This window comes from Acomys minous (assembly GCF_964271855.1).
Source record: "Acomys minous genome assembly, chromosome: 15".
In the NCBI taxonomy this organism is placed as follows: Eukaryota; Metazoa; Chordata; class Mammalia; order Rodentia; family Muridae; genus Acomys; species Acomys minous.
This window is the reverse complement of record NC_140497.1, coordinates 4,418,904-4,490,992: the sequence shown is the minus strand read 5'-3', so window position 1 is coordinate 4,490,992 and position 72,089 is coordinate 4,418,904. Positions and strand designations below refer to the sequence as shown.

Below are 72,089 nucleotides of genomic sequence, written 5' to 3'. Positions count from 1 at the left end.
CTAGACGATCTTCCTCTGCTGTTTTGGAATATGCAAAACTTAGCTTCTTAGCCATTTATGTTTTACCATCAGTCTCTTCTACTGCGGAGGTGTGCACATAGTGTGATACTGAGGCTAAAGCAACAGCTTGTTTAAGATTTGCAATCACTAAGGAAAGGTGACTTAGCACAACAAACCAGAAAGTGGAAAAATCAATAATACAATTAGATTACTGCCTATGCCAGCAAGAAGGGCAACAATAGATTTTTAAAGTCATTTTCAAGTGTGAAGGTGCACACCTGAAATTTCAGCACCCAAGGAGGGAAGGCAGGAGGATGGCTAAAGTGAAGGCCAGCTCGGACTGCAGAGAGAGACATGTTAAACTCCAAGGGTGAGAGAAGTAGCCTACGCTGGGGATGGGACCCAGTGGGAGAGTGCTTGCCCATCATCCTCCAGGTCCTGCATCCCCTTGTAGCAAAGTAGATAGATGGTAGATAGAAGGTAGATAGATGATAGATAGATAGAGTATAGATAGATGATTGATAGATAGGTGGATTATAAATGATTGATAGATTATAGATAGATGATAGACAGATAGATAGAGGATTGATTGATTGATAGATGATAAATGGTAGAGAGATAATAGATATAGATAGATAGATAGATGAAAGATAAATGGTAGATAGATAGATCTAGAAAACCAGACATCTGTCATTGCTCTTTGGCCCTTATTAAGCACTAGTGACTGGCAATCTAAATCCCCGAGTGACCAAACTGTACAGACACCTTAAGTGCTGTTTTCATGTGGCCAGAAGAGCTAAGTTTAGAGAAGGTAAATAAATAGCACAGTGTGGAGGAGGGGAAGGTGGGAATGACAGGGAGAGAGAGGGGAAGGGGGAATAATGGGGTGGGGGAGGGGGAGGGGAGAATGAGGGGGTGGGGAGGGGGGAATAATGGGGTGGGGGAGGGGGAGGGGGGATGATGGGGTGGGGAGGGGGGATGAGGGGGTGGGGAGGGGGGATGATGGGGTGGGGAGGGGGAATGATGGGGCGGGGAGGGGGGATGATGGGGTGGGGAGGGGGAATGATGGGGCGGGGAGGGGGGATGATGGGGTGGGGAGGGGGAGGGGGGATGATGGGGTGGGGAGGGGGGATGATGGGGTGGGGGAGGGGGGATGATGGGGTGGGGAGGGGGGATGATGGGGTGGGGGAGGGGGGATGATGGGGTGGGGAGGGGGGATGATGGGGTGGGGAGGGGGGATGATGGGGTGGGGAGGGGGGATGATGGGGTGGGGAGGGGGGATGATGGGGTGGGGAGGGGGGATGATGGGGTGGGGGAGGGGGGATGATGGGGTGGGGGAGGGGGGATGATGGGGTGGGGAGGGGGGATGATGGGGTGGGGAGGGGGGATGATGGGGTGGGGAGGGGGGATGATGGGGTGGGGAGGGGGGATGATGGGGTGGGGAGGGGGGATGATGGGGTGGGGAGGGGGATGATGGGGTGGGGAGGGGGGATGATGGGGTGGGGGAGGGGGGATGATGGGGTGGGGGAGGGGGATGATGGGGTGGGGGAGGGGGGATGATGGGGTGGGGAGGGGGGATGATGGGGTGGGGGAGGGGGGATGATGGGGTGGGGAGGGGGGATGATGGGGTGGGGGAGGGGGGATGATGGGGTGGGGAGGGGGGATGATGGGGTGGGGAGGGGGGATGATGGAGTGGGGAGGGGGGATGATGGGGCAGGGGTGGGGGAGGGGAGGGGGGATGATGGGGCGGGGGAGGGGGTCGTGCTGCTTGTGTTCTCATACCACATGCATGTGCAGCGCCTACATGTCCCAGCCAACATGAGGTAGACACTGACATTCTGCACGGCAAGTCCCCTTGCTCCAGATTCCTAACCATGCACAAACCAATGGAGACTCATGGGGTTTTCACACATGTCCCTTGCATCCTCTGCAGATATTATCTCCTGGTCAAGTCTCTAGACACAGGTAAGATGGTACAAATGGTGGAAAATGTCTCTCTTCTTTCCCGACCTTTTCCAAAGAAGCAAATCTCTCACATGCAGAAGAGGTTTCTCTCAGTAAACCTCACCCAACCCCCTTGCTAACTGCTTGGTGGGCTGGCTCTGGCCACAGATAGAGGTAGAGACAGTAAGAATGACAATGTCGGGGGTGATGGTGTGTGAAGGGCCACCCGCTCGGTCCCAGTTGATGCTGCGAACTCTCTCATCTCACCGTCTAACTCGGCATGACCATAACACCTCCACCTCGCTTGTCTTGGAGAATTCTGCTTGGCCTGAAGTCTGGGGGGGTGAGATCTGCTTACTTTCTATGGATTATAAACTAAAGCAAGAAACTGGACTCACAAAACATTGAACTATGGGCAGGACCATTTAGGGCATCAGTAAAATGAGTTGATTTTATGTACATGCCTTCGCAGGAAAGCCAACTTCTCATTTGTCCAAATGGTATCAAAGGCACATTTGTTCCCCTGTTCAGCACTGCATCAAGTGAAGTTATAATTTAGTAACCATTTAAAATTTTAGGGACAGAGATTGTTTAGCTTTGAAATTAAGTATAAAGGGGAAAATATTGCTTTGAATATATATGTATAGATATATGTGTATATACATGTATATATACATATATATATATATAATATAGTCATACAATATAATCTGATCATGGTTCCCCTACCCAAGCTCCTCCCAGGTTCTCCCCATCTCCTTATCAACTCAAATCATTTTTTTCTTTCTTTATCTTTAAAAAAAAAAAAACCCAAACAAACAAAAAGGAAAAAACCCTTCACATAAACAAACCAGAAGAGAACAACTAACACAAAGATAAAGTACAAGAAAGACACAGAAGCATATGCACAGGGCAAAGCCCATAAAAACACGAAACAGGAAGACACGATATACAAACAGGAGGACAGTAAGACCAAAACAAAAGCAAGATAAGGCAAAACCCCTCATCCCACTCATCCGTCCATCCCTTCCTATCTATCATATATAAATCTCCCTGTGGAAGCTGCAGGGTATTACAGTGTATCTCACAGAACCCCTGGTTGAGTTTGTGGTTGTACGTGGGGGGTGATTAAGTCCTGTTAGATGTAATTATCACCTGGTCGCTGCTTCATTTGGAAACATGGCATATAGAGAAGTGACTGTGTGCCAGGGTGAGAGGGGGTGAGCTTGCGATGACTGATCTTGGTTGTCAACCTGGTTGCATTTAGAGTCACCTACAGCCCAAGCAGCTGTGCACACCTCTGGGGGGTGGGGCTTCCTTCATTAGATCATTTGAGGTCAGAAGACCCACCCTGAACCCGAGCCACACCTCCAGGTAGCAGCATGCATGAAAGGACATGGAAGAAAAGTTTTGCTTCTTCCCTGCCTGTTCTTACTCTTGTTGGAAAGTTCACCTGTGCTGTTGCAGGGACGGCATCCCTCCCCTGTTACTTTGAGCCTGTTTCTTTGGGATTCCAACACAGGCAGAAAATCAGCACGGTCACCCAGCCTTTCTGCAGGAAGACAACGCCTGTTGCACTAGTTGTGTGTAAAGCCGCTCTAATAAATCACCTTTTAATACAGAGAACTCTGACTGACACAAAAGGCTTATGAGAGGAAGAGTGTGGGTGAAAACCCCAGGCTTCGGCTCCGAGGAGTGCAAACTGAGAAGTCCTGACTCCCAACCGTCCGTGCTCACACCGTGCTGATAGCAACTAGCATTAAGACAGAACTGCACAGGGAGAAAGGCACATTAAGTGAGAGTTTAAAACCACCAGTCAGTCAGTTCATCTGTCAGAAAGACAGTCCAGGACTGGAGTCCTGTGAGAAGTCTGTGCGGCTATAAGAAAGCAAGGCGAGACTCTTGGGACCTCAGTTTGTCCAGAACGTGAACTTGCTCTTGGGATGTGTTTCTGAGCACCTCACAGGCATGGGGAATAGGAGTGAGTTCACTTTATGTTACTCATCACAGCCGCCTATCCCGCTTGTCTATCCATCTCCACGGAAAAACATGTTTTCGCCACGTGTGGTTTACCTTTGTGATTGTACACTTTGCTCAGGTGACTCTTTTTAGCCTCAGAGTATAAACCAGTATAAACCGTCTGATGCTCTGAACAAAGCTGGCTATTGCCTAGGAAGTGTGTCTTATTGCTACCCACATGACTGAATGTGTGAGAAATCTCTAAAACACAGTCACAAACATTCACACATGCAGAGCTGCCGCAGTTAACGTTAGCCTGACACACCTGGGACAAGGGAGCCTCAATGAGGAACGCCTGCATCCGGGCATGTTGATGAAGCATTTTCTTGATTGATGATTGATGTAGGACTGCCGGCCCAGGTGCATGCCTGGGTAGCTGGGCTTGGACTGTGTAAGAAATATAGCTTAGTAAAGCAGTGAGAAACAAACCGTCAAGCCCCAGGGCAGCCCGCTGATAAGGTGGAACCATTGTACTGTCTTATTTTAATCCTCACTGCTGCCCAAACCCAGTGTGGTCTTGCTGCCACTTAGTATCTTGCTATTGAATCCCCAATCTGTGAAATGGAAAGGGGCTTGTTTATCAATCATATTACCACTGGCCTAAATATAAGAGGAAAAAGTGCACTACTTAACAAATTTTTTCTATATAAAATTCTCCCATGAAGTGTTGATGTTTGTTTGACAATTTGAATACTTTACTAACTTATGATGACTTATGTTAACAGAATATATTAATGTAGATTGTTTAGCTTTTAAAAATAATTTACTAAAATTATATTTATAAAGCAAAGTTACATTATTACCCAGAAATGATCTCTCAGTACTGATGGGAACTCTGTGAATCACAGCCAACTAACAATAAACACAAATGTCTTTTTTTAAAAGAGCACATTTTTGTCCAGCATTTGCTTCTAAAAATTTCCATCTTAGTAATTAACTCTAGCTCTCTCAATTACACTGTTTTTAGCACTCAGCTTTCATCTGAGAACAATCCAACCCACATTCACTGAACATATGGAGATGCAGCTGTTACAGGAAAATAAGAATGAGTCCAAGAAACTTCTGACATTCTTCTGAGTCCCAGGTCTAGCGACTAAACCCCAGCACGAGACTGAAGTCACCTTCTGGTTACCGTGTCTTGAGAAGCTGGCCTGACTGACCACTAGGGGTGAATGCGTGGTAAACACGTTCTCAGAAACGGCTGTCATTCGGATTGGGCAGGGGTGGAGTGAAAGCTCACTGCCAGGGCCTGGAATCCTTGTGTGGAAAACAAGGGTTTCTGGAAACAGCTGTGTTGGAGCTGCTGTGAGTGACCTCACAGAGCGAGGGGCCACCTTCTTGCATAGAGTCCACACAGGCATAACTGTGACAGTGCCCCCTCATAGTGTTCTCATGTGGCTGTTTTAGACACTAAAACACAATGGCTTGAATGCCTTCTGTCCTTTGGTAGTGATCCAGATAAAAAGTTATTTTTCATGAAGAAAAGTGTTCCAAGGTTGTAGTGCCCCTTCTGTGGACCTCAGTCTGAAGCCAAAAAACCATGGGAAGTAATTCTATGCTTTTGTGTTTCTCTGTGGCTACTTAGTAAATGCTGGGAGCCACATTAGTGCTTGAAGCCTATATAGATGTGTAGTCTCTTTTCTGTGACTTAACAAAGCAACCTCAGGAGTTGAGTTGTTGTCAGGGCAATATGTTCTACCACAGAAGACTTAGTCCCTCTGCTGTGCTGCCACAGGCTTGGTCCCTCTGCTGTGCTGCCACAGGCTTGGTCCCTCTGCTGTGCTGTCATGGCCTTGGTCCCTCTGGCTTCAGAGTCAGAACGGAACATCAGGCTTCATCCTGAGGCAACTGCGGTGGGGGAAGCCTTTGGCTCTCTTTCCTGTGGATATTGGCTCTCAGCCCTAGGGGAGCGTCATCAGCCAATGGGACGGCTTCTTCCAGAGACCCAGTCCTGAGATCAGCTGGGATCTCTCAGGTCTGGGTTGTCCTGGAACTGCACAAGAAGACAGTCCCCTCTGCTCATCATAGCCCTAAAGAAGCCATGGGCAGCTACAGGCACAATTTTGGAACGTTCCAGAATGTCGTGGCCTCTCATTTAACCCTCATCTTTTGCAATTGTCTTCAGCGACCAAGATCTGCCCCCATTTCTAAGTCATCGGGGGAAATGAGGGGGCTCCCGGCTCTCAAGGACGCAGACCTTGGCCACCCCAGTACCCAGCCTGCAAACCAGATGAAGAGCCTGTGGAGCAGTGTGTGATATCAAGGAATGGCATTTGCCTACTGCACGTGTGACCCCAGGCCCCATCTCCTCGGGGCTTCTCAGGAATGGGGAGTCCTGAGCTCACTCTCAGATTTTGAAGGAGTTTTTACACTTGCCTCCTATCCCAGCTTGCTTACTGCTGCTGTGATTAACCCTGTGGCCAAAAAACAACCCAAGCAGAGAAATAGTTTGTGTTTTTTACAGGTTGCCCTCCATCATTAAGGAAACTCAAGAGCAGGAACCGTTAACCGCCACAAAGACCACACCGACTCCCCCAACAGTGCCGCCTGCTGAGTGCTCACACACCATGGCCTAAGGGACACATTCTCACTGAAGCCGTCACAATATGTAAGGTGTTGACATCCAGAAAATTAAGCTTACTTATAGAGGAAAGTACATATTTTGTTGTAAAAATAAATCATGAAGTAAGCAAATTTGACACACGAGTACACGTTTTTATTTTTGTAATCTATGCCATGATGCTTAGGAAAATAACAATTTAAGGTTTTGTCTTATTGGCGTGCAATCATCACTCGTGCTGTTGGGTTTTGTAAGGGCATTTTCATAGATGTCCCCTGGAATGTGTGCCATCCTACTGTTCCCCTCTTCTCCCTCCTCACGCCCCCATCAGCCACCTCTGTGCCCCTAGACAGCTTACGTCTACTCTCATGTCTCATACACCTAACTGACCTTGTGTTCCTAGATGGAATCAAGGATTCACAGATGAGGAAGAGTGTGATGTCTGTCTGAGTCTGACTTACTTCACTCAGTATCACAGTCTCACCCTTCCTCATGCTGAATAAAATTCCATTGTGTTTATTTGACATACATTTATCTACCCACTCCTCTGTGGCTGGACACCTAGACCGAGTCTATGGCTTAGCAGCAGTAATCAGTGCCACAGTAAATACAGTTGTGGGAGTTTCCCTGTGGTACACTGACTTAAAAATCCTCAGGACAGGCTGGGGAGTTGCCTGATCTTTGCTGATCTTACAGAGGACCCTTTGTTTGGTTCCCGGACTTTATAAGAAAACTAACAGAAGCCAAAAATCCCAGTTCCAGAAGATTCCTTTTTTTACCTCTGTGAGCACCAAACACATACATGGTAGACACAATTATATGCAAGCAAAACACCCGTACATATAAAATAAAAACAAATAAGTGTTTTTAAAAAATATATATCATATAATTATCCAGGAGTGGTATTGCTGGGTCATATGGTAAATCTATTTGTGGATTAAAATTTATAAACATTATTATAAAAGAATGCTTGCAAATCAAAACATCACACATCAAAATTAACCAGACCTAAAGGCTATACCACTCAATGAATCCTTTCTTTCTTTCCTTCCTTCTTTCTTTCTTTCTTTTCTTTCTTTCTCATTTTTTGTTTGAGGTGGTTGTTTTGGTTTTTTGAGAATAGGTTTCTCTGTGTAGGCCTGGCTGTCCTGGAACTTGCTCTGTAGACCAGGTTGGCCTTGAACTCAGAGGTCCACCTGCCCCTGCCTCCCAAGCCCTGGGATTAAAGGAGTGTGCCACCACCACCCATTAACATTCATCTTGTAATTATATAAATAGCCAACTTATTTTGCTGATACTTTGTACTTTGTTTTGAGTTCTGCCTGGATCAGCATTCTTTCTTTCTAGCTACTGATTTGGGGTCTTGTGTCTTGTTTTTTTTTTTTTTCAAAGTTCTAAGGTGTACCATTAAATTAATTAATTGTGATCTTTCTTATTTTTAAATGTAGAAACTTATGGTGGCGAACATCTATCTTATGGTTGCTTTCACTGCGGCCCAGAGACTTTGGTGTGCTGTGTTTTCATTTTCATTAAATTCTAGGAATTTTTAATTTTTCTTCTTGAGTTCCTTAATGGCTTCTTGATTATTCTTACAGGGAGTTCTGTGGACTGCTGAGAAGATTGTGTGTGCCACAGTATGTAGATAAAACATAAGATGTGTTAAAGTCAGTCATATGTGTGAAATGATGTTTGCATGGTGCTGTGATAAAACACCTGGCAAGAGCAACAGAAGGAAGGAAAGAAGGAAGGAAGGAAGGAAGGGAGGGAGGGAGGAAGGAAGGATTGATTCTGGCTCACGGTTGGAGAAGTACAGCCTGTGGTGCCGGGGAAGGCGGGACGGTGTGACCCTGCAGCACCTCAGTAATTGTGAAGCAGAAAGAAAGATGGGTACCAGTCTTGTCTAGTTTCCTTCCTGCTCTCTGGGCCGGCCTCTGGGATGGACGATGTGATACACCGCTTTCAGGGTGTTCTCTTTCTGTTTAAAACATCCAAAAAGCCCTCACAGATAAACCCAGAGCTGGATCGCCAGGTGATTCTGCTTCCGGTCAAACCAGTGATTAAGTCTGTGTTCTGTTCCGTGTGTTACTTATTTCAGTGCTGTTCAGTGTTCCCCTGTGCTGGGCTGAATTGATTAGCTTTTCTGATATGATTGTTTTCGTCTTTAGTTTAATGAAACTTGTTCCCATATTGCAGTCACAAATACTGCAGGACCATGGGACACCGCTTGATGCTATCGATAAGCTCGGAGCTCCCATCTTTTGTGTCAAGACCAGTTAGCCGGTGCTGTCTGGAACACTTTGAGTCGCCATGCCTGGAGCTGGAGGGTTGTGATGTTGATGGATGACGGTAGAGGTCAGACTGTTCAGTACCCTGCAGAGAACAGGACAGCCCACAACAGAGAGTAGTAGGACCCACAGATGCACTACCACAGTGAGTAAAACCTTAGCTGGCTGTGTTACCAGTCTTAAAAGCATCACTCAGCTAATCAAGATTTCTTAAATTAAAAACGGTTCTCCAGTCAGCAAATAGGCCACGGCTTACTAAAATGCCTTCCTACAGCACTTAGCAAATTAGAGAGCAGAGTTTACTGTGGGAACATTTTCGAGGACACTGGGGTAGTAAGGGAAATAAAATTGCATGCCTTTTATATCCAATTTTATGACTCATATTACTAACCACTGTAGTTCACAGGAAGGGAACTTATCCATCTCTTAAGTAATTGCTGTAGAACCAATCCAACCGGGCAGAACGAGAGGCCACTTCTATTTATGCCCTGAGCAGTTCAGCCGGGAGATCAGCCTGGGTCTCAAGGAGCTGAGCTTCAGAGGTACCGGCTCAGCCCAGGATGTGTCTTTCCCAGCCCCGGAAGCTGTGCTTCACGGTGAATCCAGACGCAGTGGGTTCTGATGACAGTTTCTGGGGCAAGTGAGTACCTACTCCTAAGTTAAAAAGTGACAGAACATCCGTGGGCTTCTAAAAGCTTCCTAGAGAGGCCTCTCCTCAGAGCCCACCCACGCAGCCCTCAGCACATGCCCTTTTCCCATTGTTGCTTTCCCATTGCTGTGTCTAACGGAGTGAGGGTTTAACCTGGTTCCTGGTCCAGGTCGCCATGGCTGGAAAGGCACGGCAACAAACGTGCTCACAGCAGACTCTGAAGACTGACTGAGACGGTTAGACACACGGCAGATATAGACAGCTAGGCAGAGCAAGAAGCAGTTTTAGGCTGTAAACGTATGGCTTACTATCAGTGGCCTACAGTCAGCCATGCCCTATATCACACATGTTCCATAAGTGTCCCAAACAGTGCCACATCTAAGCATCGCTTATTTCCTATGGGAAATGATCTCATATCCAATCATGAACAATTCTTCCATTACCCCTTATAACTTCATGGCCATTGAAAAATGCAAAATATACTCACCCGAAACTCCTAAGCTCCTGTAGTCTTACCAATCCCGACACACTATGTAAAGTTCACATTTCAAAGTCTTTACTGGGGCCTGGGATTCTCTTAGCTGTGCATCGGTAAAGTCAAATGGTGCATGTTTCCGATGCGCAACAGCACAAAACCAATAGATCCATTCCAGAACAGAAGTGGGAGAAACAACAGGGGCCAAAACAAAGCCGAGACCTGCCAGGGTGCACTTGAAACCTGGAAAGCATGATGCAGTCACCATCTGGGCTCCAACAGGATCGAGCCATCACTCCCTTATGTCCTTGTCACCTACAGCACTTGTGCGTGCCTGGGGGTGGTTGCGTTCACTGGATATCCGAGCTCCCTGGGGAGCCCCATCTGTGGGATCCCAGGACTGTGGATGCTACCTGCACAGTGTCCTGCCCAGCTTTCTCAGTGTCCTCACACAAGGACCCCGGCTCCACCAGCTTTCCTCCAGTCTTCTCGTCTCTCCTCCAAACCCTTAGCACAAGTCTTCGTTGCTCCTGCATTCTGCGTGCGTGCAAAAGTCAGCATCACATGGACAAAAACAAGCTATGGCGTCATCTCAAGCTGTGGCCACTTCTTATCTTACCATCCACCACAGCTATGACAGCCTTTGAGTGCCTGTGTGGCTGTGTCTGAGAAAAGATCTGTCAGCAGCCCCCTTGGAGCAGAAAATTCCTTTCCCTCTTTAGGCACTGTATCTTCAACTCGTCTCCTTTCAAAGAAGTTGTGGTTTGATGCCCTGTGTTCCTCTGTGGAAGCCTCTTCGTTCTTATCACCCCCACCCCCAGCAAAGTGTCTCACGTCTGATTACTATCGCTAATCTCCTTGTCAACTACAGCAGCATGCGTGGACTATACCTGTGGTGGTGGCTAGTTTTTGGTCAACTTGACACAAGCTAGGGTCATCTCAGAAGAAGGAAATGAAACGTAGCTGAGGAAATGACCCCATCAGATGGGACTGTGGGTGTGTCCGTGGGACACTTTCTTGATTAATGATGGACGGTTCAGCTTCGCAGCAGTGTGGAGAAGACAGCAGACTGGTTTCTGCATCCACGAAGCTCACATCGCACACAAAACTTTAATTGACAATGAGAAACAGATCCACGTGAGAGTAAGACTACTCAAAAACACACCGAGAACATATTTGTGAAATAAATCAGGTGGGCTTCATTTGAATTCAAAACACTTGTTCATGACAGACATGATCTTTGCAAACTTCAATTGAGCTTTAAATGCAATAAAGGACTTGTATGTGAACCCCTGAAAATCTTTAACAAACTCGAGGGTAATGAAAGAACTCAGTAGAAAATGGGGAAATGCTTGAGCAGGTACAAAACTGGTGGATATGTAGTCATAACCACAGGTGCTTAGTGTTTTCAGCCATAAAGTAAATGCTGAATAAGAGCAAACAACTAGAGATGGGATCTTAATGAATATTTAACTGAGTGGATGAGTAACATTGAGGGCTGATGGGAAAACAGGGAGACTTGTGGGGGTCACAGGAGGAAAAGAGGCCCCAGCTCTAGAGTCTGGATGAAACTCTAGTACCTCAGAATCAACAATTCCAGTACAGTCAACATCTGGTATGAACGTTATCAACATAGAGACTATATTGATTTTATACAGAAATATTTTCAAATACAGATTTACAGCATTTATGACACATTTTCTCCAATGAGGTGTGTTAATCTACACTTAGAGTTCATTCATTTTACAGATGCAAAGTAGACTCACAGGCTGCCGTCCCTCCAAATACACTTGAAAGTTGTCCAGTCAGTGGACCCATGTCCAGTGCCCATTATGTTGACACTGCAGTTGCTCCCTGAACTGTGCAACACTGTTTTTGTTTTTCATGCTTCTGGGGATGCAACACCCAGCATTGTTCAGGATAAGCAAGCACTCCACGCGCCCAAGTAACAGGGGTCAGCTCCCAGCATCTGAGCCCCCACGCTCTCTCCCGGTGTTGGCCCCCCCGGGAGAACTGACTTTGATCAAATCCACTCCGCACACCTGAAACATGTGCATTTTAATAACCTGCCATTTAAAGAATCTGTTAATTTGGGGAATGGACCCACGTGTGAGGATGCTGGCACAGGGCCTCTCTCCCTTAAACATCTCTGAATTGTGGCTTTCTTAAACAAACAAACAAAAATTGCTTGATACTCTCTTCATGATACACAAAATAATTTGAAGTTTTTCAAGTTTTTTGTTATTTTCCTGGCAACGATTGTTCAATCTATTACTTGAGGCTGACAGTGAGAGTTTGACCTCTGTCTGTGAACCAGTTCAGCCCATAAAGAAAACAAGGATGGGAAAAACCTTGAATGAGTCCACAGTTTCCTGATGGTAGCTATTTAGTCTGTGGCTTAAATGGCTCCTGATAATGTAACAATCACCCTTACTGCTGGTTAAGAGTTTTCCCTCAAAATTAAATAAATTTAATCCTTACAGCAATACACACTGCTTTGCAGCAATAGCTAGCCTGAGCTCCTTGCTCCTTGGGAAGAAGAAGGAGAAATAGATGATAGATGAAGGGACTGTGGAACATCTGGAGTTTGCTGGCAGGGATTAAGCTCAGACACAGGTCTGAATGTGATGCCACAATGAAGCCAGCCCCCAACTTAAATATTGCCGAGTCACTTGGTGGCTTTGTAATTGTGTGTTTTTATGTAGCCTGAATCCTGCACTGGTACACACACATTGTATCCATTTCCTATAAACATTGTCCTAGGATGAACAGGGGAGCCAAACGAGAGGTAACTGGTCTGGTATCTTGCTGAGTGCTGCACCTTGCTGTAGAAAGGGCATCACAATCACCTCATGGCGATTTGCTGAGCACATTTGAGTGCCACTGTGTTATCTTGTCCTTGGCGACCCTGCATCTGTTCCTTCTCAGCCTGTCCCGTCCACCTGTCAAGCCAAGCAACTGCTGTGGCCCCCTGCACTGAGCGTGGCAGGTGTGGGACTTGCTCTCAGGCAGCTGACGGCCTGACATAGTCTTCGGCGTATGGCTGGCGGCTCACACCTCTCTGCAGCAGGTCTTCCCACCTGTCTCTCTGGCTTTGATCCTGCCTGGCTTCAGCTTTCCTCAGCCTTGGCTGACCTTTGTGCTGTTGGGTGAAAATCTTATTAACTCTGGTTCTACGCTCAGATTAGTTCTTAGAGATAATTACAGCGCTGACCACCTCCCCTCTGTGTGCTCGCTCCCCTGTGCTTCCCTGGGAGTTACTCAACAATCCTGGGGGAAAGAAGCTAAGTCCAAAACGAAAAGGAGACAGCCACCACATAGAAGCCATCAGCTCAGCACTGAGACAGAGCACACAGCAGTTAAGGGGATCTGGATTTACTAAGTAAATATTAACCATATTTATTTTCCTTCCTTCCTCTCTCGTCTCTAATACTAAGGCTTTCCATGCATGGGGCAGAGGCTCTACACTTAGTTACATCTCTGTCATGATCTTAAAAACTGTTCTGTGTCAGGTCCTCATTAACACAGCCTCGGCCTCCTCACTCTGTAGTGTAACAGAGACTTTCCATTCCTCGCCCTAGCCTCCTAAGCAGCAGGTGTTAGGCCTGTGCCACCACACTCGAGGATTCCCCAGCCCCAAACTATGTTAATTCAACATAAAATAAGTCCATCCACCCTCACTGAGGGGAGATGGGGAGGAGTGACCACTTCCCCCAGCAAAGCTGCCGCGGAACTGGAATTCAGTTGCGGATCCAAGCCCAGCATCAGGCTGAGCACCAGGAGGCACAGCACTTCTTCTGCAGGTGTCTCTGTCTACCGCCCCTCTTGGGAGTCTTCCAGGTTGCTCACCTTCTGGACCAGCCAGTCTCAGGATGGCTGAGGCACAGGAATGGCAAGGATGATCTCGGGAGAATCTGCGCCTTGATGGAGATGCTGGATACCCTGGAGGATAAGGAACCAGCAGATGAGTCTCTGTGCAAGCTGCTCCTCAAACGCCGGTGACTGTGTGGCCTCCGTGGTATAACAGTTGGGCACACTCTTCTATGCCAGATCCTGGTGTTTGGACATGGGGACACCTTTCTTGGGTACCATCGCTTCCTGAGGAAAAGCTTCTAATCTGATTTGGGCCCTTCCTGCACATAGTAGGCTGCCCATGAAAGCAGTTTCACAATCCCACGAGGTCCCGGAAGGATAAGTCTCTAAGGTACGTTAATAGACCCAGCAAGACACCCAAACAACAAAGTGCAGAACATTCAGCTAAATAAATGATCACAGTAACAAAATGTATCCTTATGTTTGAACGGAATCATACATCCAGTTAGCTCGTAGCCAGTAGAGACATGTGTTCCTCCCAAGCCTGGGTTGTGACCTGCCTAAGTATCAGAAGTATCTGGAGTGAAATAGTGCATGGTCTTTGGAGGATGCTCTTATCAGGTGCGTTTTTTAACTATTCATTGCTGGTCGGTGAATCAGAAACTCCCCTGCTTTCCATGCGGATCCTCAGTGTGTGAATTGCAGTGACATCTCTGATGCCTGACAGCATCTTTTCAAACACAGAGGCACATGAGCGCCCACCGCTACAGAGAGCCCCAAGCTGAGTCCTCTATAGAGGCTAAAGATGATGTGTGGCACCCGTCTTATAGCTCAGCCCTGTTAAACACCTACTTGGGACATCACCTTCCTTCAGCGAGGAGTCTCTCCAGGTGACTCTTTTGCTTGCACCTGAGGCAGAACGTAGCACAAATGTAGAGTAAGACAACTGGTCCCGCAGGGGTGTCTCCCTGGCTCTCTGCCATGCAGGGGTGGCTCCCTGGCTCTCTGCCATGCAGGGGTGGCTCCCTGGCTCTACGCCCTGCAGGGGTGGCTCCCCGGCTCTCTGCCCTGCAGGGGTGGCTCCCTGGCTCTCTGCCCTGCAGGGGTGGCTCCCTGGCTCTCTGCCCTGCAGGGGTGGCTCCCTGGCTCTCTGCCCTGCAGGGGTGGCTCCCTGGCTCTACGCCCTGCAGGGGTGGCTCCCCAGCTCTCTGCCCTGCAGGGGTGGCTCCCTGGCTCTCTGCCCTGCAGGGGTGGCTCCCTGGCTCTCTGCCCTGCAGGGGTGGCTCCCTGGCTCTCTGCCATGCAGGGGTGGCTCCCCAGCTCTCTGCCATGCAGGGGTGTCTCCCTGGCTCTACGCCCTGCAGGGGTGGCTCCATGGCTCTGTGCCCTGCAGGGGTGGCTCCCTGGCTCTCTGCCATGCAGGGGTGGCTCCCCAGCTCTCTGCCCTGCAGGGGTGGCTCCCTGGCTCTCTGCCCTGCAGGGATGGCTCCCTGGCTCTCTGCCCTGCAGGGGTGGCTCCCTGGCTCTCTGCCATGCAGGGGTGGCTCCATGGCTCTGTGCCCTGCAGGGGTGGCTCCCTGGCTCTCCACCCTGCAGGAGTAGCTCCCTGGCTCCCTGCCCCATGGTCATTCACAAGTACCAGTAAAAGTTAATAAATGCTTAGCAAGGTCAGATCTGCAGAGCTGGAGGCTGGTGACCCCTGAGACAGTGTTCCCCGAAAAGGGAGGAGGGGAGCTTGTGTTTCCATCATGAAGTGTGGTGCTCTGCCATGTGACGGACAAGCTCTCAGATGACGGCTGATGGGCTAAGGACCAGATGCTCTCAAAAGCAAAATGTTGCAGCCCCAAGTTGGCTTAAGGGATGAATGCTATTGCTACTGTGCCTGATGAATGACAGGAGTTCGATTCCTGGGACCTTCCCCAGGGAGTAAATTCCCTGACATGTACATGGTAGAAACAGAGAACTAACTCTCACAAGTTGTCCTCTGACCTCCACACGTGCACCACACCTTGTGCATTCCAACACACACAGACACACAGATACACACACACACACACACACACACACACACACACAGAGACACACAAAAATACATCTTTAAATGAAAGCTGATGTCTTATCCAAGCAAGCCCAGTAGGACAAAGTAAACAGACATCCCAGAGCATATGTCAGTCTGGCTTTCATTTTTTCTCACCCAAGGGCTACGTCGCTAGCTTCCCTGTCAATACCAAATTGATGGAGAGGGTGCAACATTCATCTCCCTGTCTCTCTGTCTGCACAGACTTCAACTCGGTGATTTTTCAATTACCTTGTCCTAACGACAGGACATTCTTTTTTACTATGCTATTTCCTCTATGTTGAATTTCAAAATATGTCAGCTACTTCCCACCATTTGTCTTCTTTGACACCATGGACTGTGAAGATTTGCCTTCATCACTATGAACAAAAGAGCGCTGCTCAGCTGAGTGGGCGATCAAGCGACCTCGTGGCCTCACTGCTAAGAAGCCGAGTGCTTCCCTCAGGCCGTCGCTCTGACAGCTGCACAAAGAGATGCACTCGGCAAAGACTCTGAGTTCTGCCCTCCCAAAGCGCAATGTCACAGAGCTCCAGAGTCCTTGAAATTTGGCAGAAGGAAACCTGGGCTTTTAAAGAATTATGTCCCCAGAGGATAAGAGGGAGAGCTGAGGAAACACAATGACAGGGGGCCATACGTTACTGCCTGGCAGAGCCGTGCCAAAAGCTATAAGGAGTGAATAGCAGAAATTCCCTCGGCAACCAATCACAGTGTCTGTCGTTACAGTCAGGGGAGACAGAGGCTGGGCAGTGAGAGAATCCTCTGTGCCCTCAGCCTGTTCCTTCAGCAGCTACCGCTGGACGCCTGCCTGTGGAAGGACGCGCTAGGTCTCCGTGCCCTCCTCGGCTTCTACCGCTTAGGAATCTACCCTGACTGGGCTCTGGGTTCACATGGAGCCAAGGGAGTGGCAGTTGCTATTAACGCTGTGAGAATTAGAACGGCAACATTAAATTCTAGTAACATTCAAAGCTGTTTTACCAAAATGGCTTACTTTAGCCAGGCATGGTGGTGCATGTCTGTGATGCCCGCAGCAGTGGGGAGGTGGGAACGGGAAGATCTCACGCTCCAGGTGACTCAGGGCTACACAGAGAAACACTCCTGAAAAGGAGAGTCGGGGAGGGAGTAAGGAGGAGGAAAAAGACAAACAGAAACACGGAAACGTTCACATCATTTCATTTCTCACCTCATAATGTCTGTTTTCACGTTTTGATTGTTTTTAGATCTTTCTGTGATCTCCTGCTTTTGGTCCACCCCAGACACTCCTCCCGTCTCAGTACCTGACTTAACGACTACAATCAGAACTTAGGCTTTCACAGGCCCTGTGGAGAAATGGCATCCATTTGAGGTACATCCATCTGAGAATGTACCAAGAGCTTATAGCTCTTCCTTTCTTGATCACAATTTTCAAGCCCCACTGTCAGGTTGTCCTTGGGGCTGGGGTCACCCTCATCTAAGACTTCATTTAAAATGTGATGTATAAGTGTTAAAATAGAAGCCCATTAGATCTGGGGGTGAGTGTGTGATGTAGACCCTCTCATTTGGTGGTTCTGATCTCAGTGTGTTTAATTTATTCTTACTTAATATCTGGAACAACAATCTTTTCTTATAAATGATCCTTAGGGTCAGATACTTCAGAGGCCTCTCCTAAATTACTCTCTAATGGCTATTTTATACACAGCTGGTCACTGAGGGCATCATGAAAAATGCTAGAAAAGAACCAAGGCTCACATCAAAATCATTGACTAAATCATGAGATTAAATTAAGCTTATAGGCACAAAAGTACTATGTGATAAAAGTAAAATGTTCCCCCCACAAAAAATACTGTTTCTTTGTTTAAAGTAGTTGGTTAGGCTTATTTGGGGTGGTCTGTGATGTGAGGAGTACCAGACTCCTCAGTAGAATTATAAATTAGGGGGCTGGAGAGGTTTTGTTCAGCAGTTATGAGTACTGGTTGCTCTTGCAAAGGACCCCAGCTTGGTTTCCGGCATTGACACAGTCCATGCTCCATGGCTCCAATTCTGTGGTCACAAGGTATGCATGCTTCATGAACACATGCTCATGTAAAACACACATAAAATAAACATAAATCAATCTGAAAAAATAAAATTACATATTCTTCACTTCTGAGCTGTGTGACTCTGGGGAAATTATTTAATCCTATGGAAAGCTCAGGGTCCTCATAGACCAAATAAGAAGTGCTCTGCAACCAAAATTGATTTGAGAATGGAAAGTAAAAGGAGAGTAAACACTGCTTTTAAAATACTTGACTAGCCAGCCAGATGTGGTGCACACCTTTAATCCCAGCACTTGGGAGGCAGAGGCAATCAGATCTCTGTGAGTTCAAGGCCAGGCAGGGATACCAAGGGAGATCCTGTATCAACATCCTCCCACCCCCCACCAAAAAAAAACACAAAAAACTTGACTAGACAACTTTAAGACTGGCAAGTGTAATCACAATGATCAATAGAAATACCAGCCACAGAATGCCTCAGAGCTTCGCCCACACCTCAGGAGTCACGACAGAACTTGCTAAGCAGGAAGCAGAAGGTGTCTCAAAATGTGAGCCGTGGTCTGTCCACTCCTGCCTTCAGATTTCTCTGTTCTGAGATCCCACCCCCACCCCCACTCCCAACAAGACACGATTCGCATTCCAGAGTTTGAATGGACTTCAAACCCAAGCTAGTCTTTTCCTTCAAAGAATTTCAAGCCAGCCGTTCAATTGGCCATTATGTGTCCCCGGCTGGCCTTCACCTGCCACTTCAGATGGCCGACAGCTGCAGATCCGGTGTGGTCCTGTCAGCTGTTGCCTCTTTCTGCTGACATGGCATCTTCAGGAGGAGTAGCCTTTCCTCACAGGAGCCTCTAGTGGGATTTGAACCTCAAACTTCAGCGTCACCCAGCTGACGCCTGCCGCACATCCACTGGGCATCATCGGCGGGCAGACAGTGTACGCAGTGGGAGTTGATTAGAAACAGAAAAGAGCCAGGACGGAGTGCAGAGGAGAGTTGGAACACGGGAGAAGCCGGGCTCTGGGTAACATGAGCTGAACTAGGGTAGGGACCCCTGCTGTCCTAGGACTCCTGGGCTTTTCCGTTCTGACTGACATCCCTGACTACAACACTTCATTTTTCTCCAACAAATACTTCATATATGGCCAATGTTTTACAAAACATGGTTATCTTTCTTCTATTTAATGGGACAAAAAAAATCACCCCTCAATTTTCCAAGACCCTGTTTACACGTTGTTTGCCAGTGTAGACTTTCACACCATATAGTGAAACTTCCTCACGGCTATTGTCATACCTGCCTACGCACAGAGACCCTAAGGCCGGGCTGACAGAGGCCTCCTGTCTAGGCCTTCGTGTCCCAGTTCCCATGGAAAGGCAGCGGGCCAACACCATTTGTCAGAGAAGCCAATCCTTTCCTAAGGAGCTAAATACCATGTGTGTTTAATATATCACCCTACGAGCACTGAACTGCTTCTGGCTTCAATGTGGTTAATGCTATTTGATTCACTATTTGGTTAAACAAATCTATTTATCTATCTTTGTGGCAACCCCACATTGAGTTGAGTCCAGCAGCTTTATCATATTTGCTGACATCTGCTAAATAGATTTTAGAAGAGTTTATTTGCTATTCCCCAAGGCTTACATTTCATACAAATTTTAAAACCACTTATCCAATTGCAAATCAAGTAAATTCTCTTGGAAGTTTGATTATAATTTTATTAGATTTGCATATTTATATTAAGAGAATCAACTACTGAGGGACAAACACTGCTTGGTCTTTGTAACTGACTTTTTGAAATGTCAGATACATTTGAATCTGCTTATTAATGTGCCTTATTAATTACTCTCACACACAAACTTAAGAGATCATAATAGCTGCTTCGGCAAAGCTACTATGCTAGTTTTGAGAGCGTGGATAGAAACATATTAAAAGGAAATAGTTGTGGCAACCAGGAACTGGCAATCACCTTAATTCTAAATCATCATGCACAGCCTCTACCTCATCACATAGACCAAGAACAACAAACAAAAAACATAAGCACCATGCCCGCAACAGTACCACACAGTGGGGCGTGACTGCAGCTGAGATCAGTGAAATCCGCCAAGTCAACATTTCCAATTCATCTCGCACAGAGGCAGCTGCTCCACGTGTGAGACTTTAAATGAACAGTACAGAACTCCAGGGTCTACAACTACACACGGAAGGAACACAGAGTCAGCGAGAGAAAGGCAGGTAGCAGAGCTTCATCCGGAAATTAAATCATTAAATCGGACAAACGAAACATGGGTTGCTTCGGCCAGCTTATGTTGAGGCCCAGGAACCAGGGGGACCAGCTGAGAAACTGGCTGCTCCAGAAGGTGGGGGCCGCGGGGATCCAGACGAGGCAGGCACACAACTCGGTGCGGGCAGCGTCCGAGTGTATGAGGTGAGAACGGACGTTAGTGACCCCAAGGGTGACCCTAGGCAGGTCTCCTCTTGAGCAGACGCTGTTCCACCACATACAGCAAGTCAATATATATAAAAGAGCGTGCATGCGTGAGAGAGAAAATAGACTGTGTTCAAATACTGAGGGGGACAATCCTGCACGGAAGCCTGTCAGAAGAACTGCCAACCGCGAGCAGTTTAAACAGCACAAATGCACAAGGGCTGGGGCCTGGCTCGGTGACGTGCTTGCGTCACAGTGTGAGGACGGAGGCTAGAAGCCAGACACGGCGACATGCAAGCGTGACCCCGTGCTGTGGGGGTGGGGACTAGTGCATCCACCAGGATCCCTGGCCTTCCAGCTGAGCCAAAATAGCAAGCCCCAACCCAGTGAAGGAAATCAGCCTCAGAGAGCTAGACAGACGACGTTCCTGAGGTATGCCATGGAAGGCTGACTTCTGGCCTCCTCATGGATGGACATACAACTGCACACAACAGCACGTGAATGCACACAGTGCAGAAACACACACACACACACACACACACACACACACACACACACACACACACACAAATAGTGCTATAACACAAATATGCCTGAGTCCATATGAGCCAAACAGTTCTACATTAACAAACGCATTAATAATACATTAACAGCTATTGGAGAAAAAAGATCGATCTACCATGTGGACGAATTTCAAATAACTAAGGAAGCTGCCCACCCTCCAGGAAGTGCGCTGTGTCTCCGCAGCCCTGAGCAGCAACGTACCATGACTACCTTTGCAGTAGTCAATGGAAGCATCAGTCATCACCAATCACACGTTTTCTATGAACTCTGGATGCGATGGGAGAGTGGCAACTTTACCTTCCTATGAGTTCCCTGTTCTCATAAGAACACCAGACAAAGTCCAGTAGGCCCGATGCTGTGACGTTACCCAGCCACCCCCAAAGCCTCCAAACACCTGACTCACAAGGAAATCCTGACAACCAAGCCAAGGGATGCTCAAGGGGCTGGGTGGTCATGTAGGGTGTGCTGTAGTGGCCTGTGGACCCCAAGGGCTGCCTTTAGGAGATTCTGCCGAGAGACTCTGCCCACCCCCACACCCCGAATCAGTGCATGCTACAGTCCTCTAGGTGGGCTACCACTGGGGTGGATTTCTGGTGAGGACAGGAGTCCAGCGCCTTTCTTTCATGCTTTCTGGTCACGTGATGTCTTCCACCATGCACGGACATGCCTGGAAGTCCCCCAGCAGCTGTGTGCTCTCAGACTGTGAGCAAGCACACATGGGTCCACTGTGAACCACACCACCTCTGGTCCTGTTGCAGCAGGACATTGTGGCCTGAGAAGAACGTGTCCTAGGCAGGGACTTGGACTTGGGACGGGAAAGGCACACTAGGGAAAAGACAGAACGGTATCACTTCTGGCTCATCGGTAGCTGCAAACCGTACAGAACATATAAGAACCCGCCTGAGGCCTGTGCCCAGGGCCCACACAGTGGAAAGGGAGAGATGACGCCCAGACGCTGTCCTCCAACTGCCACTTGTGTGCCCTGTTGGGTGAGCGGCCTCCTCCCCCAACACCAAACCAAGAAATATTTTAAAAGAGTAAGGCTTATTAACTTATTAAAAGTTTCACCTTACCTGAATATGATGGTAGACACCTTCAATTCCAACACCCAAAAGGCTGAGGCAGGAGGATTACAGTGTGTGAGGTCAACATGGGCTACATAGTGAATCATGAGACTAGACAGGGATACATACTAAGACCCTGTCTCAAAACCATCAAAACAAACCAAACAAAAAGTGTCGACGCTGCATGAAGCTGAGTCCTAAATCAAATTTGAGCCTTAAGCTTTATAGTTTTAGGACTACTGGTAGCTACGGAATAAGTAATTTGAGGAATTAAAAAACAAGATGCAGGGGCTAGAGAGATGGCTCAGTAATTAAGAGCACTGCTTGTTCTTCCAAAGGTCCTGAGTTCAAGTCCCAGCAACCACATAGTGGCTCACAACCATCTGATCCATGAGATCTGGTGTCCTCTTCTGGCATGCAGGGGTACATGCAGTCAAAACACTGCGTACATAATAAATAAATATTTAAAAAAACAAGATGCAGTCAATGTTATTAGCATCTCATACTTAAGGACACAAAAGGGTGTTAAATAGCAAAGCATCAAAATAAAGTGCCATCCACCCTACAGGATGCAGAGAGAATGTCAGCTGGCCAGCTGACCAGATGGGGAGGCAGGAGGTCACGGCCTCTGCTTCCCCTTACCTCCTCCTCCCTCCCCCCCCCCACACTACCACCTTTCACAGGCAAGTTTAGGAAATGAAGTAAAGTCCCTGCTGCCTTCGCCTCACACACTGCCCCATGAGCTGCACAGGGCTTGGCACTCCTGCAGGCTTCAGACTGCTTCTGGTCAGGCATGGTAACTCCAGTGGCTGGGACAGGCCACCAAGAAATGCTCGCTGATAAGTTGACAAACCATACAGGTGACAGGAAATTTTTTGAAACAACCACAAGAGATGGCCAGGGCTCTGGAGGGACAGGAATGACAATTGAGGTATAGAGTGGGGTGTTTCCTCTTGTGTCTGCCATGGATCCAGGGGAGAAGTCACACATGGTACAGGGACACAATGAGGCCTGAGGCGGACACGATGTCTGCTTGCCTTCCCAGGTCCTCACGGGTGCACAGGACCTTCCATGGTCAAGCCAGGACACATGGGCCACAGAAGCCACACCCGAGGACACTCCTTGTTCTCCATAGCTGCAGCTGAAGGAATTCCCAGTCTTTTCTGGGTTAGGTTCACGCCGAGGGTCATGTACCTCCTCTGGCTGTTTTCCTCTGAGCCAGTGTACGTGGTCTGCACGCCCTCCAGGGGTGGCTCCTTCTCACCTTCCTGGGAGGTCTGCGTAGTTTTACAAATCCAAGTAGTGTAACAAGCCAAGTTCCTGTTCAAAGTAAATCACTCATTTATTCAAGCTGCGTCCAGTGTAAGATAAGCCAACTGCGCCATCGAGGACAGGACATGCGGAGAGCATCCTTGCCTTCTCCAGGTGACTCACAACCCCGCCTTACTTGAGGCTCCCTCCTCCCATCTCAGCACCTAATCCCTTCTGTAAAGTCTCACCACCCTGGTCTGTAAACCCCTCTGCGTACAGGAAGAGAAAGTCAATGGGATCTAGGTGTTCAGACCGACATCAGGAGTTTCGACCTCAAGAATTGATTAATTAGGATAAGATTGGGGGAAAAGAAAACATTAGATTCCTGACCTCGACCTCACAGAAGTCTCCACAGGAGCAAATGAATATATCTGATGGTCAAGTCATATGGGTAAGAAATGCACACAATCTATGTTTTCGTCACAGGAAGATTCTCAGCTATTTCCAACTTCGTCCCTGTGTGGATGGGGTGCGTGGGAGGCTAGAAGCAATGCTCTGTGGCCAGCAGAAATCTGCAGCTCACTCAGAGATCAGCAGACTCAAGCTTCCGCCAACCTCAGACCACCCCTGCCCCCTAGGACTAGCAGCCACGTTTTTGCCGTGGGTGCTCACTGGCAGTTTTACAGCATTAGTTTCCTGTGTTGGATCAGCTCAATTTGAAACATTAATGAGAAACCACTACCTCCAGAGTAAGCTTCGCCAACCCTCCTTAGTCTGTGAGGGCTGCCGTGAAAGCGTACAGACTGGATGGAGGAACGGCAGTGAGCAGCTACGGACAGATGAGGAGGCCACGGAGGTCAGTCAGATCAGTGTGCCCCAGCCGCCTCTGAGGGCCCCCAGGCAAGGACTGCCCTGTGTTCAGCTCTTCTTCTTCGCAGACTCACTTTGTGCTTACATGGTGTTTTCCCTGTGTGAGGCCAGGCTCAAGATCTGCCTTCGTGGGCTCGTCAAACTAGATTGAGACTCACCCTGGTGAGGTCAGGGTGACCTGATTGCTTCAACACCCATCTCTAAATCCCCAAATAAGATTACATCCCAGGGGACTAGAGTGAAAGCTTCATTGTGTCTCCTTTCAGAACACTAAAAACTACCCCAAGTGCATGGTCAGCAAAAGACACATATCATTCGTTATTGTGCAATCCGTGAAACACAAGCCTGCATGCAGCCCATTCGGTGTCCAGAGTGCCAGACCCTCACATCCCAGCCGAGCATGGTGGACTTCCTCAAACTCGTCCTACACAGTCAAATCTTGAGTTTTCCAACCCATTCAGCCATTCTTTGTCTCAAGATTCATCTGTTTTAATTTCACGTGTTTGAGTGCCTTGCTTGCATGTATGTCCTGCACTACGTATGTGCCTGGTGCACACGGCAGTGAGAAAGGGTATTTATTGGGTTGTGTTCCCTGGAATTGGAGATACAGACAGTTGTGAGCCATTGTGCGGGTTCTTGGAACTGAATCCCAGTCCTTGTAAGAGCAGCCACTGCTCCAGCCCGAAGTCTGACTTCAAATTGAAAAGATTAGATGCTCCCCCACTGTGCCCAGCCCACAACAGATGTTTTTTAAAAGCTATAAGTAACTATGCTTCAGAGCATTTTCTTGATGGAAAAAGTGATTTTTCTCAATCAGTTGTGGATATTCATGGTGTTTAATATATAAAATTTTGAAAATAACATTTTCTATAAAGTGCATAGTCAAAAATAATCAGTTTTGTTATTCTGGAAACCAGAACACCCTGAAGGTGACCACCTTTTCTGCCTGCCACAGCTGCCCAGTGTACTCTTCCTACTGCTGGGGCCCTTGTTCTCTTAGTCACTTCAAAAACAAAGTAGACAAGGCTAGAGAGGTGGCTCAGCAGTTAAGAGCACCGGCTGCTGTGGCCCCTCCCCCCACCCCCCACCCCCCACGTATGTGTGTACATGTGAGTGCATGTGTGTGTGCATACACAGAGAGGGGGGGAGGGAGAGGGGGGAGGGAAGGAGAGAGAGGGGGGAGGAGGGAGGGAAGGAGGAAGAGAGAGAGAGAGAGAGAGAGAGAGAGAGAGAGAGAGAGAGAGAGAGAGAGAGCACGTGAGCAAGCACATACAAAAGCAAGGTTAGCTCAGTTTGTGTTTCTACAATTCTCTTCAGAAATGTCAGGTCCTAAATGCCTTCCCAAAGGGTTCATTTGTCTTCTTCCTTCTTGGCAATAGACACACAGCATTAAGATGAACCTTTGCTTTGTGGTGTCAATGGTCAGATCTCCTGTCTTGGAGATATATGCTGCCCCTCCCTTCTGTCCCTCCCACTGCTTCTTCCGCCCTCCCTCCCCACCTCAGCATGCCTGTCCCTGCAGCTGTTCTGGGGAAGGGTTGAGTGCAATAGAGTGAAGGTACAGGGGCTGGGCAATGGGTTACCTGAAGCAGAGCAGGGGACTTGGAGGTAGGCGTCCCCTGTGACTGCGCTCAACTCCTCTTCTAAGAGGCAGCTGACAGTTGGAAGCATTCCAGATTGCCGTGCCCTCTATCTGAGAAAAGCTTTCTATCCTTAGATGCTGCCACTGTCCCCGCCTAGTGGCAAACACTATAAAGATATGGTGTGGCCTTCTGTGCTCATCGTTAAGGAGCAGGGAGGGGCTGAAGCCCAGTTTTCTCCTGGTCTTAATCTTTCCCTGAAATAAATTAAGCCACTTGAAAGTTACTCAGAGTTTTTAATGGTGAGAATATGGTCCCGTGAAGCTTTGAGCCTGTGATTAACAGGGAAAAGGCTTCTTGTAATATTAAAACTACTTGAGTGATCACTTCAAGGGGTGTTATTGCTCACAATGGGCTGAAATAAATAATTCTTTCACCGAGCGCTCCCTCTCTCCAGAGAACAGCTAGTTTTCACACAAGTTCCTAATACTGGAATTAGATTTATGGTCAATAATCTTTTATCCTCAAGGGTGTTTGGTCTGAGCAGCCAGTTTTACACTCTCTCTCTCTCTCTCTCTCTCTCTCTCTCTGTGTGTGTGTGTGTGTGTAATGTATGGGGTGTATGTGTGTGGTGTGGTGTGTGTGTATGTGGTGTGTGTGTATGTGGTGTGTGTGTGGTGTGGTGTGTGGTGTGGTGTGCTGTGTGTGTGGTGTGGTGTGGTGTGTGTGTGGTGTGTGTGTGTGTGTGTGTGTTATGTATGGGGTGTATGTGTGTGGTGTGTGTGTAGGGTGTGTGTGTGGTGTGTGTGTATGTGGTGTGTGTGTGGTGTGTGTGTGGTGTGTGTGGTGTGGTGTGGTGTGTGTGTGTGTGTGTTCATGAAATGAACCCAAACTTATACATGATAGTCAATCACTCTACTAGGCCACATTCACAACCCAGCTCACCCTTCTAAAACAAGCAACAGTGAGGAGACAATACCTGGCAATTGACAGTTGGAGACTGTTCTGTGTTTCTGTTTTTCTCACAAATGCCATAAAAATGACTGATCCCTGAAGACAATCTCTCTGATGAGAGAGAACCTTTTAGGCTGTTCAATTAATTGCCCGTAGTTACAGAAGGCTCCATGTTAAGAAATAGCATCTGATTAGGCTGAAGTAATTTTGCCAAAGTAATCTGGCTCACTACAGCTGGGGTGAGGGCAAGATGCTCCACTTAAAAGCCTAATTCAAAATGAATATTTAGCAAACGAGATTTCGATCATAGTGCTTCTTAAATAAAATCACTAAAATATCTGCGTCTATAATAACTTGGGGGCGGGGCCAGAACTCCACTCGCTCTTTACTTTGGAAGCTTTTCATTTATTTTGTTTTGTTTTTCCTTTGTAATGGCAAATACATGGACAAACTCAGGTCCCCATACTGATAATTGACACTCTGGCTGGTCTTGTGGGTAGTATTTGGAGGGGAAAATAATTTTTTTTTTACTTCAAAGTATTACAAAGATTTGAATCAATTATAAAAAAGGCATTTAAGAAATGTATAAATATATGAGAATAATGAAACACAAGACCTACAAACCCTGGTGCTAGACCGAAAGAATCCACCCTTACAAGAACACCTGGGTGTTATTTTCCCAAACTGTCCCAGAGCGAAGTATACACTTGATTAAACATTATTGATCCAATCACCTGTGGTCACGCAGGGATGGATGGAGAGGCCTGGAGACTGAGTTGAAGAGAGCAGTCGGCTGTGTCAGGAGAGTGAGGAACTCCTGGAGGGACCAGCCTGGGAACCACCCAGCCCTGGGCAGAGACAGCTTGTTCAAACGTTAGGAAGCAGAGAGTGTTTCTGTAAACAGGAAGAAACTGCCCCCAACAAACACCCTTCTTTCTGATACAGTGAAACAGCGATGTTATGAAGGACCCCTCACCCGCAGCCAGCAGTGGTTGAACGGAATGCTCATCCCGCCTACACACCCTCTGCACCCAGTCCGGGAGCAAGGGGAACTTGTTACTGTGTCAGCCCAGGGCGTGGCAAACGCAACTGGCTTGCCTCCACTTTCCTGCAATAACGGACTGTGGCCTGAAATCACAAACCAAATAAACACTTTCTGCCCCTTTGCGTTTTTTTTTTTAATTTTTAAATTTTTTTATTGTTTTTGGTTTTTCGAGACAGGATTTCTCTGTGTATCCTTCGATGTCCTGGACTCTAGATGAGGCTGGCCTCGAACTCACAGGGATCCACCTGCCTCTGCCTCCCAAGTGCTGGGATTAAAGGTGTGCTCCACCACCACCCAGCTCCCTTTGCGTTTAGACAGGGGTTTTATCACAGCAACAGAAGTGAACCCAGGACAGATAGCGGCGTTTTCTCTCTCCCTCTCCCTCTCTCTCTCTCTCTCTCTCTCCCTCTCCCTCTCTCTCTCTCTCTCTCTCTCTCTCTCTCTCTCGCTCTCTGAGTGCTGCACTTCTGGTAGGGGCCTCTTACCACAGTAGTGTCAGCTGTTTCCACTCCTCATCTTCCTCACTTTCCCTGGAAGTCAGCGGCCAGGCCAGCCTTCTTCCAAGTCAGAAATACTACAATGTTGCTGGTTCTCACACAGCGTCATTTGACGATGCTGTGATGTGATCTGTCAGTCTCACACGTTATGTAGACAGTGAAGCGCGCGCGCACTTTTGTGTGTGTGTGTGTGTGTGTGTGTGTGTGTGTGTGTTACCTTTCATTCATAACCAATGAGGGTGACACGACTTTGGAAGAAATCATGGTGCGAATCTGAAATATCTGGTTTGCATTCCGGAGTCCAGAGAGTTAGGGCAAGCCCTCAGAGCAGTGCAACTCACCGCTGTGCTGCAAGAGAGCTGCCTGGTCTCAAGGGGACGGACACATTGGAGAACTGAATGGTGCTCGAGACTGGTGATGTCTCTCCACCCTTACACAGCCAAGCAGTGAACTCTCCAAAACCTGGCCAAAGGTCTCCATCTCTGGTCGATCCCATGGCTCAAAATTTCAAAGCATTAGTGCAGCCTCCCTTTTGGAACATATACATATACACCTGCAGACTTCCCGTCAGGATGCCCTAGATGGAAAAAAAAAAAAAGGCTATGGGTCTGCCTGGGAGCACAGCACTCTCTCCGGGTACCCTTCATTCATGTCACCAGCTTGTGATGGTAGCAGCAGGGTGACCACCTCTAACTGTTAGCAACCAATAATGTTGCCACAAAGGGTGGGGCCACCATGGTGAGGCACCACATACACCCATGCCCATTTCCAACTGACCCTGCTATGTCTCAGAAATGGCCTAGCCCATTGGGCAGCCAGACATAAGGCTGTTTATGCTGATGTAAGACACCGAGGAACCACGGGCAAACTCAGAAATGAAAAGCGATGCCTAAATGTTTCCCGGGAGAAGTGCACTAAGCATACATGAATAATAATACAAATACATAGGAGCATAAATAATTTCATAAATTTTTAACCCCCAGGAGCACAAAAGGGGAAGTTCACAAGATAAACGGGAGTGCCTGTTGCTTTGATGATACTTGAATATATTTAGTATACTTAAATATAAATAGTTGAAAATGCTTGAGTCTACAAAGCAGACAAAATTATGAATTATACATAAATATTTCTGTCCCTAACTGACACAAATCTTTCTTTCTTGAAAACAGCATTTCTGTGCCTCAGCATTCCGGGGTGTGGGAGTGCAGACTGGAGGGTTCAGCAATATGTAGTCATGATCGCTGGATCGGACCTGTAACCCCAGTTTCTCAGGAGTGGCTCGGGTCAGGCACTCTGGCCTTAGCTTCTGTGGCTTGGGTCTGCCCTCTGCCCACTCAGGGCTCAGCCGTGGATGCCCACAAACAGGCCTGGAGAGTTCGTGCTTCTCTCAGGGTCTATTTGATCCTCCGAGGTCCTGCCTTATCGCTTCTTGTATGGTTCTGTAGGGTAGAGAAAAAAGGGGGGCATGCCCGTACCCCAGCAGAGGGGCACTAACAGAGTCAGCTTCTCACAAAAAGGACTTGCCTCTATGTCCTCACCCTCTGCGCTCCCATGTGACTCATTTTTGCCTGCCCAGGCTCAGATCTCCAGAGCGTTTCCCCAAGAACAATGCTGTAATATGGTTTGCTGCCCATAGTTTTCCAACTCCCATGGTTATTACAGATCACCAAGGACGGTGGCATGCACTCTACAGATGAGTGAGGATGCAGTGCTCACACCCTGACAGTCTCTGATGAGTAAGGACTCAGTGCTCACACCCTGACAGTCTCTGATGAGACAAACAGGTCTTTCCACTATGTCACCAGAGATGTAGTCAAGAACAAGAGTGGAAGAATTAATTGTACTTATTAATATAGCTGTGTATGTTATTAGAACATAAGTTACATGTATCGAAATAGAGGTCACAATGTTTCACAAATACTACTCAAGGCATGAAGAAACGCCACCTTGACAGTCATTTGCCTTGTCCTGAGTTGTGACTTAATGGGCATTGTTTGCAGTTGGTACGGTGACTGACAGCCAGCACTGTTGAATCGGTGTGAATACACAGTAGGGACAGCCTGCTCTGGGAATGAGGTAGGATGCTCAGCAAGTCAACTGTGGGCATTTTAAGTCTCTATTTTGCTCTTGTAGTTAACAGCTGAGATGGTGCAAAGGAAAGAGCTTCTGTCGAGTTACAAGAGTGACCTCAAAATAAAACACAGGCAGAAACTGGCAGACTGACAAAGCAGGGGCACACAGCCTCCCAATTCTCTTCTGCATGTATGTGTGCCTATGTGTATGTGCAGGGGTGTGTGCGCACACATGCATATGGAGCCAGAGGACCAGCTTGGTTTGCCCCAGGAGCCATCCTCCTTCTTTCCCAGATGGGATTGCTCACTGTCCGGGAACACACTGAATGGTTGAGGCTGGCTGGCCGGGGATCTCAGGATCTACCTGACGTCACTGTGCCATTTCTGGGTGTTATAAGTGGGAACAGCCATGCCTAGGTTTTTAAGTGGGCGCTAGGTGGCCAACTCAAGTCACCATGCTTATGCACAAACGCTTTATAGTCCAAGCCACCTTGCAGGCCCGCCCCAGCTATCTTGTGAAACGGATTCTTTACTTAGCAACTTCTCCACTAAGAAACATGAGCGGATAGCTCTTTTGAGCCCAGGCCTGCACTAGAGAATGGAGATAATAAAAGAACTAAGCTGCAACTAGCCTTGGCCCTGAGTGGCCCCAGGCTGCTGACAAAGATGAGCACAGCTGTGTGGACAAGTGTCACATGCCACCACAGACACTATGGAAACAGCTTTGTCTAAACTTATCTCTTTTCCACATCAACCCTGATCTGTATGAGCATCCCTTCTCTGCACACCAGGAACTCGGGCGCAGGGGAGCGAGGCACATCTAAAAGGAACACAGCCGGGATCCCAGCCAGATCTAAGGGCCATTTCTCCTTGCTTGTCAAGAGCACACAGTGAGACACGTCAGGTTTTAAGTGTTTCCAAAGAAGGGGTGTGCGGTACTAAATGGGGAGCTCTGCAAAGTCTCCATGGCAAAGACGGGAGCGCCTGGGTGAGCAGAAGCGCTGGCATCCAACCGTAGACAATGAGGACAAAATAGAAGTGCTTCCACCCCCACGGCCGCGTTACATATACAGCCATTCTCCATAATTACCAGCTTGCAGCTTGCAGGTCAAGGCAGAGTGTGTGGGTGAAGATTTGCAGAAAGATTTTCCTAGCTGAAGTCTGGCATGTGCACGGTTCCTGAAATACAGCACAGACCTGGGTTTTCACAAGGTTGTGGTCTGGTACAGTCACTGAGGCGAGAACTGATGGGTATCAATTCTAAGGTCAATGTGAATAACACGGTCATTTGCACTAACACAATTCCACATGTTAGTAAGAACCACTATTGTGGCCCCTGGTCTGTGTTGGTGCCCAGCGCAGATGAATCCTTATACCCCGAGTGATGCCTGGCCTAGTGGCTCTGTCTCAGCTGTGAGTGACCTCAACGTGGCTTCCTCTAAGGCTCAGGGACTATTAAACTTTATTCATTATTATTAAACCCAAAGGCTAATTAGACATGAATTAAGGCTGGGTGGTGGTGGCACACGCCTTTAATCCCAGCACTTGGGAGGCAGAAGCAGGTGGATCACTGTGAGTTCGAGGCCAGCCTGGTCTACAAAAGTGAGTCCAGGACAGCCAAGGCTACACAGAGAACCCTGTAGAAGAAGAAGGGGAAGAAGAAGAAGAAGAAAAAGAAGAAGAAGAAGAAGAAGAAGAGAGGAAGGGAGGAAGGAAATGAATTAAAGGCATGTAGATGCAGTGTAGATGCAGCCTCCACCGTGAAGGCAGTTTGGTTTAGGAGGTAAAGTCACCTAGAAAGAGGGGAGGCTAATTGCATAACCGTCTCTCTCAGCTGGCCCGTGGGCAGCCTGTGATGCCACGCTGGGCAGCTGGTTTTGCTTATGGTGTCAGAACAGAGACACACAGAACAGAGACATCGGAACAGAAAACAAAGTAGACAGGGGTCAACATAGAGAAGATATGCTGTCACCCCCTCAAGAGGTAAAAAGTAAAGCTCTGAGAGCTAGTCCCACATGGGATGATGGCTCGAGGGCAGACGACGGAGAGAGTTCGGGCAGACAGCTGGGAAACCATCAGGTCATATTAGAGTTCACTTTCCAGTTGACATGTAATCATTACATATATATATATATATATATATATATATATATATATATATATATATATATATACACATATATAATATTTTAATACGTGCATATAATATGTGAACAAATCAGGGTGAACAGCACTTCCAATGCCTCTGTATTGACCATTTCTTGATCATCTCTTCACGATAGCTCATTTTATAACCAAATGAAGAACAATTACCACACGGGAGGTGAGTCTGATCACTTGGAGAAACACTTCCTGTGCATATCCATAGCAGGGCAAACATGTCTGACTGTCTACAGCATGAGTTTCTCAGATTGTTTTCTGCGGTGGACAATGTGTAGAATACGGGGTTTTGAGTGCTTTATGATGGGGAGCTCTCTGTATCATATTTAACTTATTTCTGAGAAGAGCTTCAACCTTACACGTTGCCTCAGTGTCTCTATGAGGAATAACAATCTCCAATCAGATGTGTGGAAGAGGAACTCAGGAAGAGAAACAATAACCCATGAGCACCAGAGTCAAAGAGCTGTAGGCAAGAGCCTGTGGCTTCTGGGAAGTGTGACCTACTGATGTCCAGCCACAGGTCCTCAGATGAAGTCGTCCTTTTCTTGTAGGGCAAAGATGAACCCATCTCAACATAAACAGCTTCCACCTCAAAACAATGCAGGACAACCGCAGATGTTGAGTTGCCTATAGACCAGGCTCATGGCAGTCTTTCCTGTATAAAAGTGTCACTAATACCTGCTCGCTGGAGATGACGTATGTGTCAATGCATATTTCTGTACCAAGATTATTGATAGAGACTGGATGAATCAATCTCGTGAGACACTGCAGAAACATCTTTGTGCAAGAAAATAGTGTTAAGTGCTTGGTGGTTGGAAACAGAAGAAGACCGTGGTGAATATAACTGCAAGCAAGGCATGCTGGCCTGGGGGCTCTGGGTACATAGAAGGTATGAAGAAGGGGGTGAGAGGGAGGGACATGGGGCTCCCATGTTCATACATCAGACTGTGACAGGTGATCTCCTCAGATTTTAGAGCAAACCATTGAGAGGTGAAAGGTCAAGGGGCAAGGACTTGCAATCGAACAAGGACCTCCCAGGACTCTCCACGGCTCTTAGTCTTGACCAGAGCAGGAAACAGTTAACTGTGGAGAGTGACTGTGGGCTGCAAACTTTAATTCAGGTCACTCCTGGGGACATGACCTGCTGTGGATGTATTTAATAAAGCAGGTGGTTGCATTAAGTGTTCCAGTGCTTCCCTCTAGTGGTTGCACGTGTGTGCAACAGGGCGCAAGAAGGTGCTGCTTTGATGAAAAAGGCACTCACTGCACATAGCCACACTCAGCACAAGAAAAATGAAAAAGGAAGGAAGGAAAGAAGGAAGGAAGGATGGAAGTAAGAAAAAGAAAAATATTACCCAACTCACCCACTCTACAAAAATTCACCACCCTGCCTAACATTGTCAAGGTGCAAAAGCTTAGGAGAGACAGCAGCTTTGTTAATCTCTCCCTCTATATCCGTACCTGTCTTGTACTCTAATCTTAAGTTTTGAGTACTTTAAAGCAATTGTGTGCCATTACGAGTAACATTGTATAAGTATTAACATTGCATTTAAAATTAAAATTATTAAGATGTGACGAGATTTAATTGTATCCTAACAAATATTCTAAAATAATAATAAAACATCTGAGTGATCTGCCGTCTTCTACTAATTTGCTATTTCACTCTAAATATTGCAAATGCTTTTCCTTTCTCTCCTCCTCTCTCTGTCTCTTCTTCTCTTTTGTTGTCTTTGTTTGGGCAGGAGCATCGTGATGCGGCTGTAAAGCGCTCTGAGTGTTATGTTTTGAACACTGTCCACAGCTTGCAATGCTATTTTAAAGTCTATGGGGCCTTTAGGTGGCAGAAGATGACTGACAGAAGCGGGTCATTATGAAGGCGTTTACAGGGCACATGCTACGGTTGTAGCCAGGGTCTCTGCTTCCTGGCCTGTGCTATGTGAGCACCAGTCACCTCGCCCTGGATCTTCCTGCCACACTTCTAGCATGATGGGCTGAAATCTCTCTTCAACCAGGAGTCAAAGCAAACGATGCCTCTCCTGACTCGCTCCCAACTTATATCTTGCCATCGTGATGACACAAGCAGCATTAATATCAGTGAGGCTGTTGCTAAGATACACCTACCCAGGGATGTGTGGACCTTGGTAAATGGCTTTCAGTAGGGGTTTGGGAGACACTGGAGTGTGGACTACAGATGTCCTAGGATAACCTAGGCTCCACTTAATGGGAGAGTCTGTCGGGGAGCTGGAATCCCAGAGTGCCTTGGGAATGGTAGAGCGCAAAAGACAGCACACATGAGGTTTCAGGTGGGAACAGAACTCTGCTGGAGACTGGACTATAGATCGTGCCATGTCCCATTTGTGCAAAGAGCCATGCTATGTCTTCCCCTGTGTCCTCAAAGCTTGAGTGAATGCGAACCCAAAGTGAATGACTTGATTGATTCTGTAGAGGAAGATTTGATACAGCAAAGTACATTGGCTATAGCATTGCCACTTGTTGCAGCTTTAAGCCAAACTGACACTGAGATTCAGGCCTAGAAGTCAGCAGAGGACTTGAAGTTTGGCAAGGGGAGTGAGCGAATGCTGTGGACAAAGCAGATGCAGAGGAAGTGGCTTTAACTGACAGAGAGATCAGCATCACTAAACAGAAGACACACAGGCTCTCAGAGGCCAGTGTGGCCATGGTCCCACGGACCAGCTACATCACAGCGTGGATGCTGAAGTTGCCATTTCCTCTGTGTGACGCTGACTCTTCAGTTATAGAGTCATAGGAGCACTGGACCACGAGGAAAGCCAACAAGGGCAGGCAGTGTGCAGGAGGAGTGCGGTCCCTGTGTCAGCATCCCTGTGCAGCAGACTCATGAGGCTTTGCACATGTGGCCTGGGTTTCAGTGTGGACATGAGAACACTGGAGGAGTGGAATAGCTGGTGTGGAAAGCTGCAGACGCCATGTGGAGCTAGCCCAAGGGAGCTGAGTGTGCTGCAGGAAGCAAGGGCCCCTTAGAAGCAGCGCTGCGCAAGCCTGCCGGGGATCTCCTTACCATAATTATGTACCACAGACACAAGACCCAGGGCTGCAAGGTTTAGTGTTTGTCCTGCATTGCCCTTGTTTGGTCCAGTAGCTCTTTGCTGCTCCAATGCCACCCTTGGGATGACACCATCTGCTCAGTGCTACTGTATGCTGGAAGGCCATTTTACCCAGAGTCAGAGCTCAGACACAGTCTTGAGGCCCAGAAGAGACTGAACTGTGGGCATTTGGATGAGGTGGAGCTGCTGTTAATATTATAGGAACTCTCATCAGTAGCGAGTTGTAGGCTTTGGGTTTTTTCAAACCTATTTTATTTGGGGTTCTTTAATGCCTATACTCCCTTCCAACCCACCAACCCTAGATAGGAGAAAAAAAGGGTTAATAGGGAACAGGAGGCCAGCAGACCCGTTAAATAGCAAACCAGCAATTCAGAAAAGGTGACTGCAACTGCAGCCCCCGAAACTCAGAGCAGCAACTGGAACCCGAAACCTTGAAATAGTCTCTGGAGCATCTCGAAGCCAAGCAATAGGAAGTGATGCCAAAACCAAAAAGCCAAGCCTCTTGTTTTGGACACATATCTATATATCTCTTCTCAGACTCCATACTAGGATGTTTGTCAGTTGGCAAAGACCATGCCCCCATGAGAGGCAGTTCCTCTTCTAGTGGACAAACATCATCTGTTCTCTCACAAGTCTGTTTCTAGCGGACAAATACCGCAAAGCCTCACACAAGTCTGTTTCACATCCCACACTTGGGATCAAAACAAAAGCATGTTTACATCCACTACAGCGAGTGAGCTGACAAGCCCTGCCCGCCATAATCAACGTAAATCCCCCTGAAACCCGGAGCCCGATTCCAGTGGGGGGTCTCTGCTGGTGCACACTAGGAAGGAACACACCCTTTCACACTCCTGCCACAAGCCTTCCCTGCCATGGTAGGATGAATGTTTTCTGAAACTGTCCCCAGAATAAATCTGCCTTACCTTGTTTTTGCCTTATGCTTGCGTCACAGCAACACAAAAGCACTGGCCAGCACAAGTGACGCTACAGGTCCTCTTTCTCTTCCCGCGCTGGCTTCCAGGCACTCTCCACTCCGTTATTGGACAGTTTCCATGTTTATCACCAGCATGTTATTATCTTTGACATGTCTGAGTGCTTGAAGAATCCCTGTTCTAGAGGTGAAGATCTTCAGTCTCTAGTAACCTGAAAGAAAGACACCGTTGCCGCTTAATAAGGAATGCCAGAGATAGTACACACACACACACACACACCAGAGACACAAACCCCACACAGAGACTCACAGATACACACAGATACACTCACAGACATACACAACACACGCAAACAGACATACACAGACACCCCCCCCACTCACAGACACATACAACACACACAAACATACACACACACACACCCAGACAGACACACACATATGCACACACTATATACACATAGATACATACACACACCACACTCACAGACACACACACAGAGACACATACCCCAGAGACTCATACGAACACACACAGACACACACAACACACACAAACAAACAGATATACATAGACACACATACCCCCCACACATGGACACACACACAGAGACAGACACACACCCCACACAGAGACTCACACAGACACACACAAACAAACAGACATACACAGACACACACCACACACACACAGACACAAACCCCACACAGAGACTTACAGATACACACAGACACACTCACAGACACACACAACACACACAAACAGACAGACACAGACACCCTCAGACAGACACAAACATATATGCACACTATATACACATAGATACATACACACACCACACTCACAGACACACACAGAGACACACAGCACACACACAGGCACAAACATGCATTCACAGACATATACACACACACCACACACACCACACACACCACACACACACACACACACACACACACGCGCGCGCGCGCGCACTGTATAATTCATAGGGAGCATATGAAGACACAGCGGGATCTGGCACCTGGGATACGGCGAGATGAAACCCCAGGGATGCAGTCATATCCAGCTCCTCACAGGAGACAAGGGCTGTGCTCACCACATGACTGTCTCCTGCAGGTCTCCACCTCAACCCTTGATGGCAACCTTCTGTGACTGGCCAAGGCGATTCCTTGATTGATGGCACTCTGTTTTAGAAATTCTTTGTTTGTTTTTTACTGTGACATTTGGAAGAGGGTCTGGAAACCCTCTTAATTTTGTGGATTGTTCTTGGCAAAGAATAAACAACTTCTCTTTAATTTCCAGGAGTCACCCTGACCATGTTGTGCAATAACTTTATTGGAAATGAGAATTTAATGGGGATGAGGCTACTTTCCCACCCTCTCCTCGGTGCTGTTCACACTGTCCCCCACTCCACTGGTGACCTGGGCCCCAGCACACACTCCCTCCCTAGGGAGAGACCACAGCAAGCCTCGGGGTTCCTCTCATCTGCAGGAAAGACTCAGGAAGGGCATGCTGGGTAAGCACCGACATCGTGGGCCTCTCCTCATTGCTTGCCCTGGTCCCACACCAACAGGGTGGTCCAATGTGGACATCCTCCAGTCTCCGGAAGACCCTCTGCCTGGATGCTTTTCCTCATCCAGCTCCTGGCTTTTGTTTGTTTTGTTTTCTTGCTACTGTCACACAATGCCAATCTTACACTAGATTAAATGGCAAGTGACCTTTGACCCACACACTGAAGTCCTTGCCACATCGGCCAGTCACAGAGGTGGGGGGCCCTCGGGTGCGTGTAAGCATGGCTGACAATGCCTCATTATTTGTACCTCTGCTTGGAACCAGGAGGAAACTTCACCTCAGCCTTTCCTCCCATCATTCCCTTCTTCCCTCATCCTTACTTAAGGTGCCTAAAGACAGTGCCGCTCTTTCCTGTTGCTGATGTCTAGAATTGAATTTTTGACTGATGCAACTTTGGGAAGGGGCACTGGACACATTTGGCCTCAGGTTTGAGAGGGCACAGTCTGTGTGTGTGGCTACAGATCATCAAATCTCAGGAAAGAGGAAACTCGGGCCAGAAGCAGTGTGGGACCCACTTCGGACCATGGAACTCCACCTTCAGGGTCTCACAAACTGGGCAGGGGCACCAGCAGCTGAGAAGCAAGTGCTCAGACACAGGAGCCTGGGCGGCAGCAGTGGCAGCAGCTCCCTATCCAAACCACAAGCGGCAAGTCTCTGCAAACGCTACTTTGCGATGCCTCGACAACACCAGACCAGACAACTCACTTCCTTCTCGTTGGCATTACAGTGTAAGTTTGTCTTCTGCACCCATGGGTGTAGATCTGAGCATGCTGTCTTCTTGATTAGCGTATGCAGCCTGCAAGGCAGCACTCCGATGACTGATACATATTTGTTAAGCTTTCCAAGCAACAGCAAGCTTTAGTGGTACTGAAATCGTGATACCCTCGTTATAAACTATTTAATAAGAAACTAAGCACTAGGGGGAAAAAATCTAATGGCTCTAGCCAAAACAAAACAAACAGAACAAAACAAAAAACAAACAAAAAGAGCTGTGGCTGTAGGCAGAAAATATCCTTCACGGAGGAGAGAAAGATGGAGGAAGAGAGAGGCTCCTCTTTCCCTGCCTAAACGGCTTCATCTCTGTCCCCTGTACACACAGCCTGGGGTGGATTTAGTCACTGTCGCCCTGTTTTGACTATGACTTGTCACAGGCGGAACTTTTCACCTCTGACATTCTTCTCGTGTTCCCAGTTTTCACATCCATTTTGAGCTGATGTTTGTCCACACTGGGCAACAGAGATCTGGCTTCCTGCCTTTTTCTATCCACTTTTGATTACGGGGCTATCTTTCTTCCAGTGTATAGTCTTGGAATCCATGTCAAAACTTAAGATGCCGTAGCTCTGATCTACATGTCTGTTTTTCTGCCAGCCTGTGCTGATTTTACTACTGTGGTCTGTAGTATAAGTTGAAATCTGAAATGGTAATACCATGGTTCATTTTGCTCCGGGTTGGTTTGTTTATCCAGGGTCTTTTGTGTTTCCATTTGAATTGCATTTTATTTCTGTGAGTAATAGCATTGTGTATGATGAACCTGTAGTTAGAAAGATCAAAGGCCCCAAGCAGGAACCTGCTAGTGTTGCTCTGCTACATGGGTGTAGGGTTGAGCCAACTCCTAGTGACTTACCATTGTGCCCATGCCTCAGCCCTCATCAGAGAACCTTCTGCTTGCAGTGGATGGTGACTAACCTAGATGCCATGTTTGGCTAACGCTCAGAGAATAAGAGGACACAGGATGCTCAGTGCTAAAATGAAATAAGAGAATGCCATTGGAATCTACACAGGGATGGCATCTTATCTATGGACTGCTTCGAGTGGTATCACTGTTTGCCAACACCAGCTCCTGTAGTCCATGACCACGGGTGATCATGCCATCTTCTCGTGTCTCAATTTCTCCTGTGTTTCAAAGGTTTTTTTGTACAGCTGTCACTTTCTTGGTCAGACTTATTCTTGGTTTTGTTATTTGTTCTAGTTTTTAGGAAGTTGAGAATAGAGTTGTTTTTCTGGTTTGTTGTTGTTTTGTTCTGAGCATGTTTGCCATTTGTCCACAAGAAGTCTACTGCATTTTTGTCTGATACTTTTCTGTCCTGCCCCTTTCCTGAAGTAATGCATGCGCCCCAAGGGGTTTCCTTATGGTTCTGTATGGAGAATCATACCATCTGCAGTCAGAGATTCTTTGACATCTTCTTCTTCTATTTGCTTTTATTTTTATTTTTTTCTTTGTCTCACTGCTCTGGTTAAGAGTTCAACTTCCATATTAAATAGGTGTGGGTTTTTTTGCCCCGATGTTAGTGGAAATGCTTTTAGCTTAGTTTAGTTTTGTTTGTTTGTTTTTTGGTTTAGCATGATGTAGGGTTGTCAGGTATAGCCTTTATTATGTTGAGGCCTAAAACTCAAACTGATAGGGGAAAATGAAAGACACACCTCAAAACACCAGCACAGGCAAGCCCTTCCTGAACATGATGCCAGCTGCTCAGGAAATGGCCCATCAGTTGAAAAATGGGATTCTGTGAAATTAAAAGACTTTGCGGCAATGAAAACAACTCATTTAGTGAGTAAACAGCTCACTAACAGAATAGGAGAAAAATGCACTAGCCATATGTCTGACAGAGGGTTGGTATCTAAAATATATAAGAATATATAAGATGTCAAAATCCTACTTGTAAAAGGCTTGAGACCCAGAGCACTGATAAACCAAACAATCAAATGCATAAATGGGCCGATGAATGCTCAGGCGGTTTTCAAAAGATGATGTTAGCGTGGAAACAGGAAACATATTCAATGCCATTGACCACCAGAGACATGCAAATAAAGCCACAGTGAGAACCCACTTCACCCTAGTCAAATTAGTCTATCATATAAAAAAAAAAAAGGCTAACAACAAGTGCTGGCACAGCAAATTATGGAGAAAGCTAAAAATGGGCCTTCTTATGACTCACATACGCCACTCCTAGGATATTTCTATAAAACACTCCTATTCAAATCCAGTATTTTTGCTGAACTTCATTTTCTGAGAAATAGAGATAATGTGTAGATATAAAAAGATCCCTCGGAGACGTCTCAAATATCCTGACTTCATAGTTACATGTTATTTTATAACGCCTGGAACACTGCTCACCTGGTTTTTCAAATTTATGATTGTACAGAGAAATAACAGGAGTGGGCATTTGTCAATCAACTGTAGCGGTGACGCTAGGGCAGTCCTAGCTACTCCTCTGGGTCAGTGCTTGTCCCCACCTACAGCTTGTGCTTTTTAAAATTATTATTTTATAAAAGCAAAATCAACTCCCAAGTATATCTCACTTGAACCCCAAAGCAAAAGATGCGGAGAACGGAAAGTTAATCCACAGTAGACCTGTGATACAGATTTAAATTCTTTCTTTCCTGTGTGGCAGCAAGGGCATCTTCACACTATTTTAAGGTAGACAGAAAAACAAAGGTCTTTTCTTCCATTTCCTCTTTAATGAAGTAAAGCATCTACTGGAATTAGGTGAGGAGAATACGAAGGAGGCAGACACCATGAAGGAAGGACGCAGATGCAGAAACACCAAGTGCAACTGTGAGGAAACCCCTCCAGGACGCGAGCCTCTCGGGGAGCCTCACCGTGACGTGACGTCACATGCTACGGACCTAAACTGTCACAGAGCAAACAAGGTGGGTGTTTCCGGCAGGGATTTCTCACCTGAAGTGCTGCAGCAGCAGCAGCCACGGGACCGGACATGGAGAAAAATCTCTCCCCTGCCACAAACGCACCCTCAAAAGCAGGGCTTGTGTGAGCGTGACTACAGTTTCGCATTAGTGATTTCTGTGCTTGCTGATGTGTCTACAATAGCATTTTATAAAGCAACTGAAAGTTATTACAGAATACACATGTGATCCAAAATGAGGGGATGCTTTGATATCAGAAACAATTGCAAGCTCGACCTATAAAAGAGGACAAATCCAACAGTCAGCTCTTTTCTGTCCAATTACTTGACACTTAAAACATTTTTTTAATCGAGTTTATTTTAAACTTGAAAATAACGAAAACAAACAACGAAACCTTTTCCTAGTCCTAGCTGGTGAAGAGGAGAGTCTGCTTAACGCGAAAGAGGAGGTGAGTCCTGAGACTTGGCATGAACTTTTCGGTGACCTACAGAGGTGGGTCCTCTTCTCACTCCAGTCACCAAAAAAAAAAAAAAAAAAAAAAGGAATCTCCCTGCGTTCTGAACGTGTGTGTCAAGGCGAGAAGCAAGGGTGCGGTGCGTGCTCTGGAGAGCGTAGCCTTCCTGGTCCTGTCCTCTGAGTGTGGGCTCTAGTTCCCGTAACTCACGTGACACACTTTGGTTGTGGCTGTCTGCTGTCTCCTGCTCTGACCAGATTCGGTGAACCAAAATAACACAGCTCGCAAGAAACTTGGTTTTGGTGAAGACTTTCCTCACTTCCGGTATTTCCAGTTGTTCATTTTCTCCCCTCGGAGGTGCAGAGAAGAGGAGGTGAGGGGGCCACACAGCCCAGTAAGTGGGTCACAGCAGTTTCAGGGCACCAAAGAAGGTGCCGTCTCCGTCCCGTGAAATCTGCGCATTCTCCCGAGGTATCGCGAGCTGAATCTCGTCCCCTTCTTCCAGCCTCGCAATGCCTGGGAGAGAGGAGGTGACAAGAATATTCTGGGGTTGCTGATCAGTAGAGAGGGCATTAGAGGAAGCTATTGTGTAACGTCAGCACAAGCACTCGCACCGCACTCACAACAGCTGGCCATAATTCTGTTAGCTTTAAAAGTAAATAAAAGTAAGTTACGAGAGGAAACGACAGATTCTATCTAGCAGACGTGTGTCGCTGTATGTAGGCAGGGATCCAGTGCAAACGCCATGTAGACCAAACCTTGCTCTTTCAGACAATCTCGTGTAGTCACTGAGAGAAGCCTAGCATTATGCTGCCTCATTTTTACTGATTTTGTGTTAGTTATTATTGGGTGAGCATGCATGGTATGTAAGGACACATGTCACGGCAGATGTGGGAAGGCCAGAGGACAACTTTATGGAGCTGGCTCTCCGTCCCACCTTCACACAGGTTCTGGGATCAAGTTCAAAATGCCAAGCACCTTTACTCACTGAGGCATCTCAGTGGCCCCTGATAATACCTTAAAATCTGCATTTAAACTATAGTTTTCAAGGTTCAAAAAATATGCCAATATTCCCAACCTCAGAGTTCAAGGCTACACAGACAGCATTAAAAATGAGCCCAGGGGGCTGGAGAGATGGCTCAGAGGTTAAGAGCACTGTCTGCTCTTCTGAAGGTACTGAGTTCAATTCCCAGCAACCACATGGTGGCTCACAACCATCTGTAATGAGATCTGGTGCCTTCTTGTGGTGGGCAGGCACACGTGTGGGCAGAATACTGTATAAATAATAAATAAATCTTTTTAAAAAAAAATAAGCCCAGGCTACACAGTGAGACCCTGTCTCAAAAAAAAAAAAAGCCAAAAGTAAACAAACATCTAAAAAGAAAAACCTTATTTAATAACAATCCACACTGTTAAGCAGTTTCTCCCTGAGCGCAGGCCTCTGCTCTGGCATCCTCGTCTCACAGCCTTCTGTGTTATGAGCTTTCTTAAATGACTGTGATTGACCTTTATGGTCAAAAGAAACATAGTAATAAACTCCTTGAAATGTCAGGTGCCTCTGTGTGTGCCTAATTTATAACAATGTACCCTGTGACTTGAAAGCGGAAAATGCTGTCGAGGACCCAAATGCTGTGTATCAGGTACCCAACAGAGACAAGCAAGGCTCCAAAGACACACTTGCACAATTGTGTTTTGAAACTGGCAAAGCATTAAAGGATTCCTTACCTTATGCAGTTAACGAAAAAAGCGTGAAAAGAGATCAGAGCACGTGTGCTGCGTGGATCTGTCTGCCCTGGACACAGCGTGATGTAGCACTGTGGCCAGGGCTATGCAAACACTGAATGCTCTGGAAACTGGTGTGAACCGCTCTAGCAGTGGTTCTCAAGCCCCCCTTAATACTGAGACCCTTTAATACAGTTCCTCATGTTGTACTGACCCCCAACCATAAAATTATTTCATTGCTACTCCATGACCATAACTAGTTTTGCTACTGTTATGAACCTATTGTAAATATCTGACTGCAGGGTATGGGACTCCCAAAGGGGTCTTGACCCGCAGGTTGAGAGCTGCTGCTGTACTCCAGGCTCCAGCTTAAATTCCCAACACTGAGTTATTGGTTCCTTTAGCGCTCCTGGGCTGTAGCAATGAGCTGTGATGTTTTTTCCCTATGAGAAGCCTATTTGACTTATCAACAAAACAATTATTCATCAGCGTTCCTCAGCACCAGGCTGGGTGTCTCAAGCTTAACCACTTGGGTTTTTGGCAGATTAGTGTAAGGTCATAAAACAAACTCAAAACTGAAGTAGCAAGCCTGAAATGTCTTAGTGCTGGGTCTCATGTATTGTCTCTGGTCTACGGCTACTGAGACATTTTCAACATCAGATGACTCATCCTTTAAGACGTGAGGCACCTGGACACAGGAACAATGAGGAAGCCAAACGAGGGAAGTGTTTGGGAGTATTAGCTGTGACTTTCTACAGCAAATGTGATCAACAGAGTAGACAGACTTCCTACTGGTAGACATTTCACAGTATCAAAATGCTGCTAGGCGCCGGGCACAGGGCAGAGTCCGCTATGCAAATTAGGGACTTCCACCAGGACAGACTTCCTCCTGGCTGCTGAAGTCATGAGGGCAGCAGATGTAGTGTGGCAAGGCCTCTGTGACAAAGTCCTGCTCGCTTCTGCTTCCAACTGATTTATTGGATGTTTGTTTGTAAATGCCTTTGAAAAAAAAACTTCAGGGGTATTTCACAATCTGAGCTTCACATTACTGTTTGTGGTAACTGTCTGAGACTAAAGATGCTATTTGGGTTCTAAGTAGATTTGTCAAAAACAGCAGAGAGAGAGATGCACATGCATGAGGGAAATGCGGATTTCTAAAACCAGCGCCAACCAGTTTGAAATAAAATGAGAAAAACATTGGCAATTTCCAGTTTGGACAGGCTGGAGCTGATATGGTCTGCCTTGCCCCGCACTTTGGTGTCCTGTGCTCCATGCAAGGCTGCTGGGGCAAATTGGAGTTCCAACTAGTCAGGGGTCTGTGGCCACCTGCTTAGTCCTGAGAACTCACTCGCCAGTCTGCAATGTTCCTTCCCTCCCACTCTGGACTGACCGCGCTTCTCTCTCCCACCACATGCTCCGCCTGTAGCTAGACGTGCTGTAGCCTGAGCCTGCAGAGCTGAGGAGAAGCTACGTCACTGCTGGGGCTTGAATTCTCCTGAGATGAGAAGGTTACAAATAGTAAGGAAGTGTGGCAGGGAGACGGTGAGGCAGCTGGAGGGCTGGACAGGGAAAGAAATCCCAGAGGGCCCTCGGGTTTTTATATCTGACACTGTTCTTGCTGCTGTTCTTACGGTGGAAGAAAACCTACCACAGACTCGCTGCTCTCATGGATGCTCTGCAGGTGTTGTTAGCTGCACAGGGCCAGAACAGGACTGGGACCCTCAGCTTTGCTTCATGGGTTAGGGAGGGGCTCATGCAGCCATACCCCTCCATGAGGGACTAGTGACAGTTGATGGCTTCTGGGGAAGGGGGTGTCATTTTCCTCAGTGCTGTCACTACTAAAACTTGGCCAGGTTCTAGCAAATAACCTCCGTCCTGTGTTTGTGAAGCAACACTGACTAAACTCAGTGGAGCTAACATGGAAAACGACAGAGAGGCAGGAGGAGGCCCTGTTTCTATGAGGAAGGGCTAGTACAGGAGAGGAAGGTGGTGACAGAGTGTAGCGGTGGCAAAAATGACGAATAATCATTACGTACTCCTATTAATTTGTCTCAGAATAAATAAAGAATTGACCCAATGTCAAATTTTGTGACACTCATTCTTATTTTTAAAAAATATTCATTTCTTTTAACTATTTTTCATGTGTACTGGTATTTTTTCCTGCATGGGTATATGTGCACTGTGTATATTTAGTGTCCAAGGAGGCCACTAGAGGGTGTCAGGCCCGTGGGACTAGGGTTACAGGTAGTTGTGAGCTGTCATGTGGGTGTTGGGAATTAAGCTGGGGTTCTCTCGAAGAGCAGCCAAATTTCTTCCCTAGGGAGATGTCTTTTCATCCCTATCGCCTTCTTAATTTGTATAAAAACTGGTATGACCCTTAGCAATGTTATCAGTTTTCTCAGTTAACATGAACTATTGCAAAACTAAGCAGCAGAGTCTACAGCAGAAGGTGTCTCCACTGAGATAAAAAAAAAAAAGCCCCACTTTCCACAGCCTGGTCTGCATCATCCTACTAAGCAGCTACGTACCAGCCGAGTAGCAGGAATTGTTGGGCAGCGTTCTTGGCATATTCTGAATACATCGGAACAGGGTCACCAGGCTGAGCTCGTCCCCAAAGACGTGCACTTTCTTCCTCTGGATGAGATGACCCATAGCAAAGATGGTGTCGGTATACAGAACCTGAGAGACAAGCCAGGCCTCCATCAGATGTCAGACAGGGAGAGAGCACTGGACCGTGATGCGGCGGGGCGGGGAGGGGGGGGGCAGGGGAGGGGATTGGGGAGGGGAGAGGGGGTGCAGGAAGGCGGCAGGGGTGGGGGGAGGAAGCCCGATCCTACCTGACTGTAGATGAAGAAGTAACCCGTCTGCTTAACCACTATTTTGTTCTCCTTTTCTTCCAAGGCATTCCCCCTTTTAAAGCTGAGAAGCCATGGAACAAACGTGTAAGATCCTAGGGTCGAGAGGAATTACTCATGAGAAAGTAAACAGGAAAAGCAGTTTTCCCTCCCACTAAATTTGAAACTGCATTCTCAAAAATGAAAGGAGGAGAAGAAGGAGGACAGAGAGGAGGAAGAGGAGGAGGAAGAGGAGGACTGTATTCCATTGGCCTATCTGCCTTGGATTCCGGTGCATTACACAGGAATGCCTGTGCTTTCTTTTCTTGTTCTGTTCTCTCTCTCTCTCTCTCTCTCTCTCTCTCTCTCTCTCTCTCTCTCTCTTTAATAAAGATTTGGTTCTGGGGATGGGCTGAGAGAGAGAATAGACTTTCCTCTGCACAGTACACTGAGAGATTGCCTTCTTCCATCTCCTGTCAGATGAAGAACTTAGCAAACCGTGCCTGGAGGAAGTAAGCCCATCCCCCAACCTGGCAGCAGAATACAACTAGGAACCTCAGACAGCGACTGGGATGGACCCTGCACTGGGAAGTGCTCAGAACCCGTGTACCACAATTACAATATTCAGGCTGAAGGCAGCTCCATTACAATATTCAGGCTGAAGGCAGCTCCATTTAGTACAATGAAATCTCCCTAATCCTACTCAGAATGACAGGAAGCCAGTGTGCTCAAGGTTGTCCTGAGTGTAGACAGGAAAAGCAAACAGATCAGCAGGTGAGCAGTGGCTTCCCAACCTCACACCAGGAAGAGAGTACAGACATGCACTTCCTAGGAAGAGCTTCCCCACACAGGAGTGGGGACAGATGCAGGAGTCATACATGGGCAGTAGGGTGCACCTCAAGGCTAGACCATCAATAAAGGGAAGCAGCTGTCGAAGCTGAGGGCCAGGGTTCAGTGAGGGCAGGATAGCAAGCACCACTGTGGTATAAGTCTAAGCCTTCCAGAATGTTCTTATATAGTGGGGAATGGTGGGCATGTCTTAAAATGTCACCTCATTCGGGGGGGAAAAAAGGAGGGAGGGAGGGTGGAAGTTTCAAAGACCAATCAAAGGAGTCCAAAAGGGACAGGATATTCACATTTAAAGTTCAGTGTCTATCTCACAGGCTCCCACACACCGTGACAAAGAACAAGCTATGCTTTTCTACAGCACACAGCATCCATTGCTTCATGCCTCACGGCGCCATTACCTACTCCTTTGTTGATGAACAGTGAGTTGGCTTCTTGTTGTGATCGGTACTGCAATGAACTTGAGAGAACAAACAGATGTCTTTTGCACACTGATTTAGTTTTCTCTATCTATAAATCCAGAGTTGGAATTGCTAAATCATACTGAGGTTCTGCTTTTAATTTTTGGTTTAGGGGCTCTATATTTTTTTTCTACAATGGCTGTGCTAGTTTATATTCTTAATTCAAATTCAAAGAACAGTAAACAAGAGCTACATAGTTTCTGAAAATGTGAAAGAGTTGAAAAAAATCAGTAAAACAAACCAGATGCCACTCAGGTCATGAGTAAGGATCATTACTACAGAGAGATGGGGGTGGGGAAGTGGGTGGGAGGTGGTGGTGCTGGGCCATGGGCAGACAGACACAGGAGCATCATGGGACCTGTTTCTCTTCAGCCTTTGTCTTGTGCGCGTGCACTGACTCCCTGGAGGCGGTTCCAGTGCTCCACAGAGTGTGCCAGTGTGAACCAGGATGACAGAGTCAGAGAAACAGAGGGCACATCCATTGCAAGTGGCAAAGGCTAGCCCTCTTTACTGTTTGTATGCCACACGATCCCAGTGAGAAGTCTGTAATAAATCAGTTTTTATTTTGTTTAGATGGCATGATGTACCCAAGAGCTATTTTAAGTCACTGAACTACCAAGGGAGAACTAATATAAAGACTGTTACAAGTTGGTGTACACCTCTAGACCACAAGCTAGGAGTTCGAAGGCAGCCTGGTCTGCCAACTTCCAGAACAGTTAGGGCTCCATAGAGAAAGCCTATCACAAACAATACCAAACAAAGCACACCAAAGAGTATTGCTATAGAATTTAAAAACAATTTTGTCATGTTGGAGGTGATTATGTTTATGGTTTATTTTAAATGAGTTGACACTTTGAGCATAGAGGCACACGCACACACACACACACACACACCCCGCCTAGTGAGTATACACCTTGGGTTATAAATCCTCTGTGGTGAGGCCAGCTTGTTTGTCTGCCTGCCACTTCCCAGGACTTAAGCAATTTTTATCCCACAGCAGATACGCATCCAATATTCCCTGAATTAGTAAGTTCTACTTTATGCAGAAAATAATTCAAACTGATGATTGCTGTGGTAATTAGTCGCAGGCACTCGCCTGCCTTTGTAAAATATTTGGCTAAATAAGCTACAGAAATCCTGGGGAATGAGACACCACCAGTGTAGAGATGCTGGAGATGCCTGACAGGAACTAAAGCCTGGGCTCCTAAAAGTGATCAATTGTGTTTTAATTAATTTAAATTTATTAGTAGCTCCTTACATTATAGGTATTTTGGCTTTTTTTTTTTTAGTCAAATACCCTTATTAAAAAGAGAGCCCATGCTTGCTTGTTTTTTATTCACTCTACATATTCCTCTTGTATTGTATACATGAATAGAGGCACACACAGTACACACACACTACATAGGCACACATGCATACACACAATACATAGGCACACACACATGCATACATACATGCATGCACACACACATACACAATGCATAGGTACACACATAATACATAGGCACACACATGCATACATGCATACACACACACGCAGACACATACATAATATATAGACACACATACAATCACAGGTTATGACCTCCAAGGTCAGAGTTGATTAAAGTCAACTGTACTCTCAAATACCCATAGAACCTGGCACATTTGCTGAGGAGTTCATTCTAAGTCCCTCAAGCAAACAAACCAAGGAACATGCTAAATGATACAGAACTTGTAAATGTAAGTATAAATATCACAGCATGTTTAAAACATACTTAGAATTTCACTATAGGAGTCAGACTACAGATAAACAAAAGTGCTATCCTTTGTGTTCTGTTGATGTCCCTCTGTTGAGAGGCGTCTTAGCTGATATGCCTTACTTCCTGTGTGAAACTGTGTGGGGACTTGGGGACACCGTGCCAGGAGTCCTGAGACTTAGCCTTGTTGTCAGCTAAAAACATTGCTTCATGTAAAGTGTGTGACCTCAGCTTTAGGTCACTGATGTATTAAAATGCTTGAAAATAATTAAGTTAGCATGTAGTAACACATTAATGGAATAAAAAATGTCAGTATTGATATGTAAAGACAACTCATATGTGTTGTTCAAGCCTATGCTCTAAAATGTATGTCTGCTCTCTCCATGAAACACTGGTGCTGAAAGTAAGTAAGCAAAAGACTCCTGGTGCCTAGGAGTGGAAATCCTATCCCTCTCTGCCTGCTGGGTGACGTGAAGAAAACACATAGCTGCTGGGGCCCCAGGGTAACTGCAAAGGTTGTGGAGTAACCAAGGAGAGCCCCAAGGCTGGGAACAGGGCGGAAGTGGGAGCTGTGGTATGGAGAGACGGCAGTGAAGAGTACATCCAGTGCAACTGTAAGGACATCTCCCGAGGGCCAGCAATCCTAGCTCTGAGGAGGGCAGAGGAGGGCAACTGGCCTTGCTGTCTTATAGTCGGACCAAGAGAAAACATGGGCAAGTCCGGGCAGAGACCCTGCCCCAAGGAAATCAGGGCAAAAATCACACACACACACACACACACACACACACACACACACACACGGCAAGAATCATACACACACATACATACATGCAAATACTTATACACATGACATAAAATAAACATTTAAAGATTTTAAAAGGAAATAGGTGCATTAATACAAACACAGAAGAGATTGTCTCCATAGCTCATTCTGAGTAAGTCAACACAACAAAACTCGAGCAAATAGATATGCAGGAGAAAACCACAGCAAAGATTGCATGCTGTCTGAATGTATTAACCTATACAATAGAAATGGAAACATAAAATAATAATGGCTTGATAGAGAAGAAAAATGCATAGTAAGCCATCCCAATGTAGATTATAAACTAGTATGCTGGTGAGTAAGGTGAAGAGTCATTGACCTTAAATGCACCTAAGGCTCAACTAATGCCATGTGGACAGGCCAAGTAACAGAGCTTCAAATATTTTAACAGCACATAAATTGCCATGAAAAAGTATCACATTACTGTCCATAAATGCATGGTAGAGGACTAGAAGAACCAATGTCAAGACCAACAACTTTGTTTAAGACGGGAGGGGAAGATAGATCGGCAGACACTGCTGAAAGATGTGAAAAAAACAGCTGGGTGGGAAGGCCCAGGATCTAGTCTCTTCTAATCAATATCCTAGCTGGCAAAACAGAGAGAGTAAGCTTCTCGGATGTGTGGAACTTAATCAAAACTTAGACCAGCTGAGGGGTTCAATGAAGGATTGCAGGCTGCATAGCCTTAGTAGGAAAGAACTGTGCCCTTTTCTTCTTACCCACTCAACCACACCTCAGCCTATTTTAGCAGGATTCATGGAAACGGGGACCCGAGCTCCTGGCAGTCACTGGCTTATGTGAGGACTACGAGGACTACAATACTCACCATGCTGGTAAAACAGTATGATTGTGTGTGTGTGTGTGTGTGTGTGTGTGTGTGTGTGTGTGTGTGTTCAGGTACACACGTGTAATGGAACACATGTAGAGATCAGAGGACACCTTGTGGAAGTTGGGTCTCTCCTTCCACTTTGGGTTCTGGGGACTGAAATCCAGTTGGTTGCAAGTGCCTTTGCGCACTGGGATCTCTCACTTCAAGCTGTACATCTTGATGTGTCTGGAAGATTCCATCCCCATAGAAGAAGCACCCTAGGCTAGGCTGGCACCAAACCAAAGGACTCTAGGACACAGTCTTAGCCATCAGAAGCCATCAGAAGTGTGAGAGAGAAGCTGGGCTAGCAGCTGACTTATCAGACACCGTGGGATGGGGCAGCAAGGTCGGAAGCTGCCAGGAACGCATTCCCTGGAAGGTCACCACCCACAGTGAGTCCGGAGAACAAACCAAGCCCTGAAAGAAAGCAGGGCTCACGCTTTACGTTAGTCTCACTTCTGCTGCTGTGGTGAGATGCTCACTGTTTATCTTAGCTCATGATTCCAGGCTGCGAGTCCATCTCTGCTGGGGAGTCCCAGTGGCAGGAGCCTGAAGCCACTCGTCACGTTATGTCACAGTCAGGAGAGGAGAGAGCAACACATGCACACATGGCTTCTGCTTCCTTGACTGAAGGCTTCGATTTCTTCACTCTTGTTTAGGGAGTGGTGTATTTCCACATCAGCTAACCTCCCACAGACATGTTATAGTCCTTCCAATGCAGAGAAGACCTCACTGAGACTCTGTTCCCAGGCAATTCTGGGATTTTCCAGTTGACAGTGAGAGATAATTGTCCCACACTTCTAGTTCTATGCAGGAAGTGACGGCTGAGGTCAAATGATCGGGATGAGAGGAACGATCAAGCGCAGAGCCACTTTGTAAAGAGCAGGGGGTACAGTTTCGCTTTACTTTCAGCTTCTAGTGTTTATGATGAATAACTACTACAGAGAGGGAAACATGTGCTGACTGCAGAGACAGTAGGACAGACTTCACTGATGTGGTATGTACAGATGTGTAGACAGATGGATAGATGGATGGATGAAGGGATGAAGGGATGGAAGGAAGGATGATAGATGGATGGATGGATGGATGGATAGATGGAGGATGGACAGATGGATTAAAAGCAACTGAACAGGTAAACAACTATGGCAACATTATCACAAAAAAGCACAAAAGACTTTGAGATAGGTAGGGTACCTGATTTACAGAATCACCATATTGTGATTTCCAAACTGTCTCATTTTCAGGAAAAGGTTAAAAGCCACACAAAAATATATAAGGGAATCATGGCCCAACCACAAGGGAGATTAAAACCTTAACAGAGACCATGCCGGAAAAAGGCCAGGCACGGAACGATTAAACATGTTTATGCAACCGAGGGGGATGAGCATAGTGACCGATAAACAGACACTGCCAACGACCTCCTCAAGATCTTCTCTAAAGACACCATAGCTATGAACTTGCACTGTGAAACCAGAATCACCCCAGCACTGAAGCCAGAAACCACAAGAAACTCCATACCAAACACTAATCAAGGAGTGGAAGCGTGACACTAAGATCAGGGGCAGGACTTTTATTACTGCTGCCAACACTGCACTGGAATTCTAGCTAAAAACAATTAGGAGACAGAATGAACAGGAAGAAAGGCACCCATTTAAAGAAGTAAAGTAAAACCCTCTACCCACACAAAACAGTGAACTATGGGACAGAAATTAAACCCCCAAGAACTAACAAGTGGGTTTAGCTAAGTCGCCCCTCCCCAAAGTCATGTTCATTTTAACTAAGAAGGAAAGATGTGAAAAGGAAAAATGTGGAACTGAAGAAGCCAATTCCATCTTTAATATAGTTTGTTGTACACTGAGATCATGTTTTCCCAAAACTCAAAACCCACATGCTAAGTGATGCTGTTGGTAGTTAGATCCTCACGGAGGTATTATGACACCTCTATCAATCATCTATCATCTATCTATCTATCTATCTATCTATCTATCTATCTATCTATCTTATTTATTATTTCTATCTATTTCAGTTTTCGGAGTCAGGGTTTCTCTGTGTAGTCCTGGCTGTCCTGGGACTCACTCTGTAGGCTATATCCCCCTGCCTCTGCCTCCTGAGTGCTGGGATTAAAGGTGTGCACCACCACTGCCTGGCTTGGTACTGGTGTCTTTTAAAGAAGAGATGTGTTACTCTTGGCTCTCTTACCCTTGTGTGAGGTCACAATGAAAAGATGACCACCACAAAATATAAATGCATGTTTAACAGAGCTCTTGGAAACTGGCCTTGAATTTTCCTAGTCCCAGGTTTGTAAGAAAACAATTTGTTGTTTAAACAATCCAGTCTGTGGTAGTATAGCTACCTAAACTAAGACTGAACTCAAATGAATATAAATGCCTAGGGATAATATTCTCCACCATTGAGTGGACAGTGAGATCTGGCTCTCACACGAAACCCTGGTGCCCCTTTTCTGACCATGTCCCCTGGATGGGGAGGCCTGGTGGCACTCAGAGGAAGGATAGCAAGTTACCAAGAAGAGACTCGATATCCTAAGAGCATATATAGGGGGAGGAGGTCTCCCTCAATCACAGACATAGGGGAGGGGAGAAGGGAGGAAGTGGGAGGGAGGGAAGAATGGGAGGAAACGGGGGAAGGGCTAACAATCGAGATATAATACAAATAAATTAATTTAAAAAAGACTGAAAAAAGTTTGCTCAATGTATTTAAAAGATGTGTGTGACAGAAGTTATAAAGTAGTGCTAAAATTAACACAGGAGATATGAATAAATGGGAAGACACCTCATGTTCATAGACTGACAATCTTAATGTTATTAAGTTGGCAAATTTGGCTATTGAGAGTCAGTGCAGCCTCTCCACAGATGCAATGGTTCTTTTTTTTAAATACAAAAGAAAACCACAAGTTCATTTATTATTGACAAGGATACCCGAGGCTCCAAAACAGTCTTTAAAATGACACACAAATGTTTGAGTTAATTCCCAACTTTAAATTTTTTACCAAGCTACAGTAGGCAAAATGTTGTTGTGTTCTGTTGCAAATGTAGACTCATAAACCAACAGAATATTGAGTACAGAAATAAAGCCATGCTTCTAATCCCAACTGGATCTTTACAAGTGTGCCACGCCCATGCAATCCTCTCCAGAAAATGACGTTAGGATAGCATCATTTATTACGTTATTATGGGTGATGTTGTACCCCTGGCCACACTACACACAAAACTGACCAAATGACCCAGTGACTTAAACCCAGATACAGATGGCTCAAATATAAAAGTATATATGATCGTCAGGAAAAAGCATCGGTGTCAGTCGTGCTGTCTAGTTTGTTGGTATATTCACTAACAGGACCAAAAACAAAGAAACAAACAAACAAAAAACAACAACAACAGCACCAAAAGCATGAGACACAACGGGGAATCAATAAAGAAATTTGATTTTGTCAAACTAAAGACTCTGACCAATGGCTGTAATCGCAGTGCTCAGGGGCTAGCTTGGAGTTTGTGAATAGACACTGTCTCAACAAAATAAAATGAAATAAAATAAAACAAAACAATATAAAATAGTATAGACAATCCTCAAAGTAAGAGAAAATAACTTCAAATCAAGCTTTTTTGTAAGGGTTTGTCATCTACAATACAGTTTCATGTCTCACTAGCAAAAGGAAAAAAAAACTCAATTAGGAAGGACAGAGTGGTCCAGACATTTCTGCAAAGATACTCCAAAATTCAGAAGAAATTGGAGTGATGCTGAAGATCATAGCCCAAAAGTGGAATCATGGTGAGGCCCTTCACACTGGACAGGAAAGCAAGCACAGTGAATAAGCCACACTTTGGCTGGTCCCTGTCTGCTTCTGAATTTAAACTACATCCTTGTGGCTACCAAGCAAAGCCTCTAGAATGTGTTAACAGATGAATCTTTGCACCAACCCAGAAGTTAATAATGTCAGCAGGTAATTCTCTCCTCTTTGCCACCACCTACCTGATACTGTACCAATGCATTTAAGAAAAAAAATGCTTTGACTTATGACTCTCTTTTGTGCTGTGGCAATAAAAATGTCATAAAACTTTCTACATTGGACCATTTCTCAGGGCAACCTAAATCTGTGTTCCTGGTCCATTGTCACTCATACTTGGAGTAAGAATAAATGTGAGTTCCTTTTGGGGTGTTTTGGATCAGCAGGACACAGCCATGACTGAGGGTGAGCACATCAAATGCAAACCACCCGTCTCTTCGTGCTCTCGGGAACTCACCCGGGAACTTAGGCAACTTCACCTAAGACCCCAGATGATACATACAGTAAGCACTAAGATAAAACTGTGTTCCCTGTCAGAGAAAGACTTGCTGCCCTTTGCATGGGGCAGTGGCTCACGGCATACAAACTCTGTTTATATGTAAGTCTGCCCAACTCCTCGCTACAGTACCAGTGCACGGCACAGTTCTCATGCGTGTGCTCCTGTGCCCAGCTGGCTGGCCAAAACCAGCCCTTGCCAGCAGGTCCTGGCAGCAGTCCAGGCCCACGTGCCCGCACCCAAGGCACAAAAGCAGAGAGGATGCAGTGTTCTGTGTGGATTTAGTCCCCCCCTTCTGACAAATGTACAGAGCTCGTCTTTCCCAAGCTGTCTTAAATGTAGTCTCCAGTCCTTGGGCTGTCCTTCCGGCTTGAAGCCTACGCTTAGAAAACCAGCTACTGCTTTGTGAGCACTATAAACAATCACGGCTTTTCAGATGCCCTGGTGTTTGTCGGGCATCTAACACCATTAAAATCATGTGCAGAAGTATAAACGCAAAATAGCACCCGAGACTCCCTGTGAAGGCCAGCCTGCACTCATAGCCTGGCCCAAGGCCTCTCTCCATTCCTGGCCATCACGTGTGGTCACAAACTCCAACTGTGGGTGATGGACTCAGAAACCCCCAGCCTAGCTGGCTCTATTCCCCTTACTTCCTAGATGTCCTTTTTTTTTTTTTTTTTTTTTTACGGTTTTTACTTGTTAATTTGTATGGTTCTTCTTTTTTTCTTTTCTCCCCATTAGTGGCCAAACTTCATCAAAGTAAAACCCACATACATTCCCCTCAATACAGACATTCCAATATCTTCAGTGATTCAGTCATTGCATATTCTTAATCAGTGTATGTGAAATGAATAAGTAAATGAGCAGATGAGTAGACAGTGCGGCACAGAGGAGTAGACAGTGCGGCACAGAGGAGTAGACAGTGCGGCACAGCGGAGTAGACAGTGCGGCACAGCGGAGTAGACAGTGCGGCACAGTGGAGTAGACAGTGCGGCACGGAGGAGTAGACAGTGCGGCAAAGTGGAGTAGACAGTGCGGCACGGAGGAGTAGACAGTGTGGCACAGAGGAGTAGACAGCGCGGCACAGAGGAGTAGACAGTGCGGCACAGCGGAGTAGACAGTGCGGCACAGAGGAGTAGACAGTGCGGCACAGCGGAGTAGACAGTGCGGCACAGTGGAGTAGACAGTGCGGCACGGAGGAGTAGACAGTGCGGCAAAGTGGAGTAGACAGCGCGGCACGGAGGAGTAGACAGCGCGGCACGGAGGAGTAGACAGCGCGGCACGGAGGAGTAGACAGCGCGGCACGGAGGAGTAGACAGCGTGGCACAGAGGAGTAGACAGTGCAGCACAGAGGAGTAGACAGTGTGGCACAGATGCACAGGGAGTTTAGCCAGGTGTAGGATAAATGTGATTATTACATTCACAGGAAATCGGATGAAACTGGACGTCCCTGTCTTGTGTGAAACACAGACTCAGAAAGACAAATATGGTATGGGGTGTGTCTGTGTGTGTGTGTGTGTAGCATGAGTGTGTATGTAGCATGTATGTCCATGTAGCATGTATGTGCATGTGTATGTGTGCGCATAGTCATTGTGTGTGTGCACAGTCATTGTGTGTGCACATATGTGTATTGTGCTGTGCATGTGTATGTGCATGTATGTAGCATGTGTATGCATATGTTTATGTGTATGTGTGCAGGCATTTTGTGTGTGTGTATTGCATTGTGCATGTGTTTGTATGTAGCATGTGTATGTATGTAGAATGCGAGTACACATTTATATGTGTGCGGGCATGTGTATTCACATGTATGTGTCTGTGCATGCATGTTGAATGTGCCAGACTATGAATAAGGAACACATGTAGGGAAGCACGAAGCAGGGAAGCTGAAGTGAGGAGGCAAATCATGGAGCAAGATAAGCAGGGTGGGGGAGGGGCAGAAAAGTGACAGCAGCACAGCAATGATCAGGTGTGAGGGGGCCCACACCTTTGTGCCCCAGTGAGAGGTAAATGAACAGAAACTATGCAGATCAGATGGATGTTTTCTTTCTTGAACATTTTTGCATTGTCAAAAACTGCAATGAATGGACGTTCCCCCAATATTTACTTTTCAGGGTGCTCTGCATGTTACAGTGGTGTGGTCACACAAATATATAAGAAACTGGACAAATTAGGGAGAGAAAAGGTTTGGTTTTTTTTTCTGGAGTAGAGCATGGAGTTTGGCAGTTTGGTAATGAGCCCATGAGTTCTCCAGCACGGCGGAAGGAGCAGCAGGCGGCTTCTCGGAGTCTATCAGCAGAGCCCTGGGCCATGGACCTTCCTCTGGCTCAAAACTGTGGGTGGCGCTATCCGGGGAACAGCATGGGCAGTGTACTCTTATGTCTGGCTACTATTAGAGAAACTATTTTTTCTCTTTCTAAAATTAAAACTAGCAAAACTTCAAGGAAGCAAAAATCACATTGAAAGCATTCCAATCTGAGAAGTGAGTGATCCATCCTCAAGTGCTCAGTGGACATTAAAAACTGGCACGTTACAGCCGCGAGGACAAGGCAGCCTGGCTTCAATCCCCTTAGGAAGGCTCCGGGCAAGGATCACAGGCAGTCACATGGACATGGTTGTCTGTCACTTTAGAAGCCAACACTTCCCCCAAACAAAAAAGCAAAACTCAATGTGTTCTGATTATGTAAAATTTAACGCCAGTGTCTCTGCAGTCACTAGTCTCTGCGCTTATTCCCTAGTCATTTGAAAAGGCCCACGTTACAGGAAGTCTGGAGGGTGACTAATGGGAGCTGCAGTTCAAACACTACCTCAGACTTGAAACTTGCAAGCGTAAGCCACACTGGACTGAGTCCTAAGTGCACACAGAGCAAGGCTGGTCATTACCTTTTCGTATAGTCGGCGTGTCACTGTCTGCAATCAGTTGCAGACAGTCTTGAGTGACTGAAAAGCAAAAAACACAATGTTTTAGTCATTGGCAGAAGCAACAGGGCCGTGAAGAAGACGGAGGACACAGCTAACCCTGTTTCCCCAGAAGCACTAAGATCTTCACACCGCTTACACAACGGGGTCTTTGTGAAATTGGCCCCCCTGGGTGTAATCTAAACACCCAGAGTCCTTGACACCCGAGGAGAGGCTTCCATGTGTGAGGAACTCAGGGAGAAACCGTCTGTACCGTTCAGCCTCTAAAGCAAGTTTATTCACTTTTGTATGTTTTTGTTATTTAAAATATATGTTGACTATATTCTTCCCCTCCCCTAAGTCCTTCCAGATCCTCTCTCCCTTCCTACCCACCAAATTTTAATTTCTTTCTCAAAAACAAAAAACAACCCCCCCAAAACAAATCAACAAACACAAACCCAATACAACAACAAAACTCCTCAAACCAAGAACACACACACAAAATCTGTGGAGTCCAGTATGTTGGTCAATTACTCCTGAACTTCCTCTCCCTCCAGGTATAAACGACAGTTTAGTTGTTAACATTTACCCTGGTGACTGGGTTTCATTCTTTTAAAATGTAACAAAATAAAATATAATTATGTGAAACAGAGACCATCACATTGAAGTTGGACAGAGTTAATGAACCAAAGGGAAAGAGACAGAAAAGGGACAGGAGTCAGAGACACACTCAGGAGACCCACTCAGGGATCCCACAAAAGTGCTGAACTGCAGACATAACTTATACACTGAGGACCTGGTATAGACCCAGGCAAGTCCTTTGTTTTTTATATCCACCCTATACTTAAAGGGTTAAATTTATAAGGATTTTTTTGTGGGAAAAATCTAACATTAAATAGTGACCTACTACAAAAAGTATGATTTTTTTCCATTTCTGAAAATGAAAATATTTGCCAGGATCTGCTGACAGGCAGAAGCAGTAAATACCATCCTAAGGCTTGTGCTGCCTTCTGGCCTTTGACATTGACAAAAACTCTCATAATCGGGCACTGGAAGGCTTGCTTTAGAGAGTGTAGACAGCTTTCTCAAAGCCTCAGGGATGCCAGGAATGGGACCAGACTTTAGATTCTATTTCACTCTAGAGCCAAAGTCAAGTGTTTTTTGGCAGAATACTTCGGATGGAAGAGGGGAGAAAAACAACTTTAAAAATATGATGTACACTTTTTTGAGGCTACACAGTCCCTGAGACCCCTTGGAATCATCAGGTCAAGTCAGGCATCACCAAGGAGCAGAAAGCAGTCGTAAAATAAAGACAATGGTCCAAAACAAATGCAGAGGCTTTCTGCTGATGTGTAAGGAGAGCCGGGAGAAGCAGGAAATGCCTGTGGAAATGTGCAAGTGCAAATCATAAATCTAAGCATGCATTAAAAAATGAAAATAATAAAAAGTACCCAGGAGGCAGAGGCAGAGTGATCTCTGTGCACTCAAGGGCAGTCTGGTCTGCGTGGTGAATTCCAGGCCAGCCAGGACTGCAGAGTGACACTGCCCATGACTGCAGATGACTAACAGTAAAGCTTAGTGTGCCCTCATTGTACAGAGTGATGATTTCCATGAAGCCATTTTTGTTCAACATAGTATGTACTTTGACCACACCCACTGCTCATCAACCTCTCTTGGTCTCTCCTATGAATTCCCTCCTCTTCCCAATTAATCCTCCTTCTACTCGTGTGTGGGGGGGGGGGGGGCGTGCACTTTGTTTTTAATAGTTGAATAGTATTCCATTGTGCAAATGTACCACAGTTTCTTTATCCATTCTTCAGCTGAGGGTCATGATGTAGGTTGTTTCCAGATTCTGGCTATTATGAATAAAGCTGCTTTGAACTTAGTTGAACAAATGTCCTTGTTGTGTGCTGGAGCATATTTTGGGTTTATGGCAGAAGTGGTATAGCTGGGTATTAAGGTAGCACAGGTGCTGAGTGAATGTGCACAGCTCTCCTTTGCCCCACACTGGAAATGGGAGGACATTAAACAAAGTCAAAGGTAAATTGCCAAATTCTCATCTTTCCATTATTGTTTGTGTTGTACAGGTGTGTGCCTGTGCATGTGTGTGCACATGCGTTTGGGTGCACATGTGTGTGTGTGTGTGTGTGTGTGTGTGTGTGTGTGTGTGTGTGTCCCTGACAAGTGAAGCAATGCCAGTGATATCTTAGCATCTATACCCTTATAGAACAACCACACAGTAGCACTGTCAGTAGCATGAGCACTGCTGGTCGTAGCTAGATCCAGTTGGATAACTGGGAACACACTAGAACACCAGTAGAGCAGTTCCTGCAAACTGAAGCTAACCAAGGCAAGATGCATGGGCTTCCTACCGCAATTTCTCCTCTCTGACTGTTTCGCTAAGTTCAGCAGGAGACTGCCACAACCCTAAGATCGGTCACCAAACTGGTAGGTAAATGTTATAATTTAATTCTGGCTCAACTAAAACTTGGCTCTAGCCTACACATTGGAAAAAAATGTTTTAGAATGTCTAACCCATAAGGGAAAAATTATTTTGAAGAGAAAGTCTGTTTCAAGAAGTGTCCTCAGAGGAGAAAACGGGTTATCAAACTGGCTGTTCAGTACCAGACTTTCAAGTACATTCAACTGGGTGAGCTGTGTCCTCAGTGGCGCTTGGTTCAGAGCTGTCCTTGGGCCTTTGGATGCACTTTTTTTTTTAAAAAACGAAATTTGAAATCTATCATTAAAATTTTCCAGTTATTTATTATAACTCATTCAATACAGATCTTATTTTACAATATCTATAGTTGTTCAACAAAAGATTTGCTACCCAGTAAACCAAACTCCGACAACTGCAGTGTTTCCCATAGTGTGGCTATGCAGCCACAGCACTTTAGACACACACAGTCTAGTGACAGGAACAGATATTGATAATGACTGTGAAACTTACTGATACTGTTTAGTACTTAATGAGTTTACCAAGTGCGTTTTCTTCTCCCACAGCTGAAACTATATGAAATGTTTAACCTGGTTCCCTTCTCAGCTAAGTTGATAGTAGCATCATAGCCTTTCTGAGGCACAAGACAACATCCCTCACAGTATCCCTCTGGAAAGCGTGACGCGGTGATATATGAAACCATGGTAATTCATCTGAGAATGGTCACATTTTAGAATATTTACTCATAAGAAGCTGCATAATATATCTAAAAGGAAAAGATCATTTTAGTGAAGTAAGGAGTTTACAAAACAAAATTCCTTAAGGAGGTACACAGCCACCACCCTTAGCTTTGCTGTGAAGGCCAGCCCAACACTGCTCAACATGGCCCATGTGGGAAGCTTCTCTCCCCATTGAAAAGCTATAATTAGCAATATACTGTCCAGGTACTTCTTAATCAAGAAACTTTGAAACACGTGACTGGAAACAAGAACTAGGCCACCAGTGTGTGCTGTTGCTGTCTGTAGCCAAATCAAAGGCCGGCGAGCTGGACCTGGTTGACTGTGTAATGTCAACGAAGCTAAGTCTAATATAAACAAAGTAAGTAATGTAATTGTAAATGGTTATAACTGGTTCATGGGGAAAAACGTCATGCACAGTGCTTTTCTCCTGCAACACAAATTTTCCACAGTGTGTCCTGACAATTACTTTGGCAGTCAGCTCAAGGACAGAGGGAAGCCAGACTTGAAAAAGACAGATGAGCACCCACATAACTTCATGTTTACAGGAAGGAGGGTGTGTCTCCAGGCCTATAAACGTAAGACAGCTGAAAAATTGCTTTCTGCTTCCTGTCCTGTTTCTTTCTAGTTCCTATAGCCTGGGATATTGGGTACATTTCCCCAAATCCATACAATTCTCAAACCCAACTGAACTATTCTTGTGCATGGTCGGGACAATTACAGAAGCAGTCTATTCCTGCTTGTGAAGTAAAAGTCTATATTTGAAATAATTACTGGTTTCCCAAGTAACTAACTAGTCCTGTTATTGTTGTTACTGCTAGGAGACAGACATCACACAGTGGACTCACAGCACACTGCCAAGCGTGGTGATCACACACGGAAAAAGCTGGACCGTACAACCGATGGACAGTGAAGGCAGACCATAGTTCTGTCTCTTACCTAACGTATATTTGTAGTGTTTACCAAAACCAGATTATATTGAAATTTCAGGCCCTTTGTAGTAAATGTAAGGAACTTGTTTGTTCGCTGGTTTGTTATTTTATATACTATATGTATTTTTATTTTCAACTTTGTGCTAACTTTGCCCAGTTCCTCCAGCTCACGGTGGCCTTCCCTGGGCTCATCTAAAATGTGTTGTATTCACAAAATGTCTAGAGAAGCCTGCATATTTATGAATATTTCACAGCTATTCATAACAGCTAAGCTCCAAAGCCCAGCCTATATGCCCATCTAAAAAAATGATCATTAAAAAATGTGGTATGGAGGCTGGGAGGCAGCTCATCGATTAAGAGCACTGGCTGAGCTTCCAGAGGTTCTGGGTTCAGTTCCCAGCACCCACATGGTGGTTCGTAGCTATGAGTTCAGTTCCCAGCACCCACATGGTGGCTTGAGGCCATCTGAGATGGGGTCTGATCTTCAGTTTGTTGCCCTCCTCTGGCAGGCAGCCGTACAGGTCAATAGAGCACTCACACACAAAATATATAAATATATCCTTTCAAAATGTGGTACGTATATACAATGGAGTTTTATTTATGCATAAACCAAATTATTCTATTTTCAGAAAAAAGGATTGACTGTAGATCACTAAATTAAGTGAAATATAACAGAATCCAGAATATAAGTATGCATATTTCTCACATATGTGAAACCTACATTTATATATATGGCATGATATGTGCCACACACATACATGATATTATAACACACAGTCACAAAACCACACATAACACAAAAGTAAAGGGGATTATTTGGAAAGAGGAAAGAGGCCACATAGTGTTGCGTGACACAACGTTTCCTGGGAGACGCAACACGTACGTCTACTCACCCCAGATAAAGAAGCCACAACAGACCGAAGTACACATGCTACCAAAGTCCAATTTGGTGATCCATGAGTTTTTCTCTTTTTTAATTAGGGTTACTTACAAAAGCAGAAATGACTTGAAGTCAATTAAATCACCAAAGCCCACCTCAGCACAGATGACAGCTACAAAGTTGGGAACCTGGAGCTCACTGCACAGCCTGCCGGTGGCTCGAGTCCTTTGCAGTGCGCTAGTTGGGCTAACACTTTCAGGCAGTTTGCCTGGGTTCTGCTCCTTCCAGGCAGATGGCTGCTCTCCGAGTCTTCTTTGCATCTGAGCTTCCTTCCATCTGAGAAAGACTTTGAGCTTTTACTGCTTAGCCTAGCAGGGAGGATCCTATTGAACCTGGTCAGTTTCGAGGACTTCCTGAAGCTACGTTGGATGTATGCCTTCCGGTTTAGGTAGCTTCCTGAAGGAGAATGTTCCAATCTCAGCGGAAATGGTTACACAGTACATAGGAAGGATGGTAATGTATAGGATCAAAGTGTATGGTATACTGTATGAAACGACTATAATGAAACCTGTCACTTTAATTAATGGGCATTGATTCTTAATTCCAAATAAAAACAATGTTTTTGCCTAATGCAATAGTTTATTGCAGGGTAAAGGACAGCATACAGGGAACACACTCTGCCATGTTGGCCACTCTCTGTGTCTCTCTCTCTCTCTGTTTCTCTCTGTGCCTGTGCCTGTGTCTTCCCCCTCCCCCTCTTCTGTCTGTCTGTCTGTCTGTCTGTCTGTCTGTCTGTCTCTCTCTCTCTCTCTCTCTCTCTCTCTCTCTCTCTCTCTCTCCTCTTATACTTTAGAGTGACTGCACAATGGCATGCAAACCAGGGCTACCTGCCTAATTGGCCAGGCATGTAACTCTTTAGAAACAGGCATGTCCTTTAAAGGACACCACCACTAAACTTGGCACCTGCCCAGAGGAAATCTTTTGAGTAGGAGTTCACCTATAAAACAACAACTAAATATAGAGACAAAGAACGCTGTCTGTCCTAGGTCCACTGATGGTGCTGTGACAGACACCCTGACACACAGCAATGTGGAGGAGGAGAAGAGGGCTTAATTGCCTGCCATCCCATGTTACGTATTTGGAGGAAATCGGGTAGGGAGTCAAGCAGTACTACACAGTCAGGAGCAGAGAGCACATCCGCCCTCATTTGCTTGCTGTGGTTCTGCCATCTTTCTTCATTCCCTCACAGCTCAGCGCCTCCCATCCAGGAGATGCTGCCACCCAGAGCAGTCTGGGCCTTCTACATAACTTTACAGCAAGAGGCTGCCCCATAGATATGCCGATGGGCCACCTGATTTAGATAACTCCTCAAAGGGTTCTCTTCTCAGGTGAGTCAGGTCATGTCAATTTGACTTAAAACTAACCTGCATGTCAGCCATCTGGAATTATTAACATAAACAACATGAAATCATTTTGAAAATAATATTCACATTTGAAAAGTGCAGAAGCTAAAACCATGAAGAAATATTGATTGTTCAAGGAGAGCTAGAAATACATCCCCAAGCTCCCTGCTTAGTTCTGAGAGTCAGAAAACTCTCTTATCTTCTTAAACAACATACTGATCATTTTCTCATATTACAACAAATGTCATGAGTCATTCACTTGCTTTCTCTGTGCACCTCACCATAATCAGTGACCCCAGAGAACAGATTCGCTGGTGCATTTGGCTGCACTGACTGGCTTGGCTTCCTGGCTCTCATTTCCCAAAACTCCAACCTCAACCAGAATAGGGTTCAGAAATTTGGTTATTAGATTAGTGTTTTCAATTTTAAAGACATTTTTGGAAATTGAACAGATGCCAGCTCTTGCAACACACACACACACACACACACACACACACACACACACACACACACACACACACACACACACGGCCGGGGGAGGTGGGGGAGCCTTACCACTGAAGGAGAGGAGAGGAGGGGAAAAAAAAAAGACTGAGAGAAGACTGGGTCAAAGGTCACGTAGCAGCAGCCAGCTGTTCTAGGAAGGGGCCGCCCATGCCTGGTAGGAGGCTCAAGTTCACCTAAGTGGTGGAGTCTGCACTGCATTCCTTCGCAGACATGGTGCAGCCTGTGGTGAAGCCAGGCTGCAAAGGCTAAGCCAACACTGGACCTTTCCAACTTGGCAGACATCACAGCTTTCCTTCCCTTGGATAATAGCACTGACATTTTTTTATTTATCCAAGAAAATCCTCATGTTATGATGCTAGGTGTTAATGTCTGTGGTGTTACTCTCAGGTCACTAACATTTAAGATAGTTAGATGTAGTACGGCATCCTGCATGGAGCCTGGATGCCCAAGTGACATCTGGTGTCAAGGCCTTCAGTGAGCACTAGCCTGCGTCTCTTCTTGTGGCCTGCTGCCACAGAGTGAAGGGGGGCTGGACAGAGGTATTCCCCAAGACTCTGAACTATCTTTGCAACCCGGTGTGATTCAACGCCAATTCCACACTGAGAAGTCTGCATGAGAAATGGGTAAAAACAAAGTAGATCGACCCAAGTTGGCTAATCGTTATCTGGAGACAAGGTACAGACGATTCCAGCGCAGCTGTGAATCTTGACTGGTGGTGGTTTGTGGGTTTTGTGCTCTCATGATCTTTGGGCCCCTGAGGTCCTTTCACTCTCCTTTATGCCCCAGAACCATTCGGATTCCACCACTATTTTACTACAACTGCTGAAGCAGCTCTGAGGAGTGTTAACCACAGACAAACCAGCACAATAAAAGTTAAAAAGGAGTTTTGTCCTTCTAGAATCTATTTTTTTAAAGAGATTTCTTTATTTATTATGTATACAATATCCTGCCTGCAAGCCAGAAGAGGACACCAGATCACATTATAGATGGGTGTGAGCCACCATGTGGGAATTGAACTCATGACCTTTGGAAGAGCAGTCAGTGCTCTTAACCTCTGAGCCATCTCTCCAGGCCCCCTTCTAGAATCTAAAACACATGCTTCTGCATTCCCTGTTGACTAACAAGTGGGGGAACGCTGCAGGCCTGGGGTACAGTGCCTGCAGGCAAAGGCTGTACCACTGAGCTGCCTTTGCTGCCCTCTTTTTACTTTGATTTGAGGAAGGTTCAGGATGCTGCGTCTGGCTGGGATTGAACTCACCCTGTTTCCCCAGCAAGCCGGGATCTGTGTCATCCTTCCTGGCTGCAGAGTAGCTGGAGGACATGATAGTTTTGTTTGGCATTGAGCTATTTGAACAAAGTCACCTTCTTGGGCTCTAAAGATGCTCTTATTTAGCCAGTGTGATGCCATTTTTAAGGAAACTGGGTTACGTAATATTTTCAATTATATTGCTTTAGTGTTTTTTTTTTTAAATTAGGAATCTTTCCAAACACATTTAAAGGATTAAAAGTGAATTGTTGGCTATGATAAGCTATTTGGCAATTTTTAAATCCTGGATTTCCCCGCATTTCCCCACATGTTTATTATACTGTAATAAAGATGACCTTATAAAATACATTAAGCTTAATAAAATATAATTTGAAATTCAAAGTAACTTTTAAAAATTATGCCAAAATACTAAGTTATAAAGTTAAGTAAAAGTAATATTTGTCCCCAGGGGGGTGGAGAGATGGCTCAGTGGTTAAGAGCACCGTCTGCTCTTCCAGAGGTTCTGAGTTCAATTCCCAGCAACCACATGGTGGCTCACAACCATCTATAATGAGATCTTGTGGACAGTCACACACGCAGGCAGAACATTGTATACATAATAAAATTAAAACAAAAAATTTTGTCCCCAGATGACTCGGAGGTTTGGCAAGTAGACTGAAGGTCTGCCTTTGCCTTCGACTGTTATCAGAGGACAACATAGCATATAGAGACCCACAGGTCAGAAACAGATACAAGCAGCTCCCAGCTGTGAGTTTGCTGGGGATGCTGACAGGAAAAGGAACATCCCGTGGCCGTTAAGTCCACAGAAAACAAATCAGAACAACTAGATGTGTAACAAAAATGTACGGAAATGCATAATATTTTCTCAAGTAAAAAAGATGTACTAAATACCAATAGAAAGTCCTTGTGTTTCAGATAACTTTTGTGGGTTTGTAGATAATCAATCTGGTAACTGGCAACAAAAGGGTAGTATATAAAACATCAGCCAACACTTTAATTGGAAAGAAACAGGAGACATTTCATTTCCTTCAGATTCATGTCTGAAACCTTCTCATCTTGGGTTTATGAATATTAGGAAAATATATGCAAATAAAACCCAAAATATGTATACCATACATACACAGTACCTTTTTCTCTAAATTTTATAAGTTATTAATAATTTACCCTCTCACAATTACATCAATCTGGAATATTTGGATGCATAAAATCACAAATCTATAAAATATGAAAATAGGAAAAATTTAAAAATGTGTCATTACAAGATATTTAACCCTAGTATTTCTTCCTTTCTCCCTCTCCTCCCTCCCTCCCTCTCTCTCTCTCTCTCTCTCTCTCCCCCCCACCTCTCTTTCTTTGCTTCTTTCTTTTTTCTTTTTCTTTTTTCCTATGTAGCCCTTGTTAGCCTGAAACTCTCCATATAGATCAGGCTGGGTCTTGAATTCACAAAGATCTGCCTGCCTCTACCTCCCAAGTGCTGGGCTTTGGGACCTACACCATGGGCTGGAGAGATGGCTCAGATGTTAAGAGCACTCTCTGTCCTTCCAAAGGTCCTGAGTTCAATTCTCCTCAACCACCTGGTGGCCAGTTACTATCTATAATGAGATCTGGTTCCCTTTTCTGGCCTTCTGGCTCAGATGCAGGCTAAATATGGTATAAATAAATAAATAAATAAATAAATCTTAAAAAAAAGACCTATGCCATAGTTCTCTGCTCTCTTTTACTCTTAAAGCTCATAAAATTAACCTATGTCCTCTTTAGGATGGTGAAGCTGTGGTTTATTTTCAAAGCCAGGTTTTTGGAAGCCTGGAAGTGTAACATAGATGACTTAAAACCACTGGGGCATCCCAACCTGACTACACATTGATGTCCATTAAAATGTAAAACTACCCAGTCTGTGTGAGCTAGATATGGAGGAGGACAAGGCGGTGATAAAGCTAGCTCAGAGAGTCAGTCACATACAGAGAACTCCATGTGGCGCAGGAGTTACGGAGAAGAGTTGCCGGTTTGAAGGGGGAGGGAGAAAGGAGGAGGCAACCCCAGTGTGAGAGGATTTACCACAACAAAAGGCAGAGGGATTAGCGAGTTAGCAGGGAAGGACCCTTGATCAAAAGTGCTTTAACGTGATAACCCAGAGGAAACAAAGATCTCCTTAATACAAGCAACAGCTCCAGGCAGGTCTGAAGAAATCACATGATGCAGTGAAACTGTAAAATCTAGGATAGATTACCAGCCCGGCCAATCAATAAAAATTAGAAAATTAGAAAAGCTAAAATAAAATAAAATAAACACATGGAAAATATTTACAATTAGTAAATGTGTTCACATCCAAACAAATTTGAGAAACTATTTGAAGCCCAAAAGTATTAAAATGAATATTTAGGGATGATTATATAGAAACCTGTCATCCCAAAGATTTTACAATAAGGAACTTAAATAACAAATTATGATTCTATCTAATCCATAGCTTCTCAAAAAAGATATGCACAAAAGTAATGTATTATCTATCACAGCAATAATTTAAAATTATTATTTAAAAATGAATAGTAAATAAGACTAAAGGAGTTACTAAGAAGTTGGTGAGACACTTATTTACAATAAGAAACATAATTTACAATAAGAAACACGGTACAGCAGGGTGCACATCCTGTGACTGCTGGTCCCACAGTTACATGCTGCTACTCCATGCACTGTGACTGTGTGCTATTATTTCATACACCGTGATGTATGAGATGTTATTACATGCTCTGTAATTATGTACTATTATTTCATGCCTTGTGGTATCTGTACTGTTATTACATGCACTGTGGCATATGTGCTATTATTGTATACATTCCAGTATATGTGCTGTAATTATTGCAGCAAAAACGGTTAGAAGGTAGCTCACACTACATACAGTAAATTTTAAACTTGTGCAAGGTTTTTGGCAATATATGTACAATATATGTAATATTGTTCATACTCTTGGCATGTAACTTAGTAACTCAAGACTTTGTGCCATTTATGTGGCCTTTAAGTCATTTTTAATGCAGGCTATCAGGTAGATGTTTTTATATAAGTAGACAAAAGCAAGAGTGTGGCCAGCGTTGCAGCTTTTCCCCCATGAAGCACAGAGAACTCCCCACTCTGCAAAATGCTAGGGAATGGACAAAGACTCAGAGGCCACTGCAGAGGGATTACAAGGAAGTAACGTTGCATATGGAAAGGGATGCATTAAAGACAGGCTTTGTCAGCTTTTTGTGTTGCACACCTACCCCCCACCCCATGTGAGTGAGTGTGTGTGTGCTAAAGAAACAATAGTAAACTCCACACAATGCAGGGGTTGTGCACACCCGACCTCGGCTGGAACCTAGGAAACCTGCACACCTTTAGGAAAGGCTTCTGGACTGAGATGCGGGTTGTCTGCATCTGTCCCGCTACAGTGACAGGAAGAGCTCCACTGCTGACTCCCTGAGCACACCATCCAAGTCCTCTGTCATCTCCCGCACAACACAGCTGTCCTCCTGTCCACACACCTGGGGCAAGGCACGCCTAGCAGCCTATTGTATCTGCTCCAACGCTACACGAAGTGCTTTGCCCAACGTGGCGGCTGCAGGTGCGGTGCGCGCAGCACAGCCCCAGCGGCTAACTGTGCCCCAGCCGTACCTGTTTCCTCTGGTCCCTGGAAGGCGCGTCTGTTCCTGTGGCCGAGGCTGGAGTTGTGGGGTCCAGGAGCTGCCAATGCTAGGAGCTAAGAATAGAGACACCACCACGTTACTGGACAGCAGCCCGGGAGCAGCTCACCTGGGGCTCCCGGATGGATAGGCAGAAGGTGAACTTACTTTGGCTCCTGCAGTGGCTTCTGGAGCCTCTGGGACAGCAGCAGGTGTTGCTGAACCCCGGTAGCCCTGCAGCTCCATGCGCAGGCTCATCAGGTCGGCTTGCAGGGCAGCTAACTGGTACAGGGACATCACTGTGAAGCCGCTGGACAACAGGGCCAGCAGGAGGGTAGCAGCCAGCAGCCTTCCATCCCTGCAGACCTCAACCCAGGCACCCTCCTTCTGCGGAGTGACGGGAATACACCCCACTTTCATTTCTTCTTTCTCAGGGCAAAAGGAAAGGCGCGGTGGCTGGGTCTCTGCAGACTCATCCATCCCACGATGGGCACTTTGGAGGTCTGGGCCTTCGGAGTATGTGGCCACAGGGGTGGGTCATTTCCTGTCATCCGTGTCCCCGGAGGCTGCCCTCAGAGCGAGGCAGGGCACTCTCCTGACTGCCTCTCCTACATCTTTTGCTACCCTCAAGTGGGTCCTCTGGCTCTGGCCTTCCATTGATTGCTCAATCTACCTTCCGGATTTCACTTTCAGTTTTTGTAAGATCTCTCACTCCATCTCAACACAGTCCCACTGTGGGAGATGTGAGGCAGCTCGGGGTTCAGACTGGCTCACTCCAGACACAACTTTTAAGACAAATTTATTGACGGTGCTTTCCCTTCGGCAAGCTCTTGAGAGCTGTCTGCTTGGGTAGGGCCACGTGACTTCTAAGGAAGGGGAAAGGGACACTGAAGGCAGGCTGATGTAATAAAAGATAATTAATGTGCAAGTCAGATAAGCTCAGCGCTAGAACACTGACTTGCCTCCTTTGGCTGCAGGACAGGGATCTTAACAGCTCCCTAGTGGAAGACGAAACAAAGTGCCTCGGAGCAGAGTGAACTCCACCAGAACTTCTCCATGCTGGACATCTGTTTAAGGCCACGCAGGGGTGGGGTGGTGGGTGGGGGTGCTCTTTAAATGTGGGGTGGGTCAGGTCCTTTTGCCTTAGAGTCTCATGTCCCCCCCCACACACACACTGTGCCTAGGGGTTGATGCACAATCTCCACATTACTGGTTTCACAGGTGTGGACACAGGACGTCCTCTATCTATGGCTGGGATTGGTGACATGCAGGCACTGCTTCATTCATTTCAGTCTTTCCTGGTCTAGAAGGATGGTTGGGGACCCACCACCTCAGTACCAGGTCATCTTTTTGCCTTCTGAGTGCTGGTGATACCACTGCCTGGGCCAGTTTTTCTTCTTCTGTAACATGGAGTGGAGACCGTGTATGACCTCCGGGCTTCTAAAAGGGCAGGAGGTAGCAACTGATGACATTCACCGTGCTTCCATTTCTTATCTGTGCCTCTCAAAGCACAAATGGGAGATTCTTGCTCTTAGAGTCAGTGCTGAATTGGTAGTTTTGTATGGGTGTCCCAGTAACATCTGCAGGGGGCCCCCACCAAGAGCCAAGACACATCGTCCCTTTGGCAAAGTGTCAAAAAAAGGTTCTGTTGGATTATCATTTTCTGTCTCATCCCCCAGTGATGCTATCAGTCTTCTTCACTGGGGCTGGGGGCTTCTCCTCCTTTCACTTGTATCCCTAAAAGAGCTGTTCTCTAATCTCCCAGCGGAAGCAGAGTATTAGGTATGTGTGT

At 46.1% G+C, this 72,089-nt stretch overlaps 1 protein-coding gene across 2 annotated transcripts; it reads right to left on the bottom strand.

The window, feature by feature from the left end:
* Window positions 1–41,352: 41,352 nt before the first annotated feature.
* Window positions 41,353–71,127, bottom strand: TNFSF13B (TNF superfamily member 13b). Of its 2 annotated transcripts, XM_084759473.1 has the most exons (6): window positions 70,466–71,126; window positions 70,290–70,374; window positions 58,470–58,526; window positions 46,558–46,670; window positions 46,249–46,399; window positions 41,355–42,514 (listed from the first exon to the last, which is right to left on the bottom strand). In XM_084759473.1, exons 1-6 carry the CDS (start codon window positions 70,775–70,777, stop codon window positions 42,402–42,404), a joined length of 831 nt encoding a protein of 276 aa, XP_084615599.1. In that variant the 5' UTR covers window positions 70,778–71,126; the 3' UTR covers window positions 41,355–42,401. The 2 variants fall into 2 exon arrangements, with proteins under 2 accessions (XP_084615600.1, XP_084615599.1); XM_084759474.1 differs by lacking the exon at window positions 58,470–58,526 and having other exon boundaries at window positions 41,353–42,514; window positions 70,466–71,127.
* Window positions 71,128–72,089: the final 962 nt, after the last annotated feature.

What these genes read in the sequence shown, in the direction of transcription:
- TNFSF13B (XM_084759473.1), bottom strand. Translation starts at nt 70,777, where the DNA reads ATGGATGAGTCTGCAGAGACCCAGCCACCGCGCCTTTCCTTTTGCCCT. An exon ending in AAGCCACTGCAGGAGCCAAA is followed by an intron (nt 70,375 to 70,465) that starts GTAAGTTCACCT and finishes CTCTATTCTTAG; the next exon opens with CTCCTAGCATTGGCAGCTCC. An exon ending in CACGCCGACTATACGAAAAG is followed by an intron (nt 46,671 to 58,469) that starts GTAATGACCAGC and finishes TCTCGACCCTAG; the next exon opens with GATCTTACACGTTTGTTCCA.